At 36.6% G+C, this 72,089-nt stretch overlaps 5 protein-coding genes, 1 long non-coding RNA gene and 1 other non-coding gene across 9 annotated transcripts; 5 read left to right on the top strand and 2 right to left on the bottom strand.

The window, feature by feature from the left end:
- Positions 1 to 16,936: 16,936 nt before the first annotated feature.
- On the bottom strand, positions 16,937 to 20,050 carry LOC113316407 (F-box protein At3g07870-like). The gene is made up of 2 exons (XM_026564593.1): positions 20,005 to 20,050; positions 16,937 to 17,496 (listed from the first exon to the last, which is right to left on the bottom strand). Exons 1-2 carry the CDS (start codon positions 20,048 to 20,050, stop codon positions 16,937 to 16,939), a joined length of 606 nt encoding a protein of 201 aa, XP_026420378.1.
- Positions 20,051 to 38,263: 18,213 nt separating this feature from the next.
- Positions 38,264 to 42,410, top strand: LOC113315245 (AP-4 complex subunit sigma-like). 3 transcript variants are annotated; one of them, XM_026563550.1, is made up of 10 exons: positions 38,264 to 38,482; positions 38,583 to 38,669; positions 38,867 to 38,935; positions 39,031 to 40,439; positions 40,581 to 40,667; positions 40,827 to 41,137; positions 41,268 to 41,440; positions 41,525 to 41,578; positions 41,653 to 41,796; positions 41,920 to 42,410. In XM_026563550.1, the coding sequence occupies exons 1-4, from the start codon at positions 38,342 to 38,344 to the stop codon at positions 39,163 to 39,165; spliced, it is 432 nt and encodes a 143-aa protein (XP_026419335.1). In that variant the 5' UTR covers positions 38,264 to 38,341; the 3' UTR covers positions 39,166 to 40,439; positions 40,581 to 40,667; positions 40,827 to 41,137; positions 41,268 to 41,440; positions 41,525 to 41,578; positions 41,653 to 41,796; positions 41,920 to 42,410. The 3 variants fall into 3 exon arrangements, with proteins under 3 accessions (XP_026419335.1, XP_026419334.1, XP_026419333.1); XM_026563549.1 differs by having other exon boundaries at positions 39,031 to 40,667; XM_026563548.1 differs by lacking the exons at positions 39,031 to 40,439; positions 40,581 to 40,667 and having other exon boundaries at positions 41,268 to 41,796.
- Positions 42,411 to 42,974: 564 nt separating this feature from the next.
- Positions 42,975 to 43,046, top strand: TRNAG-UCC. The gene has a single exon. It is a non-coding gene; the product is annotated as a tRNA-Gly (tRNA).
- Positions 43,047 to 44,913: 1,867 nt separating this feature from the next.
- LOC113316406 (putative disease resistance protein RGA1) lies at positions 44,914 to 47,784 on the top strand. The gene is made up of 4 exons (XM_026564592.1): positions 44,914 to 45,337; positions 45,459 to 46,066; positions 46,183 to 46,317; positions 46,486 to 47,784. Exons 1-4 carry the CDS (start codon positions 44,914 to 44,916, stop codon positions 47,782 to 47,784), a joined length of 2,466 nt encoding a protein of 821 aa, XP_026420377.1.
- A 1,412-nt stretch (positions 47,785 to 49,196) lies between these two features.
- On the top strand, positions 49,197 to 49,889 carry LOC113317876. Its single transcript, XR_003344075.1, has 3 exons — positions 49,197 to 49,295; positions 49,462 to 49,521; positions 49,651 to 49,889. It is a non-coding gene; the product is annotated as an uncharacterized LOC113317876 (long non-coding RNA).
- Positions 49,890 to 56,792: 6,903 nt separating this feature from the next.
- On the bottom strand, positions 56,793 to 57,299 carry LOC113316405. The gene has a single exon (XM_026564591.1). It carries the CDS (start codon positions 57,297 to 57,299, stop codon positions 56,793 to 56,795), a length of 507 nt encoding a protein of 168 aa, XP_026420376.1.
- Positions 57,300 to 64,747: 7,448 nt separating this feature from the next.
- Positions 64,748 to 67,078, top strand: LOC113319190 (vacuolar-processing enzyme gamma-isozyme-like). Its single transcript, XM_026567461.1, has 6 exons — positions 64,748 to 64,993; positions 65,115 to 65,279; positions 65,506 to 66,000; positions 66,094 to 66,315; positions 66,433 to 66,642; positions 66,732 to 67,078. The coding sequence occupies exons 1-6, from the start codon at positions 64,784 to 64,786 to the stop codon at positions 66,885 to 66,887; spliced, it is 1,458 nt and encodes a 485-aa protein (XP_026423246.1). The 5' UTR covers positions 64,748 to 64,783; the 3' UTR covers positions 66,888 to 67,078.
- The last annotated feature ends 5,011 nt before the right edge of the window (positions 67,079 to 72,089 follow it).

Raw genomic sequence — 72,089 nt, 5'->3', positions numbered from 1 at the left:
TTCACGACCAACCTCTGACCATCTGCCGCAAACTATACAATGAAAATTATCTACAAAACCAACCTATATTACAAGATTCCAGTCCCATACCTTCTTCTGCTAGCCCGCAATTGAAAAAAATGGCTTTCCCCATACCATCCTTCAAAAAACTAATATTTCACCGCATAGGAAACGACTTAGGTAATTCTATCCAAGCTAACTGGATATCCCAATTCCAAAATCTCGATCCTGCGCAGTGTTATCCTATCAAATCCGTAGTTGTTCTTATTGGCCATCTTTCTCATAATTGGAGACATGAACAACTAAACAACCTACTACCTATCACTATCCAGCATATCATGAATATTCAGCTTCCCCTAGACAGCCCTCCAGATAGAATCATCTGTCCACATTCAAAATCTGAGAAATACACCATCTCCTCCGGATACAAGTGTCTAATTCAACAGGATAACCACTCAAACCGAAACCCTCTTCCATCAACTAATTTTTTATGGATTCCACCTTGACCTCCAAAAATCCAGTTTTTCTTTTGAAAAGCTATCAATGAAGGTTTACCAACCTTATCTATCTTGCGCAAAATCAACCTCACTAACTCCAACATATGCCCCCGATGCAACTTTGCACCAAAATCGGCTGAACACATGCTTATTCACTGTCAGTTAGCTCTAACCGCATGGTACAACCTTATCAATCACATATCAACAAACCAAATCACCAATTAAAACCAACAAATTACCTTAAATCCTCAAACAACCATCTCGCAAATTCTACAATATTCAGTCGCTACCTCTTCTGTCACAACTTTCTATTTTCTTTTATGGACTCTTTGGACGACCAAAAATGAACTGATATTCAGAAAAACCCGCTCTACCCATCAAGATAACCTAGCGAGAGACTTATATCAGCAACAAGAATTTGAATGAAAAAAAAAAGATAACGCCTCCAGTGCTCCCAGGCGAAGACTATAAGGATTGCAATAAACAACATCAAACATCAACAACTATATCAATAGGTTGGACCAATCCGAAACTGGACTGGATAAAAAAAATGATGGGGCAGCTAAAGGTCACCCAGGAATGACAGGAGCAGGATTCATTTACAAGGTTTTAAATGCTACAACTGTGATGACTCTAGCGCAACCTGTGGGAATAACCACCGTGCTAACAACAGATAAATGGACAACTTTAATGGCCACATAACAACAACTGAGAGACAATGACCAAAAATTCTATTTGAGACGGACTCAAAAACCTCATGCAATTTATTAAATCATCAACTGAAGCTCCTTGGTACATTTCAAAAAATGATTGTTGAAATAAGAGAGAGAATACGAAAAATTCCTATATGCGATCACAGTTACAAAGAAGGAAACCAAGCGGCGGATGGGCACGCGAATTATGCAGCGGACAAAAGCCAAACGGAAAATTACACAGTAACAATCTGGGAACAGAAAATACCACCTTTTCTTAACGAGATCCTTCTAAATGACGCTGTGGGAGCCGAATACCTCTGTGTGATAATCATTTAGTTCTTTTTATATATATATATACATGCTTCAAAAAAAAAATCCAAAGGTCGGATGAATAAAAAATGATTGTTCGTTCCACCGTTGTGATCCTTTAGAAACTCCCAAGTTTTCTAATAAATCAATTACATCATTACCCTCTCCTTGTATATATGAGAGAATCTGAACTGAATTTAGGAAAGGAATCTCAAACAATTTTCCTAATGAACTAACAACCTTCATGGAACTAGAGAAGAGTAACAAAGAGCTTATATGACATGCATTTAATCACATTCAAACTAGACTTTAATCGACCCTCTAGCCTGTGCTAACCTAAATGCATGGATTTCGCCCCGGAATTCTGCAAAAAATGGAAATGTCTAAACCAATAGATTGATCTAGGCATCATAACGTCTGACCATTTCAGTCTCTAAATACAAATCCAACACACGCGAGCCTCTGATTACCCTAAGAATCTGCATTTGTCTTGATCCATCCTAACAAGGGGAGTGACCAATTTACCTTGACAATTTTAGGAGCCTTGGCCAATCTGCAATCCACATTGAAGAACCAAATAATACCAAACAGGGAAAAGTAAAAAAAAAAAATTTGTTGTGTGTCGCTATAGCAGGGAAACATGCACAAATTACAGCCATTCACATTATGCGCACCTTGGTAAATTATCACATCGTCAGTTGCAAGACGGTGATGTAGGCAGATAACATCTTCCAAACTACACAAGATCCTAGTTAGTAATTGGTTGAATCATTCTCGAATAATTCACAAAATTTTCCGAACTGTCCGAATCAGGGCCGTCTTACAGTATTTGGGTACCTTAGGCGACAAATAAAAATTGGGCCTTTTTTGGACTACCGAATAACCGATGCATTACACAAAAATATTTACCTGATAGCACAAAAGACGTACCTGATAACACATGATGATATGAGTATAATATTACCAAACATTTATCATTTTGTTCAAGAAGATACAATACTAGTAATGGACGTAAAGATCGACCTTTTCGCATTTACGGATGCGAACTCATTTATAATACTATCATAGTCAATACTACTTAGCATATCTGCTTCAATGGATAACATCGCTAGTCCGTTTAATCTTTCTTGAGACATCGTTGATCGAAGGTAGGATTTGATCAACTTTAACTTCGAAAAACTTCTTTCTGCAGATGCAACTGTAACAGGGATTGTCAATAAAATTCTATATGAAATAGACGCATTTGAATAGCAGCCACCCATATTTGTTAAGAAACTCAACACGTCAATAGCCTTTTTTATTTCGTTAGGCAAAAAACTTCGCAAAACCTTCAACTCCGTATATAACTCATCCCCATTGATATCGAATTCCATTTCATAGCTTAGGTACTTTTCAAGTTTCACACAAGAATTCCGTAAGGTACTATCATCAAGAGACCTTAATTTTTCTATATTAAACAAAAATCCATAAGTTTCCTCGTATGCTTGAAATTGTTTAAACCTACGTTTGAGAGAAGAAATAGCCTGGTCCATTATAAAAATGAAGTATTCAATTCGGAAGGTAGTATGTTGTGCCTGTTGTCCTCGACTCCTCGTGGAATTAAAGAAATTTTTTTTTCCTTTGACGTATGTATAGGTAGTATGACCCAACCTTTTTGGGCCCCCTAGCAAATTGGGCCCTAGGCAGCTGCCTATACTGCCTTGTGTATAAGCCGGCCCTGGTCCGAATTCTAATGGTTTGGCCGAATTACTCCAACCACGAACCCAGTTGGCGCATTATATGGGCCTCCCGAACAATTCTCGAATACTTCGCGAATTCGAATTATTCGACCCATGAATTCGCCTATATTTTACAACAAAAAAAGTAATGTTTTCGACTAGTTTCTAACCCTTGACCTCTTGTCAAATCAAACTTTACGTGTACCCAACCACTAAACGAAACACTACTTTGTGGTGTCTAAGAGCGTCCACAGTGGTGCGAGTATAACCAAAGACCAAAGACTAAAAAAAAGATCAAATTTGGGTTTAGTCCGTCGTGTGACGCAGTGGGAAAAGAGTAAATTTGATCGCGCGTTGATAAAGCTTACGCCTGGAATCAGGCGTTGATAAAAATAACGCCTAAAATGGGGCGTTCGTAAAGATCCCGCCTGAGTTTGGGCGGAGAGATTCAAAAAAGAAAAAAAAGAAGTGGGGCGTTGATAAAGATAACGCCCCAAAGAAAGATTTGAAAACTTGCAAATTTGAGGCGTACATTATATGAAAGCCTAAAGAGAGGCGTTATGTATACCAACGTCCGATGAAAGGCGGAGATTATATTAACGCCCGTAGTGTAGGCGGACATTATATAAACGCCCAACTATATTTGGGTTTGGTCTTGATCGCCGACCAAATTTGGTCTGGGTTTTACTCTTTGATCAAATTTTGATCGATGGTCCGTCCCACTACGCCAGCCCACTCGACTAAAAATTTGGAGCAACTGCAGTGGATGACTAAAACTGTAAATATGGTCAACAAACCAGACACAGTTGATCGTACTAAAAAGTAAAACCCGGACTAAAATCAAATCTCAGAGTATATTTGGTCTTGGATCAAGACCAAACCAAATATAATCGAGCGAACTTATAATGTACGTTTGTTAATAGGCGAAGTTATAAAGTACGTATCCTGTGAAGCGGATGTATATTCCCCCTTCCATGGTGAGGCGTGTATATAAATTACACTTGAGTCAAGCGTTGGTAAAGTGTATGCCCGATTGGACGCAAGTAAAATGTATGCCTCGTGACAGGCGTGGACTAAAGCTTCACCCCAGTGGGACGAACGGTATACAAACGCGTCATTGAGGGGTTCATAAAGATCACGTCCCACACCCGGCGTGCATAAAGTTCTCGCCTGAGGTTAAGCGTACCTTATACCTCCGCCCCAGTTCTACAAACCATTATATGTGTATATAGTGGTTTCCGATCCTTTCTCTTTGATTAGTTTATAATATTTCTAGCTGCCAGATGCATACAATTTTTTGATCGTGTTACTATTTTGTTTTATACTTTATGGATACTTAAAAGTTCTCTCATCTTATACTTGTCACTTGATTTTGAAAACTGCTGATCCTAAATGAATTGAGATTTCATGCCTTTACAACGTACCTGCAAACTAATTTTCTTGACTATTGTGCCCCCACCCCCACCCCACCCCATTATACGTGTAGATATAATGCTCGCCTGGTTTTAACGCCACACGTGTGGTTTACGTGTGTCTGGCGAGCGTGGGTTTCAGGCGTTTATATGGTCATTCGCTCCATCTGGCGTGAGTACTTCGTCCCTTGTCCCGGCGTGAATTATGTAGCCCCACAACAGACGTATATTTAATCAACGCCCCGCAACCCGCGTAATCTATATGTACGCCTAAGTGGAACGAACTTTATAACTTCGCTCCACATCAATCGAAGACTATACATCCGCTCGACTAAATATACTCGACTACCGTGACGTGACACTACGACTAAACTCAAATTTGGTCGTTTTTTTTGGTCTTTGATCTTTGGTTTTGATTGCACCATTGCAGTTGTTCTAATGAACTTATTTTATATATCATTCAATAAAATCCCAAAAATCTTAACATATATAATCACCCAACCACATGTTAAAAGGTATTTTTTTATAACTTGATATGTGCGGAGTTTTCGATGCGGAACTCATATCAGCAAAACGAATTATACATGTACATATGTCATTCCGATCTATTACCGAATCTTGACTCGTTGATCGGATTTTGACCAAATCCGAAGTATCTGAATACATATAATATTCTTACGTTTGTCGTCCCGAATTTCTGTCTGTATCCCGAATTTCTAACTAGGCCCAAGATCGACAAAATGGCATACGAATCTCCCATAAATCAGCAAAGTCTTTGTGAACTGCTCTTCTAAGTCTACACACATTTTTCACTGAAACCTCTCCAGACTTTATTTTAACCCACACTATCTTATCTTTCTTTCGTTTGAGGAGCTCGTGGAACCTCTTGAATATTACTTCCTAACTCTACTAACTCCGGCACTGGCCTTGTACGAATTTCATATAGGATTATTCTAATATGTTTAAGATACATTTAGATGTTTCTTTTGATCCCTTGACTAAGAGCAAGTTTTATGGTGGAATCCAACCTATTTCAAGTGTGGAAAAATCATGGAATGTCAAGTCTAGTGGCTTCTAAGTTGGCTCTTCCACAGAAAATCCAAGCAGGATTCCATGGTTTCGTGGAATGGTCCGTGGAATCCATCTGAACACCAATAAGAATAGCGTTGAACGCCAATAAGAATAGCACAGTAGAAGATAAGAAACGCTAATAAGAATAGCGCTTAACGTTAATCAAAATAGCGTTTTTCATTAAAATATTATTAAAAAAAATTTCTCCCGTAACAAACTTTAAACCTGTTTCCTTAAGTGATACATACGTGTCCCTAAAAAAATGTGAAAAAAATATATGTTAAATATTTTTGTATCCCTTGAATAAGCTATCTGTATGACGTGTCGGTTCATTATTCGTTATCCCTTAACTAGCAAACAAAAAAGATTATGAGAAAATATTTAGAGATTATGAAATACGTCTATCTTCTCCGCCTGTTCCAGAAAACATTATAAACAAAAAACGAATAAAAGTCCAACGATAATTTGATTAGCGCCCAATGCTATTTAGATTGGCGTTTTTGTGGTGTCACCATAAGACTTGAGCTTTCACGATGAGTTCCAAATGCTGAGGTGTCATGGAATATGGAAAATGGCATTCTTCCACCATAAAACTTGCTCTAACGAAACTGGCATTGGCCTGTGCTTTCTTCTAATGCAGGACAATATGTTGGGGGTGAAAGGCTCCTATGCAGTTGGAGTGCTCGATTCTGAAGCGGGGGATGTATGGTAGTACTTGAAGCTTTGAAGTGGATGAAAAGCTTGAAGATTGACAGCTTTCACCTTATTGCTGATGTAAAAGCAGTGGTAGTTAACTCAATAACCACTGACATTGTTTGTGTCAGATGGGAGAATAATAAGCTCCTTGAAGAGATTAAGCTTTTGTTTTATCAATTTAGTAATTGTAATATTTCTTATATTAAAAGAGATGGTAATGTAGTAGCAGATTTCATTTTAAAAAAAGTCTTATTGTGGAGGAGTTTAATGATTTCACCCCATGGGTAGACAATCTGTTATTAAGGCTTTTTATGCGTGAACCTCGTTAGATTTTTAATAAAATATTCGACTATCAAAAAAAAAAAAAAAACAAAACAAAAGAACTCTATTAACTTGGGCATGAAATCTGGAATATGCCAAGTAGGGCTGTTCATGGTCGGTTTTGGTTCGGTTTCTAGCCAAACCAAAACCGAAACCAATATTATTGGTTTCTAAAAATCTAAACCAAACCAATCCATTAATCATTGGTTTGATTTCCAAATGGTTCCAATTGGTTTCGGTTTGTCCCAGTGGTTTTTGGTTAACCAATAATTATGTCAAACCAAAAAAAATAAAAATACACAAATTTACAGATAAAAAAATCGTAGTTACCGATAGTATTGGTTTACACAAAGTTACAGACAAAAAAAAAATCAAGAATAGTTAAAACTTACTCTAAATCTAGAGATTAAAAGAAGATATATAATATATCTTAATTTATTTATTGAAAACTAAAAAAGAAGGAAGACGGGAAGAAAAAAATCGAGTAGCAGCAGCTGTAATTGGGGGGAGAAGGGAGGCGACTGAGAGAAGGAGAAAGAGAAAGAGGGAGAGTATCATAATGAAATATTATATTTAGGGTTTTCATTTATCCTCTAAATCAATCGGTAGAATCTAATACTGGTAAATCAACGGTAGAAACTAAGTATAAAAATTAATCGGTTTTCCAATGGTTTTTGGTTCGGTTTTAGAGATCAAACCAAACCAAAATCAACACTATCGGTTTTTCACTTTATACATCGTAACCAATCCATTAGTAAATGGTTCGGTTTGGTTTCTTCCTAATTGGTCTGGTTTGGTCCGGTTCCAGCGGAAAACCGAAACCATGTTCAGCCCTAATGCCAAGCTCCGTTCACTACAAACTCATCACGTGAATTTGTTAAATTAGAAGTATATCCGTCTCAAGAATATATGCTATGTTAGTTCCCCAACTCGGGTACCAGTTGTCTCTTCAAAAATCGACATCATAACCATCTACCAATGCCAAAGGATATTGTTTGAGTAGTTCTGGGCAGACCGTCCCAAACCGTCATGTGAGTGGGCAGGGTGTGACCCGTCCACGGAAAATTAACAGAGGGGCCACTACAAGGTGAGCTGGGTCCACCAGTTGAGTCTCAGCGGTTTTGGAGGAGTTTATGGGGACGACCATTTTAGAATTTTTGATTTTGTTTTTCATTGTTTCTCTCTGTCTTTGGAATCCAGAAAAAATGGATGATCTTTTATCAGATACTTTCAAACGAGCCTTTATAAATCCACGTCCCCGGAATCTCCAACCATCATCTGCCAAGTAGTCCTCATTAACGCAACCAGACATTTCATGTATTCTGATCTAAAGAAAAAAAAAAAGAAAAGCTTTCATTTTTCTTTGAAGCATGATATTTATTAATATCCTAAAGAACTGTTACAAGAGGGTATGCAATACCCGGAGATTTATTAATGAGAAAAAGCTTTCATGGTCAATCCACCTTTTAAAAATTTTATTAAAAAAAATAAAATAAAAATAAAACCTTTCAAAAACGCCGTGGGATCCACTTGGGCCATATTGTGATTACTGTTGTGGAGATGAATTCATCGTAAGGTGGGGTTTAACGGAGATTCAAATTTGGTGGAGTCATGGAACCTTGAGGAATCTCTCGAGTCCAAAATAATACATGTATTTCCGTTATGACAACAAATGATTGTTATGTGAGACCAAAATCGCAGTGAAATTTGCATGTTTTGTTTACATATAAAAGTGATCTCCCTTCTCATAAGACATAAGTATATTTTGCCCAACTTTTTACCTTTAAAAGCCATTCACATTCGCTTCTCCTTAAAAAAATAATTTACACCAAAATTATATGCTCATTCTCGTCGATTTAGCAATTGAAGTTTGAGGTGATGGTGGAAATTGAAAAAATCAATCTTCTTTAACTTATTTTTTTAATAATGTGTAAAAAATTACATGTCTAATTTTCTAAGAAATCATTTTTTTTATGGGTAAATCTAAAAAAAGCCATTCTTGTCCCACAAAAGTAGTAAGTCTCGGGCGTCTCGGCTCATTTTGATAGTGTCACTGACATATAACAGAAATATTGTCTCTAGGCAGTAAAGTTCATGGTTATAGATTTTAGAATCTTTTAATTGTAAAATATTAATGGTTGTTTCAGAAGGAAATTAACAAAGACAAACGAATATCAATTTTTTTATTTATTTTTCGAAAGAGATTGTAAGATTTAAGAAATGTGATTTTTCTTTTTTTTGGTTCAGTACTGAATGAATACAATAAAGCATCGTGTTTAGATGAAATTAAGCAAAACACAAAAAAAAATAAAAAAAGAAAGCAAAGAAGCAAAAAAAAAAAAAAATCGGAATTGTGTTAAGTCTGCAGTAAAACTGGCAGCTTAGTTAAGACATATCGTCTCCAAAAATAGAGTTATAATCACATAATTTATTGTAATATGATACTCCTTATGTACCTAAATAGATGACTTATTCATTTTTATATTTTGTCCCATTAATAGGAAATTAATATCATTAAGCAATGAGATATTTCTAAAACTACCTATTTAATTAGTTATTATTAATATTAGAAATATATATTATTTGACATGTTTATATTCGTTACGTAAGTGTCTTAAAATATTTTTAATGGTATAAAGTTTACGAATATCCGTAATATAGTTTGAGAGATAAATCATTTTTTAATTTTGCTAGTTATTATTCATGAGGATATAATTGTAAAAAATAATTAAGAATACTCCTCTCTCCTTTTTGCCTAAAGAATTGTGCAAACTTCGATCAGGTTATCTATTTAAGAACCGAGGGAATACAAAATTATATAGTTTTCTAGAACGAAGCTTTACATCTCCTCATTGCTCACATGTTTTCTAGTTATATTTGGCATCGTGGACCATGATTATGGTGGTCAAGATTATGATCCAAATTAAGATATCCGTTGGGAAGGTCTGATCCCCGAAAGGTCAGTTTTAATTTGGATCCGATACACTAAGCTTAGCAACATCCGGTATATGTCAATGTTACAAACATGGCAACGAATGAATGTTATGTGAGTCGGAAATTACAATAAATTTTACATGTCCTTTCGACCTATTAAAGTTATTTATCTTCCTTGTACTAGAAAATAGTCCATCACAAGTATATTTGGCTAATCTCATACTGGGTCTCAAGTTTACTAATTGAAGTCTGAGGTGATGGTGGAAATGGAAAAATTAATTTTATGCAACGATTTTCATGGAAATGATTTAAATAAGACTTGCAAAATAGGCCGATTCTGTGATCGTCAGAGGAGTAAATTTGTTTTCTTATGATAGTGTCGCTAGAAAGTAATTGGGGAACGAAGAGTTGTAAGAGCAACTGCAGTGGTGCGATCAAAACCAAAGATCAAAGATCAAAAAAAAGACCAAATTTTGGGTTTAGTCCGTGTTGTGACGCAACGGTACATGATTAACTCATTTTACACTTTCATCAGGCGGACCTTAAAAATCCGCCCCAATTTTTTTTTTTTGTAACTTTCATCGGGCGGACTTTCCATTAAAATTTCATCAGGCGGACTTTAAAAGTCCGCCTCATTCTTTTTTTTTTATTTAATTAAAATTTCATCGGGCGTAATTTAAATCTCTGCCCGTTAACAAGCGTACTTTAAATTTACACCCAGCAACAAGCGTACTTTAAATTTACGCCCGACTATATTAGAATTTGGGATTTGGTCGCGACCATATTTGGTCTGGAATTTGATCTTTGGTTGGGATTTGATCTTTACTCCGTCCCACTGTGTTACGATCTCATCCCAAATTTTTGGTTATACTCGCCCACTGTGGATGCTCCAAGTAGTTAGTAAATTTCGTGCCTAGTGACTCTTTTGAGTGTAAAAATATTATTAACAGCTATTAAAGTTAAACAATACAATTATGAACGACTCTTAGTATTTTGTGTTTTAGCAATGTAATTATACAGTATTTTGTAAACTGTTGATTGATTACAAAAATGATTCCATTTTACTATTTCTCTAGTCCTCATACCCAAAGTTGTCCCATGATCTCAAACCAGATATTTTGTTATAACTTACTAACTTATAACCAAACATGCTCCATTTCCTACATTTGCATAATGGCCTAAAATGAGCCTCGAAAAACATTGAAATTTCCCTCGCGGCCCACTATTGTCATCATTACCGAATTTTAGTGTCGTGACTCATGATTTGCATGTTGAAATTTACGAACGCTGTTATTGGGGCGTCACACTCCTTTAAAGGGGCGTCATCTAATAAGATAAAAACGGGTCACCTATAAGTAATATCAAAAATTTCTTATCTTAAATAATTTTGTGATGGCCAAACAATCCTTGTTTGGCTAATTTTAATTTAATTTAATTAGTTACGTCTAGGTTGGATATATAGCAAACCTAGGCGTAAAATTGGAGTTACGCTTGGAAATCAACTAAACTTAGGCGTAAAATTGGAATTACGCCTGGAAATCAACTAAACCTAGGCGTAAAATTGGAATTACGCCTGGAAATCAACTAAACCTAGGCGTAAAATTGGAATTACGCCTGGATATCAACTAAACCTAGGCATAAATTGGAATTACGCCTGGAAATCAACTAAACCTAGACGTGAACGACATGCAAATCAAAGTTTACGCTTGAATTGAACTAAACCTAGGCGTAAGTTCTTCAAAAACTAAATTACGATTGAAAAATCTAGTACCGTACTCAGGCGTAACACTAGCAGAAAGTAAATAAAATCCTAATTTTACTTTGATTTCATTCGATTTAAGCACAAAAACGAGTACAAAAAGATGGGGTTGTTCGATTATTACCTTACATACACCATGGGTTGTTGTTGAGGAGTTTGAAAAATTCATTCTTCAATTGATTGAATCGGTGGAATGAGTTGAGGATGAAGTTGAGGTTGATTGAGATGTTGATTACCATCACTAGGATCAGTTTGCTTCTTCCTCACCTGTTTTTATTAGTTTTAATTGAAGGGTCATTTTGAACAAATTGCTATTGAATCAAAAGTATCCCTTAATCAGATTTTTGGTCACTAGATATCCAAGTGACGTCCTTCTAAAGGAGTGTGACGCCCCAATAACAACCTTTAAATTTATCATGCGACGCTAAAATATGCTAAAATCTGTAGTGCCACGTAAAGTCCAACATTATGACCCCATAGCCGAACGTGTCTCGCGGCTTAAAATTGAGCTGCTTGGTGACTTAAAAATGAGCCGATGGCTTAGATCCTAATTGTGGCCCAACATGTGTTGCGAGCCGTGACCTAAACAGGCTAAACTTGATTAAAATTTAAATCATGACCTAAAATCCATTTCATGGTCCAAAATTTGCATTGTAGTACCAAATATGTTCCATATATGGGTGAGGGAGTGGTATCGAATCTGCAAATTCGAACCGCCAATCAATCCGGGGGACATCCACGTCTGCTAAGTTAATAGTTATTTTTTCTTGTCATAATGCTTATATTATTCACTAGTGTTGATATTAATTTAGAACTTGTTTGTTTGCAACTGACTCGGCGTTTGAATCTGAGTCAATTCCTGACTCGGACCGAGTCAGCAGTCAGACCGTTTGTTTTCCACTTTGAGTCAGATCTGACTCGACCTATGACTCAGACATAACCCCTGACTCGGACTCATTTGAGTCAGGTAACAAAATACCCCTGACTCATAGGACCAAACCACTGACTCACTTATTTCCGAGTCAGATGAGTCAGATCTGACTCAAAACAAACATATCGACTCAGATCCAGATGAGTCAGGTGATTTCACTCAGATCCAGATGATTCAGATCCAGACGACTCAGATGAGTCCGGAGTAAACAAACATGGTGTTACTTGAAGTATTAATATATAATTTTCCCAAAGATTTTCCGCCCATAAAATCTTCAATTTCCTTTTATTTACATTCCAAAAATTCACTGAAAACCTTCAGTCTCCTTTTAACTTTTTCAATATTTTGGAAGATCCTTTATTTTTATTTTTTCTATATGGAAATTCTCGTTTTTTTTCCCAAAGTCTTTTTTTTCCTCGTTTTTTTCCAAATTTTTTCGCATACCCAATCCGAATAGGGATGGTCATGGGGAGGGGATCTTGTATCCCAGTCACTGCCCCGTTCAAAAAAAAAACCCACACCCTCCCCATTATCCGCTTGATCTGGGACGGGGCGGGTATGGGAAATACCCGTACGGGGCGGGTTTTTTACGGGTTACCCATAACATTATGCTCAAATATGATGAGTTAATTTAATAATCAATACCTAAGTTCAACCAATAATAATAATAATAATAATTTAAAATTTCAAACTCATAAATTCATCGTAAAACAAGCAAAGAAAAACAAATTGGTCTATAAACGAGCATCACTCATTTTAGTTCTTAATTATTTCTTATCAAGTATCTTCCTCCATGTTGATCACCTCATTGTCTGCTTCAGTTTCTTCCCAAAATGTTTCACCATCGAATTTTAATCCACCTAGCCAAAATAAGAAAGTGTATCATATAACCATAATGATGTATTAAATGCAAAAAAAAAACATTTCGATAAAAAGAGAATTACATTACCATTCAGCATATCCCATAGCCAGTCTTGAGCGCACATCAAAGCTTCCAACGTTTTTGGATGAAGTCTATTACGTTGGACACTCACAAATTTACCTCCGGTACTAAAAGCTGATTCGGAAGCTACCGTTAAAACTGGTATCGCTAAAATATCTCTAGCCATACACTGCAAGAATGGATATTTAATCCCATTTGTCTTCCACCATGCTATTATGTCAAAATTACCAATCCTAGGTAAAAGATCTTCTTCTAAGTAATTGGTTAATTCTGACTTAACAATACTAGTAGGAGCAGTATTAGAGACAAACATATCAAACTTTTCCAAAGGATCTACGTCATCGTTAAAACCATGCATCTCTGAAGTGAAAGAAAAATCATTTTGGCTAACAGATGTTTCAGCAAATTTTACTTTAGTTCATACTCCGTCGCCAAATCAACGCATAAATCGCGTACTCGATCAATTTCGATTTTTGAAAAAGCTTGACCATAAATTTGTGGAAAATAAAACTCAATCAATTTCATCTTAAACCTTGGATCTAACATAATTGCTACGGCCATTACTCCATTGATCACAAACCAATACTCCTCAAACTTCTCTATCATTTCATATGCCATTTCCTTAATCACATCAACTTTAGATTTTTTCCACTCATTTAATGACAATCTAATATCACAAAAACTTGGAAAGAAAAGGTTGGTGGTAGGATATTTTACTCCGGAAAACTTCTCTGTGAAAGTATAAAATATCTTAAGTTTGTCTTCCCCTTTTATCTTTTTCTTTTCAAAGTGGTTCCACACTATGGATCTTTTCTTCCCTGAAGCTATAGCAATTTCACCTTCGGCATTATGGGAACGTACCGGGCGGGGACCTAGAATCCCATCTCCGCTTCACTAATTTCAGGTATTACCCATACCCAACCCCAAACCCCTTTGTACGGGTAAAACCCTACCCAATAGGGGCGGGTACCCACGGGGATGGGTTTGGGTGGGGCAAATGGCCATCCCTAAATCCGAAGGCCTGGTTTCTATTAAAATCATGTAAACGTGGTGTAAGAAAATCCCAACCCTACCGACCAATATGGAGCAGGGCTTGGGTCGTGCAGTCAATCGACATCATTACAATAAGAACTTTATGTGATCTCCAAAATCCCAACTTTTATCAACCTTTGCGACCAAAGTACTATCATTTATTTGAAGTCTGAAATAGAATTGCATAAAGAAGCTCACTATTTCTTAGAGCAATTTCTATGGACTCAACAAACCTGTAGTTTATTAATTTTGCTCCCTCCGTAGACTCAACAAACATGAAAAATAGATGGGAAAACCAACAAATTTGAGGATTTGTTGAGTCCGACCGTAGATCTCACGTGCGCTTGATGTAGAATCGGTCGGCTGAAACAAAAACGCTGGCGTGTAAAGCAAAAGCGTTGACGTTTGATGTTTGACCGCCACTTGATTTTTTCTCTCCATTTCTCAGTTATTGTATTTAGGATTTATTTTTTATTATTTGTTTTATTAATTAAATAATCAGTGGGACCCAACTCTTATTAGTTTATATTAATAAAATCACTAGTGGGACCCTAATATATCAGATTTGTTCATTTTGCGTTTTCCATAGTGCAAAAACTTGTTTGTTCATCCACGTGGCTCAACATTTTTTATTTATTTTTTGTTAATTGCCAATTGCCCTTATGGCATCTCTAATAACGGGTGTTAAAAATATTATACTTTAATTAATTATTAAAAATCAAAAATATGACATAGAGGTAGGGGTGGAGCCAGTGTATAACAAGGGTGTGCAATTGCTATACACTGCTCAACTGGCTCCAAAGTCTAAAATTTGAAAAATGTTGGGTTTCCAAGCCCATTTAACCTTACTTGCACTCCCTAGAATTTGTTTTGTTTCCAAGGATGTCTAGCTCCATCCCTGCATGGAAGTCGTTCCAAAGGTTTAGATAAGATTTTCTTTAAAACCTACAAATTAGTACTTCATCCTTCCTATTTTGTAGGACTTACTGTAGGAAATGAATATATTTTAAATAAAAATCTAAAATCCTACGTATTACTGAAAAATAAATCTTTCACCGACATTATATTTTCCTTCAGCAATGGAAGTAAATATGGAAGATGCAATTGACTGCACAAAATCAAACCTAAAGCGTTAGAAGTACGTTTATCTTGTGGTCAGCCAATTCTAGACGAGACTTATAAGATTGAACCCAGGAAAAAAGATGTGCTACTTCTATCATGCAGTAAATAAGCAAGCAGATATGAATCATCATCTTCTAATCAAATTTACACTAAGTACAGATAAAACACAAGCTACCCAGATATGATGCATACACGAAAAATATTTGAAGTACAAGGAGATGGCATAACCAACACTATAACATTTTATCATTGTCAAGTACATATCCACAATTCACTCATCCTCGATCAACAGTCACCCAACAGTTACTAGAGAGCATCCAAAGACACTCAACCAACAGTCATCCATATAATCGATTAAATAAATTAAAAAAAAAAGGTCACCCACAATGAAAGAAACTAACTTCATTCGAAGGGTGCTACTCTTAAACAGGATTCTGCAAACCAATGAAGTGTTCTTTCGAAAAATCTTCTGGGTGGTCTAAGTTTTTGTTTATGAACTATGCTTTGGTGTTCTCACAAGTAGAAGTTTATTATCCAACAAATTCAGTTTCAGTCTAATCAAAATCATATGCATACATAAGGGGAAAGAGAAACATATACGTATTGAAATTGTATTGGACCATAAGAGCATCCACAGTGGGCGAGTATAACCAAATTTATGGGATGAGATCCTAACACAGTGGGACGGAGTAAAGATCAAATTTGGACCAAAGATCAAATTCCAGACCAAATATGGTCGCGACCAAATCCCAAATTCTAATATAGTCGGGCGTAAATTTAAAGTACGCTTGATGCTGGGCGTAAATTTAAAGTACGCTTGTTAACGGGCGGAGATTTAAATTACGCCCGATGAAATTTTAATTAAATAAAAAAAAAAAAGGAATGAGGCGGACTTTTAAAGTCCGCCTCTTAAAATTTGCAAAGAATGGGGCGGACTTTTAAAGTCCGCCCGATGGAATTTTAATGAGGCGGACTTTTAAAGTCCGCCTGTTAAAATTTAAAAGGGATGGGGCGGACTTTTAAAGTCCGCCTGATGGAATTTTAATGGGGCGGACTTTTAAAGTCCGCCTGACGAAATTTTAATCATGTACCGTTGCGTCACACCACGGACTAAACCCAAATTTTGGTCTTTTTTTTGATCTTTGATCTTTGGTTTTGATCGCACCACTGCAGTTGCTCTAAGAAGAGCGTAGTTTACTTTGTAATGAAAAATGCAGATCGAGAAACAGATATAATACTAAAAGGTATAATTAAGACAATAAACAAATGTAAGAAGACACTGAATGACTTACGCTAACGACAAATGCAGATCAAAAATCTGCATCCTATTTACTTCTCTTGTAATTGCAGCAGCTTTAGGATTAGAGTATAGGCAGCTAGATGGATATATGGATAACATTAGCACCACAGGTCGAAAAGCTTCTTCTGAAGTTGAAAAAAAAAAGCTCTCTGGAGGTTAATCAGTCTATAAATCTATTTGGGAACACGATGGTGCTTCAAACCCTAAGGCCTGCTAATTTTTTAAACACATCTTTCTTCTCCTGCTCTTTATACCCCAAATATGTACCTGAGTTTAGTGAAACTAAATTATTTACATAAGTCTCCACTTGGAATACTTTTGAAAAACCATTCTCATAAAAACCATTATTCTTATCATGCTTCAAAATCCTAGTTGCTCTTTCCATTGGGTTATACAAAATCAAAGCCTTCTCACCAGCCAAATTAGAAACCTCATGCTGTTTAATTGTTAGTAGAATCTCGCCGTTTTTTAAACACTCCATCTTCCTCAAGTACTGAACTGACCGAACAGACTTAACATCAATGACTGTGGGGATTGTATAAAGTTTCGTCCAAGATTCTCTCACTCCATAATCCTTCATCATCCATACTTCATAACCATCCACATAACTACTACAAAGCATGCCTAGGTACTTATCCCACACATTGACATACCTATAAGCACCAAATTTTCCGGCTCCCAAATTTTCTGGTTGTGGGATCTCTTGAACACTTCCGTTTCCAACATCCAAAGCGATTAAAACTTTGCGTTTATTTCCTGAATAGGATTTTGCAATCCAATGAAGAGAGCCATTATAGAACACTCCGGGTGCTGATACACTACGTACATTAGAAACTAGGTACGGGATATGTTGGATTCGTCTCCAAGTATCTGATTTCAACTAATAAAAATCGACTTCAGATTCCTTGCGAGTAAAATTACCCACGATTCTTACATACTTGTAATATTGATTTAATGCATCATAGCCAAACCCATATTCAAAGCTAATGTATCCAGGAAAAGACACGTCTCGAAATCCAGCTGGTAGTGTAGATGATCTTGGTATTACTTTATATTCATTAGTAGTTGGTTCCAAACTACACCACCACAATGTCTTGAGCAAACCAATCCATTACAAGAACCCAATATTTTCAACCTATTGCACAGTAGACTGGATACCGAATTTCTTTAATAGGGGCATTATCAATATATGACAATAATGTTGATGAATCATAATCTAAAGAGTATAGTTTTTTGTTATATTTTATAAGAAAACTTAAGTTATTGTTGGAAAAGTTAGGGTTTCTGAATAGGATGTTCCAATTCTTACAGACACACCTGAATTTTGAGAGAGATTCCACGGGTAACTTTTGAAGAATTTCGAGGATGAGTTCTTCTTTTGTTTCCTCTTCTTAGTTTTCTTCCGTTTCAGTTGCATAGAGCGAGTATCTAGTATTATTTTGTTAAACTTCATTAGGCCCTAATTTTTCAATCACTACAAGTTTTCTACCAGTTCTTCTCAGTGGACAGTGGTGGAAGGGTTGTGTATACATTGATAAGACTTTAAATTAGGGTTGTTTACCGCCGCGAACAACTGCATGGCAAATTTACACGAAAGCTCGCTTTTATATTCTCGCGGGATGCTGGAAATAATTGGAGGCTGCTAATTCTTGTTGGAATTTTGGGTCAAAAATTATTATGTGAGTGAAATTTGGTTTTGGAAGTTTAAACTCCAAGAAGGGTTTAAGGGTCATTCCTTTTCACCATAAGACACTTAGTGCACAAGTATTACGGAGAGTCACCATTAGACATGGTGAGTCACCAATGAATGAAAGGACACCTTGTAGAGTCATCATTGACTCTATATAAACCCATCTCCTAGTTTTGTTTTTATACAAGTTAGAAGAGAACAAAAATAAGTTTTTGAAGTCAAGAGTCACAGTCACTTAAGAGAACAATAATTGTCAACATTCGCTGGCTTAATGGTATTGTAGTGCTACTTATTATAAGGCGTGATCGTTGTATCTTGGAAGGCGACATCCGTAGAACCGTGAGCACCGTATGCGGGGATGAATTGTCTTTAAGGAAAGAGGATTACCTCGCCTCGATCAACCAATCCAATAAGTCTTTCTAACTCTCTTATTTGCTAATATTTTGTTTGTTGCAGTAACATGATTTTCTAGAAACCGAAATCGCATTATTATTTCCAACAATCTTAAAGACAATTCGGCATGTTTTGGTTTCTTGGAAATGCTAATAGGTGTACTCTCAATCTTGATCGGTACAAAGTTTCGTGTGAATGTGCATTTGAACATGTTAATTAAATTTGAATCACCGCCTGCATGTTGGTGCATATGTTAGAGGATTTGGTGCAATGCTTTTTAGATCACCTTATCTTCTTATAATTTAGTGTTTGTCTCATCTGATTAAAAGCATGCTGTCTCCATATCCAATGCTTTTGTTCTTTTGCACCACATTGTTCGTCTTACATGATATTGCATGTCTCGATATTGTTTGTTTATTTGATTCAAAGTCTACCCATGTTCAGAAATACTTCGAATGAATAATCATCATAATTATTTACAGTACATGCAGTTAAGATCATTTTTGCGCCTTCACTGTTCTTGATTGGGTGAATCAAGGAAAGTAGAATGATAGGCGAGTGGGCGTCATTTCTGTTTTACAGTTCGTATATTTCATTTTGATGTTAGTTATGGGGACATGACCTTTCATATGATGTATGAACAGTTACGTCTGTTCAAAACGAAAGACTTCAAAACGTTACCGTTTTAGAACCAATTATAACTGTTCGTGAGTTTCAAAGATTGGTGATTTTGAGAAATCCTTTCACGGAATGAAACAGGAACACAATTATTTATTTGTTCAGCCTCTCCTAAACATTGCAGGCTAGAGGTAATCATTGTGAATGGAGTTCCCTATTGTTTGTCTTGGGCGGAAAGGATGCAAACGATTGGTAGTGAAGATATTACAAAATGAAATTTTTGTAAGACGACTCTGATGAAAGTTCTCTGGTTGGTCCGTGATGTCGTTTTGCGACACAAACTCATCAGGATTAGAACACCGCAAAACCAGTTGTTATGCGATGTTTCCTGAGATTGATTGGTGGGGAGATACCAAATGGTTACTACCATGACCATCCAATCAGAACCTCATTATCCCTCTGCAAATTTTAAGATCTTGCATTGAGATTTGCTTTTGGATCAAATCCATTAAAGTGGTTTCATGACTATTGGTGATAGCCATGAAATGTGGGGGAAGGAGTACCATGTACAGGTTCTGATGCAATGTGACCGATAATTCTGGCCCACATTTATGAAAGAATTGGTCTTCTCCGAGAACTTCAGAAGCCTAAGACATAGATGTCTAGATGATTCATGTGATTTACGTGAATTTACAGTTTCATCAGTGGGTTGCGTACATGCCACCTGAATTTTGGGAACCTGGATTTCGCTTCCTAGATGGGTTTGAATTACCTTGTTCAGAAAGGCGCAAGTCTCTTATCGCTGGAAATTCTTCCAAGAATAAGAGATGAAAATGCAATAAAGGAAATGTATAGAAGTATGTTTGTTCTTACATTTGAGATAAAATCCATAATGAATTTAATTGTACGGAAAGCGAGATGAATTCTTTGTACCATCAGTAGGTGGTATATGAGAATGCTTGTGTATACAGTTACTTATGTAAGCGAAATAAGTAAAAACAATTAATGCAGCGCTTCCCCTGGGATGTGCAAGCGCAATTCTGCTTGTGCAAAGCACCAGTGATAATGGTAGTTTCATAACATAAAAAATGTCATGAAATGTGGGGGAGAAGACTAAGAGCACTCCGTACAAGTTGGTACCTCTAAATGTGGGGGTTCAGAGACTCATTTCTCATAAATGGGTGACTATGAGAATCGGATCTCGATTTTGGCACCAATTTTGCTAAGGAAAAAGCAAAGCAGTGTTAGACAAACTGAAATTATATGATGAGTATCTAAAACCAGTAAGCCACAGGATTGTGGGGGTGGTCATATAACAGAAGTGTTGTTATGATAAATTCATCAAAATGTGAGGGTGCCTAAATCAGTATTATGGTACGTTCCTATAAATACAAGGTCAACGTAATATCATAAAGCAATTGTTCTCAAATGCGCGCATCTAAAAGAAATAGTGTTTGGGAATTGTATCAAGCCGGCAAATGATACAAATTCAAGAGAGAGCTTATAATTGCATGTCGAGGGGAATGAGATTATAGCCTTACTAAAGAGTAAGTTGCAGCGGTAACTCAACCTAAACGATTGGAGATCCCATGGTCTAGGTTCAAAAGGGAAAACTAAGTTGTGACGAACTCGCCAGATAACACTGAAAGAGATTTTCTCTTTCCCATTCCTATGATACGAGTCAGTGTTGCCTGTCACGTTAGAGTTTGAGATTTTCTCTTAATGATTCCTATCGCTTAGTCTAACTAAGAAAAGTATGGCAGGATACTTTACTTTCAAATAGGAGATCACCTATATGAGTGAGAAGTGGGGCCGCTTCTATGATAACTTTAAAGGCTAGGGAACTTATAGAATTCCAAGAACGTTCGGGGCCGAAATGAATACAACCGAGAATTTGACGATTATAAGGAGATTTAATGTGTGAGATTTATTGTATCGATTTACATCAACGTCTGTCAGTTCAACGACATCGCGTCCAATGATTGGCTAGTAAATCCGGTAAGTTTTCACTAGGTTTGGTTCAAAGCCACAAGCTACCATTTACCGATGGATTATATTTTCTGCTTGTGCTCTTAAAAGTTTGTAAGTTTTGTTGAGTCAGTATTTTCACTCATGTGGGGGGATTGTTGGAATTTTGGGTCAAAAATTATTATGTGAGTGAAAATTGGTTTTGGAAGTTCAAACTCTAAGAGGTGTGTTTAAGGGTCATTCCTTTTCACCATAAGATACTTAGTGCACAAGTGTTATGGAGAGTCATCATTAGACACGGTGAGTCACCAATGGATGAAAGGACACCTTGTAGAGTCACCATTGACTCTATATAAACCCATCTTCTAGTTTTGTTTTTATACAAGTTAGAAGAGAACAAAAACAAGTTTTTGAAGTCAAGAGTCAGATCACTTAAGAGCACAGTAATTGTCAACACTCGCTGGCCTAATGGTATTGTAGTGCTACTTACTATAAGGCGTGATCGTTGTATCTTGGAAGGCGACATCCGTAGAACCGTGAGCACCGTATGCGGGGATGAATTGTCTTTAAGGAAAGAGGATTAGCTCGCCTCGATCAACCAATCCAATAAGTCTTTCTAACTCTTTTATTTGCTAATATTTTGTTTATTGCAGTAACATGATTTTCTAGAAACCGAAACCGCATTATTATTTCCAACAATTCTAAGGAAAACTAAGTTAGGCTGATAAGGGGTGTCATAGGGACCCTTTCCAATCGTCGGAGTTAGCCTTCATGAAGAACATCATCCTCACTTTACAATGGTTTAGATGAAAAACCTTGCCGAATATGAATCAAACCCAATTTCAGATTAGATAGGGAAAGGTTGTATTCGTTTAAATTCGAATATAGCTTAAACCCAATTTAAAATTGGGTACGGTAAGGCTAATACTCGTTTTAAGTTCGAGTATAGATCAAAGTCAATCTCATGTTGCGAACCCAAAATTGGTGCAATTAGCAGGTATACATGTCGATCCAATCGATTCTGGAATTTTATGTAGGCAATCAGCAGGTGTTATGGAACCAACTCTGCTGATTAAACCAATGCGTAAAAGAAAATGTCATTTACCGGTAGGTGTTAGATACTCCCTCCATCCCTAATTAGATGATCTATTTGGTTTTAAGTTTTGTCCCATAAATAGATGACCTATTTTTGTTACTATAAGAAATATGTATAATTTGATAGTTATGTTTATATTCGTTACGTATGTGTTTTAAAATGATTTTCAACGGTATAAAGTTTACGAAAAACCGTGATATAGTTTAAGAGATAAATCATTTCTAAGTTTTACTAACATCCGTTTCTTAAAAATTGTGCAAACTATAACTAGGCCATTTAATTAGGGACGAAGGGAGTGGTATATTTCAAAATGAAATTTACAAGTGATACGATTGATAGGTGTTAATATAGAATCATATTATCGAGACTGCACACGATTTGGGTTTGGAGCTGCATGGGATCCTAATATCCTAAAAGTGGCTAAGGGACACCTAATTAATATTAAATGGTACCCTTTCATATGGTTATTTTATTATTATTACCCTTTCAAAACCAATCTAATTATTTTTGTGGCATACTCTTCTTATGACGAATAGATGATCTGCGGACCTACAAAAAAAAAGTGCATACAAATCATAATATTTACCACTTTGAACCGGAATCTGGCACGCGATCTAAAATTTGCTTAATGACTTAAAAATAGGTCACGAGGTCCTACGTTGTTTTACGTGTAACCACATTAGTAACCACGTGGATCCCCGATCCCCTGGGAGCTAGAAACAAAATAAAAAAAAATTATGGTTAGGATTACAATCAAATTATTAAGATAATGTGCGGAGACCTAATCATCATAATGTCAGTTTTAGTGTAGATTCAAATTTAGTGGAAACAAAAAAATTTGTTTGTCTGGAAGTGTACGAAGGACATCATTCCTACTAGGGATAAACTTTTTAGGTACAAACCTGAGATTGAAGTGCACCGCAGTCTATGTAATTGTCCTGCTGAAACTACTGATCATCTTTTCTTGGAATGCCCTTATGCTAGATCAATTTGGTTAGCTGTTAATATAAATATTGGTACCATTTTATCTCACTATGGTTCTTTCAGAAATTGGGTTATCTCTTGGTTTTCTGCAGGTACCAATATTACTTTTGGCTCAAACATCACTAGCTAGGCAGGATATTAACAATTTGCTTATGGTTGCAGCTTGGACAATCTGGAAGGATAGATGTTCCAAGGTTTTTCAGAACATCAATCCTAACAGACTCATGTCACTGGACAACATAAATAAGCTTTCTAGTTCTAATGTTCAGCAAGTTACCAATGTTATTCTCCCATTGCAGGATATTAAATGGGTTTCTGCAGATAATGATTGCTTAAAATTTAATATTGGTGCTTCTTTCAAAAAAGAAACTTTGCAAGGTGGTCTGGGTCTAATTGTGAGGAATTTTGTAGGTACCTGCATTGGTGTCAAAGGCATCTACATTGATGGAGGAATGAAAGATGGCATTTAAGTGGAAGAGCTGGAATGTAAAGCTCTAAAAGAAGTTGTTAATCTTGCAGTGAAGATGAAGCTAAAGAAGGTTATCTTTGAGTCTGATAATGAGTCTTTAATAAAATCAATCAATGAGCCTGATTCTTATGTTCATTGGATGAATCAAACATTAATTCTTGATATTAAGTTTCTGTTAAGTTCTTTAGAGTATTGGAGGTGTGTTTCAGTTAGGAGGAAAGCAAATTGTGTTGCTGATAAGTTAGCAAAGAGAGCTAGAGTCATGAGAGCAAGTTTTAGTCTTGGGTGTGATCTTCCAAATGACATACAAGTTTGGGTTGATCAAGATTTTTCTTTAATGAACTAATTCTCATAAATAGAATGTTTTTGCATCAAAAAAAATATTTGGTGGAATCCTGGTAGTTTTTTGATTAATTAACCTTTATATTTGAATTCCTGGGTGTGTTTGACAAGCACAATATCACTATTTTTCAAATAACCAAGAATTCGTATTCAATGGGTCCAACATCCTTTTTGGGTATTCTTTCCAAACTAAAAGTATAATATTTGATCTTAACTCTTAAGTTACCTGTACGCCCCTCCTCCTTTTACAGTACGAAGACATGGGTTTTCTGCCCAAAAAGAAAAAACACAGGAAAGAACTGCTACTGTGTTGATAGTTGTAATGGGATTCAGGGATATGAGTTGTGTCTGAATTCGAGACGAAGAAAGGAGACGAAGTTGTTGTACGTTGATCGATTAGTGAAGGATCTGGGTTTTGTTGGTGCTGAGAGATCAATCAACGAAGTGGAGTTGTTGTCGTACAATTGAGGGAAGATGCATGCTTCCAATTGAAATCAGTAAAGAATTGATGGTCATGAATGAATGTTAGTTTAGAGTTTGTATTGATTTACAAAACTTTGTATTGTTTCTTGATTAAAAATTACAGGGAAGGAAAATTGAAATAGGTTAGAACATTATGCATATTCTTATAATATATTGCGGGTGACTAGTATGATAAACCTAGATTTATTCACGAAGTACACAAGATTCACTCGAGAGCATAATGCATAATTTTTCTTATATATATAGGAAATAGGTTTCCCACAGGTGCACCTGAGTGCCTAATACATAGTTTCATAGGAAATAGGTTTTGGGCAGGTTGCACCTGAGTGCATAATGCATATTCTTATAGGAAATAAATTTTGGCCAGGTTGCACTTGGGTGCATAATATATCCTCAGTTTATTTTTTTTATTCGAATTTCATATCAACAATAGATCTTGTTTGGTACATCTTTTCGAACCTTTCCAAAAATATAAATTTTATTAAAATGCGACTTGTATTATAGGAGTTAAGACATTTTTTTGCGATAAATTTAAACTGGAGAGAGAGAAAATAAATAGAAAAGAAAAAAGGATTAAATAAATAATAAAGTTAAAAGTAAAGAGCATATTTAACTAATTTTTTTTATGTCCTTTTCAACCAAACCTATATTTTGGAAGTTCATTACTAACATGCTTAATGGTTCTTGGGTAAATGACCCATTTTCCGAATTCCTGGAACCTTGAGGAATTTCTATATAGATAATGCGTTTATTATCGTTATGACAAGAAATGAGTGTTATACAGGCCAAAATCACAATAATATTTACATGCTGTTTAACCTATAAAATCACAATAATATAAAAGACGTAAGTATATATTTTACCCAACTTTTTACCTTTACAAATCATTCACATTTGCTTCTACTTAAATAACAATTTAATGTAATGACTATATGTTCAATCTCATACCGAGAAGTCTGAGATGTAGGAGGAAATTGAAAAGCAACATTAGTGTGGAGATAAAGATGTTTTTTATTTTCTGAAAGTTCATTCTTCCGTCAGAAAAATAATATTTTTTTACTCTTTTTAGGATGATTCCATACGAACCGTGAATATGAACAACGTAAAAACCGCTACACACATAAAATGGATGGGTCCCGCCCCTGGGAAAAAAAACATGGGGTCTCATTAAAGGTTGGTGTGAGTATACGGTTTTGAGGGAGTTCATATTCACGGTTTATTAAGAATTTTTGCTCTTTTTATAGTGTTAATAAAATGTAGTATGAAAGATGTTTTGTTATCCTTAGGTAGTAAATTTCATGCCTTTGGATTTTTCCGTCTTTTTGATTGAATGAATATAAATAAAGCATCATTTCTAGATGAACTTAAGCAAAAAAAAAACACAAAATTGGTTAAAAAGACAAAAATCAACAATTCCTGGGTGAAATGGACAGTTAGATTTTGATACTGTTTAAATGGACAAAAATGTAAAAATAGGCAGGATGTAACCAGTTTCATCGTGCCCATTTTCAAATATTTTTTTTATTATTTTTAATTTACACAGGATGTATCCAGTTTCATCCTTGCTATTTTTTAAATTTAAGCTAGGATGAAACCAGTTTCATCCTTACTATTTTTTTTTGTCCATTTCACCCAAACTATGTTTTACTCGTCCATTTGAACCGTGATTTAAAAATATTTGGACAAATGACCCATTTTTCGAAAAAAAATATAATAATTTGGAATTCTAAGTCGACAGTGAAATTGAGAGCCAAGTTAATACATATCGTCGCCAAAATAGAGTGATAATACAATGTCATACAAATTTGCACAGTGTTTCATAATGAGCCTTGCATCTCAGTGATCTCACAACAAAAAAAAAATCGTTTTAACCAAATATTTGCACGGTATTGTATTAACCTAATGGCCCAAAATGGGGTCGTGGTCCAATAATTTCCTCATGGCTCACTATTTTCTTAGCCATATTTGGGGTCGTGGCCCATGATTTGCCTTTTGCACCAATTTTAGTGGTTAAGCTTATAGGTTAAGCTTATGGTCCAAATTAAGATTTTCCGTTGTGGACATCTGATCATGGTAAGGTCAGTTTTAAGTTGGATCTAATACACTAATGTAATAAACATGACAACAAATGAATGTTATGTGAGACGGAAATCACAGTAAATTTTGCATGTCTATTTTACCTATAAAAAATATCTATCTCCCTTCTACAGAAAAGTAGTCCATCACAAATATGTTTTGCTTGAATTTTACTTCTAAGGGCCATCCACGTTTGCTTCTACTTGAAAAGATGAAATAATTTACTAGTAAATATCGTATTCTTAGAGCTAAGGAATTTAGAAAATAATAAAGACAGAAAGTGGCAACTTAGAGCTAAGCAGAATAACTTTAAGTGGGGAGATGCAAACAGTGATACTTTCACAGGATTACAAGCTCCAAGAGAAAAAAAGAACACTATTGCTAAGCTGCAAATAGATGGTGTGGACTGTTTTGATCAAGCTGCAATCAAAGAAGAAATAAGGAACTACTATATTCACTTATTCTCTGATCATAATAATGTTTATTCTTCATTGAATTCGCTGAAGTTTCCTAATGTGGGTGAGGAGAAGAAGAACTGGTTGAAAAAATTTAACTGAAGCTGAAGTTTGGGATGTTATTAAGAATATGGGAGCAAACAAATCACCAGGGCCAAATGGATTTTCAGCTGAGTTCTATAAGAAATGCTAGAGCATTATCAAAGGTGATTTTATGAGAATGTTAGATGATTTTTTTAGGTATGGCTATCTTGATTGGAGGCTAAACTGCTCATTTATTACTCTCATACCCAAGAAAGAAGATTCTTGCCCCCCCTAGAGATTTTAGATCATTAAGTCTAATAGGGAGTGCATACAAGATAATGTCTAAGCTCCTTGCTGAGAGATTGAAAGTTGTAATGCAATCTCTTATCTCAGATTATCCAGGTGCTTTCATTCAGGATAGAAAAATTCTGGATGGTGTTCTCACTGCCAATGAGTGTGTGGATAGTAAGCTAAAATCCAAGGTGCCAGGTATTTTGTGCAAAGTTGATATGGAATAAGCTTTTGACAGTATTAACTGGCAAGTACTCTTCAGCATTCTGCATAAACATGGATTTGGTGAGAAGTGGATTGGATGGATAAAATGGTGTGTTTCCTCTAACACTTGTCCGTGCTTGTGAATGGTAACTATATTGAGAAGTTTAAAACAGAAAATGGTCTAAGACACGGAGACTTCTCTCCATATGTGTTTTCTTCTTGTGGTTGAAAGTCTTTCAAAACTGATGAATGATGTTGTTAAAAGAGGTCATATAAGTGGCTTTAAAGTGGCTGATACTGGTACAATGATCTCACATTTACAGTGTGCTGATGATACTATCACTTTCTTTAATGCTAACTCAGATGAAGTTACTAGGATTTTTATTATTATTTATATATTTGAAGCCCTTACAAGTATGAAATTAAATCTTGAGAAGAGTACCGTGGTTATTGAAGTGCTATCCAAATAAGTATATTAAAATCTCATATAGAGTATGTAAAACTGAAAAACCTCATATAAAGTATCTTGGTCTACAAATTGGTGTAAGCTCGATCTAGAAGTATATTAATATGAGACTCAATTTTAGGAAAGATGGAGTTGAAGATGGCTCCTTGGAATAGAAAGTATTTAAACAAAGCAGGAAGACTAGTGCTTATCAAACACTGTCTCTCTAGCTTACTTATTTACTACTTATCTCTATTCAATCTGCCTGTGTGTGTAGAAAAGAAAATGATGGCATTAATGAGGAATTTTCTTTGGGGCTTTACACAATACATAATAAAGGTGATTTGGGTGGGTTGCACCAAGATCTGCACATTAAAACAATGTGGTGGGTTAGGTATGAGAAGTCTAAGATTGACTAATAAGGAACTTCTGGTTAAATGGGTTTGCAAATATTCTAGGAAAAAGAAAGAACTCTTGAGGAGAATAGTTCAAGAGAAGGTGAAAGCTACTGAAGATATGATTCTTCCAACTGATGATGGTGCAGCTCAAGACAAAAGTTTATGGAGGAATGTATCCAGAATGGTCCGAGAAATACAAGATTCTTTGACTTTTCAGCTGAGGAATGGAAAAGGAATAAGGTTCTGGTATCAAGAATGGTCATTTTTGATTGATATTCTCAAATGTTGTGGCTTTTCGCAAGACAGGTGTGCTCTTGTTTATCAATGTATTAGCACCAATAATATTTCTATCATGGTTAATGGATCTCCATGTCCCTCTTTTAAAACAACTAGAGGTTTAAGACAAGGGGATCCATTATCCCCTTATCTCTTCATTTTATGTATGGAATCGTTAACTAGATATCTCGTTCATGCTGAAAACAACAATCTAATTCAAGGGGTACACATCAATAAAGAGTTTCCTAGTGTTTGACACTCGCTCTTTGCGGATGACTGCCTTATATTTGTCAAAGCTTCCTATGAGCAAGCTAACAATTTGATGGCTCTGATCAAACATTTTAGTGATATCTCTGGTCAAGTCATTAACTTAGACAAATCTGGTTGTTTTTTCAGAAAAAATGTTCACCCAGATCTTGCTGTCTCGCTTATCAATGCATTGGCAGTTAAGAAAATCGATCTCAAAGAAAAATATCTAGGCATTCCTTTGTTCATTGATAGAAATAAAACAGAGTCATTTAGTTATCTTCTTGAGCATTAGGATAAAAGAGTTGCAACATGGAAAGGAAAGCAGTTTTCTCAAGCTGGTAGATCCATAATCGTGCAACATATTTTGAAATCCTCTCCAGTTTATCACATGAGTACTTTTCTTTTACCAGACACCATTACTAGAAAAATGGAACAATCCCAAAGGAATTTCTGGTGGGGCAAAAACTATTCAGGGGGTATTTATATTAAAAATTGGGAAAGTGTTTGTTCTCACAAAATGCAGGGTGGTTTGGGTTTTAAAGATTTGAGAATCTTTAATAGAGCTATGCTTGCTAAACTAGCTTGGCCTCTCATCCACTCGCCAAATGGGTTATGGGTCATTCTTTGCATGCTAGGAAGCCATATGATTCTTCTTGGTTATGGAAAGGGTTAGAAGTGGGTCTAGAAATCATTATAGAAAACACTATTTGGGAAGTTCGAAATGGCCTAAGCATTCATGCTTTCACTGACGGATACCAGAATCTTATCTTCCTCTTTGTCATACTTATCCCAATCCTGACATGCTAGTTGCTGATTTCATTGTAGCTAGTACTAGGACATGGAACATAGATCTCAACAATAGTTTCTTCACAGTGGAAAATGATGAAAAGATTTTTAGAATTAGAATCCCTCTCACTGGGAATGACATATTGGTATGGTTGCTGATACGTATGATCTCTGTACCTTGGTAGGTATTATTATAAAGGCGGAATTCAAAATAATAATAGACGAGAAACTTAGAAAACAGAACACAAGTAGTAATTCAAATAAAGTATTTTCTCTAGATTATGAGCAAGAAAACGATTACAATTCTCTCTTTGTTACGCTCACAATCTTCTCTAACAGTGGATTAAACTTAAACTGTTTGCTAAGCTTGCACAAGTATTGTTCCAAGTTTTCTCTAGGTTTATTGTGCCTAGTATTCTGTGTGTCCTTAGCTATTAGCCAAATCCCTCTATTTATAGCCTTCATCGTAATCAGTCGACCAAGGACTTCTATTAGGAATTTATTTCCTAAACTAAGAGTATTTCCTAAAACAAAACTCTTCCCTAACTAGGAATTCTGCCTAGAATAGGATTCTTCCCTCAACTTAGCTTGAGGTTAACTAAGTTCCCTAAAGGAGTACAAATACACCTGTATCATGGGTCCCCCTTTTAAGAACTTGAACTCCTGTGAGAGTTAAAAATGAAGGTTAGGCAACTCGAGAGTCCCTTTTTCCTTATTAAACCACTTGGCCTTTCTAGGAACTTGACCTTTGCATCCAATTAGAAAAGCTTCTTTCTCTCCTTGTCGCGTTTTAGTCACTCTTCGCTCCAATATGTAGTCTCCCTTGAGTGGTTCCTCTATATCAAACCATAAGTCTTCTACCCGTGGTAAGATCATAGTGTCGTCGCCGTCATCATCAAGTAATGGTGGTTCAAACAACTTCAAGTATTCAGCATTTATAACCGAGTACATTCCTAGATAAGGTGGTAAATCCATACGAAAGGAATTGTCACCAATCTGATCGAGAATACGAAACGGTCCATATCTCAATGGCTTCAACTTCTTACCTTCCCCCTTCAGTCATTCCTTAACTAATTTTAACCATACTAAGTCACCAACACCGAAATTACAAGGCACAAGATGCTTGTCATGCTTTGCTTTGTATTTGGCTTGTGATTTCTTTAACTGTGCTTCAACAGTCGCATGAATCTGAGATATCTTCTCCAAGAATTTTTGTGCCTTTTTCCGTTCACTTCCTTCCTTTCCCCCCATTGAGGTGTCACTAGAAAATACTAGATCGAAAGGACTAGGTGGTAAGTAACCGTAGCACGTCTCGAAAGGAGATTTTCCCGAAGAACTGTGAACTGCTCTATTGAAAGCAAACTGTAGATATGGTAAACTCTCATCCCAAGTTTTAGGATGCTTAGAATTATATCCCCTTAACATGTGAACCATAGTCCTGTTGACCACTTATGTTTGCCCGTCTGTTTGTGGATGAAAAGATGTAATCTTCTTCAACCTAGTGTCCATCATCTTCCATAAAGAATCTCAAAAGTGACTAAGGAACCGACTATCCCTATCAGAAATAATCGAAGTAGGTAACCCAAAATGCTTCCACACATTATCAAAGAAGAGCTTTGCTGCACCGGATCTCGTTACCGTCTTTGTACATGGAATTAATGTAATCATCTTGTTGAATCGATCAACCACAACGAACAAGTAATCATAACCAGACCTTGGTCTTCGTTAACCCACCAAGAAAATCCATAGAGATACTCTCCCAAGGCCTTGATGGTACTAGTAATGGTAGATATAACCCTTGTTTTCTGTTGGAAGGTTTAGATATGCTACACAACTTACACCCTAGAACTAACTTAGCCATATCATCTTGCATCTTTGGCCAAAAGACATAACGCCTGAGGTTAAGTAGAGTTTTATTCATTCCAAAGTGTCTAGCAACTCGGGAAGTGTGTGCCTCTCTCAACCACTGTAAACAATCTTCTTCTGGTATGCAAAGTAACTTACCTTTGTATAATAATCCATCTCGTATTTCATACACGCTTTTCAAACCACTTTTTACACCTTCTAACACCTTCTTGAAGTCTTTGCTGGATGTGTATGACTCTGCATACTCTTGAGGAATAATTGGCTGAATTCTCATGACCACCATTAATGCTCGAACTGGAGGTCGAGATAACATATCTGCCACCTTTTTTTTTATTCCCTTCTTGTACCTAATGAGAATATTGAAAGTCATTAAGTAAGACATCCACTTCATGTGTCGGGATTGTTGTAGTTTCGTCTGAGCGTGTAGATACTCCAATGGTTTGTGATCTGAATGTACCACTACTTATTTACCTAAGAGGTGCACTCTCCAATGCTTGATACATTGCTATAAAGAATAAAAAATTTTGTCATAAGGTACGTAGTTCTTAATAGCACCTGAGAACAGTTATGAATGGTACTCCACTGGTTTACCATCCTGTAACAACACTCCTCCCAATGCATAGTTAGAAGCGCCGGTCTCAACTTCAAAAGTACGCTGTAAGTTAGGAAATGCCAACACTGGTGCTTCTGAAATCTTCCTTTTTATTAACTTAAAAGAGTCTCCATGGGTTTGTTGTCATTCAAACTTTGCCTTAGCTCCCTTCAAACCATGTAATGGTCCTGCAATATTCGAAAAATGCCGGATAAACTTACGCAAGTAGGTGCAAGCCACTAAGAAACTCCTGACTTCAGTTACGGTACTAGGTCTAGGCCACTTAGTGATCACTTCAACCTTCCTTGGATCAATCTTCCGTTTTCCACCACCAACAATGAATCCAAGGTACACCAACTCCTTTTTTCCAAACTCACACTTCTTTACGTTCGACTTCAGCTGGCCTTCATGTAACACTTTAAACACCTTCTCAACGTGAACGAAATGCTCTTCCCAAGTTCTGTTGTATATTAGGATATCATCCAAGTAAAAAATCACAAAATCTTCTATAAAAGGTCGTAACAAATCATTCATCAAACGCATAAACGTCGCTGGAGCGTTACACAAACCAAAACGCATCACCAACCATTCGAACAAGCCTTGTTTGGTTTTGAAAGAAGTCATCTAGGTATCATCTTCTCGAACTCTCATCTGGTGGTATCCGAATTTGAAATCTAACTTTATAAAGATTCGAGCTTTTTCCAACTAATCCATCACGTCGTCTATCCTAGGTAGAGGGTAACGATTCTTGATATTGATCTTGTTTAATGCTCTATAATCAATACACATACGCCAACCTCCATCTTTCTTTGGTACCAACAATACTGCTGATCCACAAGGTGAAGCACTTGACACTATTATTCCTAATTCTTGGAGTTCCTAGACTTGTTTCTTGGTCTCATCAGATTCCTCGACGGTCGTGCGATAAAGACCTACATTAGGTAGAGAACTCTCCCCGGTCAACATGATTTCATGCTCCACACTCCTCTTTGGCAGTAACCCTATGACATCATAAAATAAATCCTTGTATTTCAACTTCAACCTTTCTAGGTCGCCTTCTTGTTGAGCAGTCAAGGCTTCTAAACATACTCTACTCGGCTCCTCTTCAAGAGAACAGATCACAAGTAGAATGAACTTTGTGCTAGCATTCACCAACCGCTTAGACTGAGTGGCTGTGATTAAGCTTGCTCCCTCAAGAGGAGAATCTATAACTCGAATCACAAAACTTTCCTCATCTTTGGTAAAGGTATACTTTTGTTCCCTCCTTTGTAGAGTTGCATCTCTATCCCATAGGTAAGGACTACCTAGTACTACCTGGAAGACATCCAAAGGAACTACGTCGCATGTAACTTCGTCAATATATGACTCATACAGAGCAAATTTGAACGTACATTGTTGTGAAACTTGTAAGCCTCCTTCTTGTTGAAGCCATCATAAAGGGTATGGTTTTGGATGTTTGATAGTCTTCAATCCTAACTTATGCACCAAAGAATTTGAAAGTAAGTTCTTCTAACTTCCCGGATCAATAGCAACATCAACTAGTGATGTTTTGACTTGCATCTTCACTGTGAAGAGTCGCTCCCTAAGATCATCTTTTGAAGGTCTTTTTTTTGCCCCTGTGATAAGAGAAAGCTTTGAATTGGGTTCCGTTAGTCCGTGGACTTCCCTTGGAGTTTGAGTGACTAGTGCTGCCTTCTTGGCTTCTTTCCTATGCAACCATTTAGGCTTAAGATGAGAGTTCTTAACCCAACACTTGTCGATAATGTGACCTGTTTGTTTGCAATGGGTGCAAGTCAAACCTTCCTTGTCACTAGACTTCCCTTCTTTTTTCCTCATTTCACCTCCTTTTACAGTGGTACCTCCAGATTTCACCTTTGTATTTCCCTTTGAATCAGATTTCTTAAGCCTGCCTTCAAAGACATTAGCTTTTATACTTGTTTCAGAGATAGTATCCACCGAAAACATTTTTAACTCCTTCCGTATATACTCAAGGATCCCGGAAATATACTTCATATAGATAGCATGATCTTCCAAGTCTAAATCCAAAACCATAGCTTGATTCTTAAATTCGGAAATATATTCTTGCACGGTTTGGTTGTAAGTCTGCTTCAAGTTGTACCACTTGAACCATCTCTCCTCAAGGTAGCCAACCGGATAAAGCTGTTTCCTTACAACTTCCTTGAATCTTTTCCACAATAATACCCCTTTTCCTACGTTTTGTCTTTGATAAGCTTTCCACCAGGTTAGAGCATGCTTTTGTAGCTTCAATGCCGCGAAAGCAATCTTTTCCTTTGAACCATATTCAAAGAAATAAAAATACGTCTCTAAACGTTCAATCCAGTCATCCAATTTTTCTACATCGACACTCCCATCGTAAAGTGGAATATCAACACGAAAATCAATTTTCAGACTCTTACCATGAGGTTTAGTTGATGTAGAACTTTTAAGAAAATCACTTTTCTTCTTCTCATCCTCATCTTCTTCTTCTGAATCGTCTTCTTCCGGTTCATCTTTTTCCGAAGCTACAGGTGAAGGTGTAATTTTTTTCTTCGTCTCCGGCTTGGGTGTATGAGAACGAATACATTCGCTCAGTTCCTTAAGGGTAACTTGAATTGACTTCATGTCTGTCTGCAACTTAGCCCCCTTTTCTTCCATAGTTTGTGGTTCGCCTTCCTTAGGATCATCATCTTACTTTGTCATCCTTGATCCCCTTATTTTATTAACGTCTTCTAGCCTCTCGAGTACCTCACCAAGCTTTATGTAGAGAGATCTAGTGAAAACCATAAACCACAGGGATTTACCCTAAAAACTAACCTCACTCGTGATGCCAACTTGATACGTATGATCTCTGTACCTTGGTATCTATTACTATAAAGGCGGAATTCAGAATAATAATAAACGAGAAACTTAGAAAACAGAACACATGTAGTAATTCGAAGAAAATATCTTCTCTAGATTATGAACAAGAAAACGATTACAATTCTCTCTTTGTTACGCTCACAATCTTCTCTAACAGTGGATTAACCTTAAACTGTTTGCTGAGCTTTCACAAGTATTGGTCCAAGCTTTCTCTAGGTTTTATGTGCCTAGTATTCTGTGTGTCCTTAGCTATTAGCCAAATCTCTCTATTTATAGCCTTCATCGTACTCAGTCGACCAGGGACTTCTATTAGGAATCTATTTCCTAAGCTAAGAGTATTGCTAAAACAAAACTCTTCCCTAACTAGGAATTTTGCCTAGAATAGGATTCTTCCCTCAACTTAGCTTGAGGTTAACTAAGTTCCCTAAAAGAGTACAGATACACATGTATCAGTTGCATACCAAAAATGGGGATTTCTCAGTGAAAACTGCTTATAAGGCTCTAGCAGGTGAGCTTCAATTCTTGCAACAACCCCATCCTAGTCAACATACATATAAGGATATTTGGAGTTTTCCCACTCTTCCCGAAATACAACTCTTTATTTGGAAATGCATAGAAAACATTCTCCCCACCAATGCCAGATTCATGTAATATAGAACTCAAACTGAATCATGTTGCATGTGTGATACCAACTCTGTTGAACCAGCTGTACATTTATTGTTTTTATGTCCATTTGCGAAATCTGTTGGTTCAGTCAAACATAAAATGTTGGTTTGATGATTGGTTAAAGAGTACTAATAGTTTAGCAATCAAACAGTCGATATTTGTCACGACTTGGTGTATTTGGAGAGATAGGTGCTTTCAGATATTTGAAAATAAAAATGTCATGCCGATAAATACTGCCAACTATGCAATGAAACTGATAGAAGACATAGATCGTAGTATGTCTGTAGTACATACTCAGCCAGTTACATTACGGGCACCTGTTCAGGCCCCGAACAACAATGGTCTGCCTGATATGTGTAGTATTCTTCATTATGATGCAAGTTATGATAAAGATACTAATGAAGAAGGTTATGGGCTTCCTTTAACTGATATGACAGGGACCTTCGAAGGATGCAAACTTGTCGAAGGAGTAGCAAGAACGGCGGAAGAAGCAGAGTGCTTTGCTGTACTAGAAATAAAATGGATGGAAGACAAAGGCATAAGTAGTTTCTGCATTCGTAGTGATGCAAAAAACGCAAACACCTATTTAAATAATAATAACAGCCAACTGTGTTGGTTCAGTCAAACTATATTAGATGACTGTCAATTTCTCTTGAACAATTTTTTCTTTCTCAAGATTAGATTATGTTAATAGGAATTTCATATCTTTAGCTGATAGAGCAGCCAAGCATTGTAGAAGGCACAATGTAACAGGGGAATGGTTGGGTGATAAACCTTCCTTTCTCCTAAACATGTAATCTTTTCTTTGGAATGAAATTTATTAATTTAGCAAAAATAAAAAAAGATTTTTTACAGAAGGCATAGTTGGGAGATATTCTCATAAATTGAAGGATACTCATGATTATATGGGGATGAATTTTGGTTAAAGGGACATTTTTAATTTGGTATCCCCTTCTTTGTTTTTTTCCTACTAGGTCTTCTTCTTAGTTTCTAAATTCTAATCGGTGAATCAAAAACAAAAGCGAGAAAAAGAAAACGGAAATTACATACCATTAACATTATAGGAAGCTTTACGGGTCCCTTGTCACATTGGTAACAACCACCAGTATTGAGTTTAACATGCACGCCCAAGTTATCCTTCTCTGGAAAGTGTTAGTTATGGTTATCATACCAAAGTACTCAGGAGTCGAGAAAGACAACAAAGATACATAAGTATTATGTAAATTACGTAAACAGAAATCATCAATAGAGAAAGAATTCATAGTAATTTAAAAAGATATTTCGAAGTGTGTGGCCGTTGGGTTTAATCTCAACTGGTTTAATGTTGACAAGTGAATTGGTATCTCCCTATCAGTCGGTATTGCTCTCATGACGAGTTCAATGCCGACAGTTGAGTCAGTATTGCTCTCATGATGAGTTCAATACCAACAGTTGATCAGTAAATAGTATTACCTTTCCCCACTTCTCATAAATCAATGACCATCACTTTAGCCTTTTTTTGAATTCTCCGGGACTATGATAGGTCGTTCTTCGAAATCTCCAGATAAGTCAACTCCAATGTTCAATATTGTATTGTTGGATGAATACAATACCGACTTAACTGTCTTTTTTGTTTTTGTTTTTGCATATCAACAATCGGTATTGCTTTGTTATTAATGCTGTGCCGACAGAGTCTCTAAATCTCTATAGTGAAAATCTTCCAGAATCCTTTTTTCCCCTCTAATTTCTAAACTAACACTAAAAATCAAAAATCAAAATATGTTGTTTGGGGATACTCAAGGGTAATTTAGTCATTAAAAAATATTTGGATAAGGGGCACTTCAATTACTTCATAATATTTTTTTCTTTTTTATGGAGTATCCCCGAATTTGTGAGAGTATCCCCAGTCATGGGTTCTTTTTAAATCACAGATGTACCACCATCACGTCACCACATAATTTTCACAGAGTGAGAATTCGTGCACATTCCTTAACTAGTGTATATTTCACATTTCAATCTCTACCCTTGATTTAACTTAAAGAGTTATATAACGAGGGTCATGATTCTAAATACGAAGATAATGAAACCATCAGTTAAATAATCAACCAATTAAAAAGATACGTGAAATATACACTCGTTAGAGGGGTCGTGATTCATTTTCACAAGGTCGGGATCCAACTTTTACACGGTAGATGTATCGCCACGTAATTCAAACTTTTCGTTGAAAAAGAAGATATACCGCCACGTCACAACGGATTGTTTTTCAATGTGTGCCTTACAAACACTGTAAAAATTCTTACCGCAATACCTTTTCGCCATCTTCGATCTCGCTCCACAACAGAAGTCGTTCTGATCTCCCCTTATTCTAAAATCCTAAATCCCTAAAACAAAAATGGGGATTAGATTCATTCTACTGGTAAATAAACAAGGCCAAACTCGTCTTGCACAATATTTTGAATACCTAACTCTTGAACAGAGAAGGATTCTCGAAGGTGAAATTGTCAGAAAATGTCTTACTCGTACCGATCAACAGGTTCATTCACTAACCTCTCTTCTTAATTTCTCCACCATCTTTTTTATTTAAATTTATTGCTCATTCTGATAGTTTTTGATTCAATAATTAATCATTGCAGTGCTCGTTCGTTGAGCATCGGAATTATAAAGTTGTGTATAGAAGATATGCGTCACTATTTTTCTTGATTGGTGTTGATGATGATGAGGTACATATGTCACATTCTTTTACTCCCTCCGTTTCAGGAAAAGTGATATTTTCCCATTTCCAATTTGGCTTATCAGTATGATGTTATGGTAGTTTCCTAGTACGGTTGGCTTCCTTGTCTGTGTGTGGAATTGAAGGTCCTATTCATGGTATGCCTTATTTGAAATGATGACAAGCTATAATTCATTTTTTTTGCAGAACGAATTAGCGATATTGGAATTTATACATTTGCTAGTGGAAACCATGGACCGTCATTTTGGGAATGTGGTAAGATTGAATAGCCCATGCAATTCGTGTTGATGAATGTGCATTGTGTTCATTTGTGATGTTCCTTTATGCTTAAATTGATCATATATATGCAGTGCGAACTAGACATAATGTTCCATTTGGAGAAGGTACATTTTATGCTAGAGGAAATGGTCATGAATGGGTATATTGTTGAGACGAGCAAGTCAAATGTTCTTGCTCCAATACAGCTTATGGAGAAAACTGCATAATTTTCCTGAACCAGCCTGTTACTTTACTTTTCTGAAAGTTCGCGTCAACGACCTTTTGGTTTGTTGATAACTAGGACTTAGGGATTTCCAGGTGACAAACTAAGTCTTCTCTTTTTTGTAGAACCATTACCTCGGATAGTTTCTTTTTCAGGTAATTGGTGTATAATTAGCAATTACAGAACCTTCAGGGTCCTGTCTTAATAATACGCATTCTTTTCGTTTTTACTCTGGAAAATTTGTTGTTGCCATCTGCTATAACTACAATTTTAAACTATAATGCTTATGACTAAGTATTAGAAAATATTTGTTGAACTTTTTTTGGAACCTGACTATTATAAGATGAACTGAATGGAAATTATGGAATGAACCATTACTGCTTTTTCCTTTTCAAGTCTACATTATGTCGGTGTTAAAGGAAAAAGCTTGATTATATTGCAGTAAACGGAGTCTTGGTTTAGAGCATAAAGGTATTCAAATTGTGGTGCTATTGTAGTTTGTACACTCCTCTATGCGGTGCTATTGTAGTATGTACACTGCTCTATATTCGCCAATATTATCTGCTAATTTTTCAAATTTCTAAGTAATAAACTTTCAGACTTTTATAGCATTTCACTAAATTCGTTACCCTATTGGCTTTTTCTTTTCTGAAGCAATTGATTGCAATTTTTTTTTTCCTTTTTTGGTTTGTGCCCATATTAAATGGCCAAATCTGTACACTGACTAGTGATCTCCGTCTCAGGTATTGCCATATAAGTTAATGGCCAAATCTGTACACTGACTTGTGATCTCCGTCTCAGGTTTTGCCATATAAGTATCCAAATTGGTTTGCAATCTAGAAAGTCACCGTGTTTTGATAAGATCCCTGCTAGAATGCTTATAATGCCATAGAATCCTCAAGCCTATCTTGGCATTAATGGCACGTCTTAATTGTTTTTACTGATATGGAGCATTCATGTATATAGGACCAGTCATCCTTTGTCTTTATGTTTGCTGTCTTAATTACTGTCTATTTTAGGCAAACTGTAATAATTACTGTTGTGATTATATAAAGGTTATTCCCCTTTCTCTGAGATTATCTATTCTTCTTTCTGTAATCTACAATGGGGAAAAGAGTTATTCTTTATGGGTTGGGAGGAAAACTTTGTTTGTTACTAGTATTAGCTTCTACTGTTTCAAGTTTTGGATTAGATAATGAGAGTATATATAAAGAAAACGATCTGGAAATTGAAAGGAAACTAGAGATGTTGAATAAACCTGCAATCAAGAGCATTCAGGTAACAATATTTGTATTTCAGTCTATACAAATTCTTTGTTTCAACATAAGAAAAGAGTCGCAGTATCATATTCTCAGTACATCAAATAGAATGGTTAGTTGCGCGTTTTATGATAATGTGATTGTTGTGTTCTTCTTATAGAGTGAAGATGGTGACGTCATTGAGTGTGTTGATATCTACAAACAACCTTCTTTGGACCATCCTGCTCTCAAAAATCATAAGATTTAGGTTTTCTCTATCTCTGTCTCTCTAGATTCAGCCATTCAGGTTCTTAGTGCAGTTTTGACAAGTCTGGTTCAACTAGTCCAATTGTTAAACCGAGTAGTGTCGTTAAATCTTGAGGAATTAGTACTAATTATTGTATGGTGCTTTTGTTTTACTATGCAGATGAAACCAACTATTACTTATCCCAAACCCGAATTGAAGGATACGAGGAATAAGGCATCCAGACCAGCATCACAAATTTGGCAGAAAAGTGGAAGTTGCCCGGAAGGCACAATCCCTATACGAAGGATTCGAAAGCAGGACTTGCTCAGAGCTGGTTCTCTCTTGATAGATATGGAATGAAGAGTCCATACGTTTTCAGTAATCCTAACAACACAATATATGATATTATTCCTAACAAAACGCACCACTTTAATTATCTCAATCAAACGGGAGTGTCAGATGATTTATATAGTCCATATTCCAATCGTTCGGTAAATTCCTATTCTTTCAATTAAATGTTCATGTTCTGTATTTGTATTCTCCCTAATCTAACTGAAACTAGAGTTGAAATTTTGGATTGATTAATTTAAATGTCTAAAAGCTACTTGAAAATTACTGCAGTTAGCAGTTTTACTCACTCTTGGTTATAATTACACTGGAGCTCGGGGAGAGATAAGTGTTTGGAATCCACAAATTTTGAAATCCCAGAAGGGCCAGATCGTGAATACAGTGCAGCACAAATATGGGTTGCAAATGGTGATTACTTGGATGAAAGTGTAGAAGCTGGATGGATTGTCAGTATATACATTTCACACCGTATCTTTCTATTACGTATGCTTGATTTTTATACATGTAACTTGTTTGAGAAATTATTCCAGGTACATCCTCATAATTACGGCGATAATGCAACAAGGTTCTTTATATATTGGACTGTAAGTATCTCATCTTGTTCTCTTTAGTCTTTCCTATAAATGCTGCATGCTTGAGTTCTTTTTGTAATTTGCAGGCTGATAATTCAAATACAACCGGTTGCTTTAACCTAATCTGCCAAGGCTTTGTGCAAACTAACAGTGAGATAGTCCTTGGCAGTAAACTCGATGTTTCAAGTTTTGAAGGACAACAATATAATATATCTCTTTTTATGTACTGGGTACGTGCAAATTAATTCTTCAAATTATGGTTGCCGAATCAATATAAATATCATGTAAATACAATGTTAATTTCATGTGATTATGGTGAGTATTTATGTATGGATGTTTTTCTTTTTAATCAGGACAAGAACACACAAAACTGGTGGTTAGAGTATGACGGTAAACAAGTAGGATATTGGCCATCTGAATTATTCAGAGTCTTAAAACAAAGTGCAGCAACGGTTCATTGGGGAGGAGAAGTTCAATCTAATTTTTTATCATAGAAGACGAATCACACTCACACATCAACGAAAATGGGTAATGGAATTGAAGCGTTGCATAATTATTCAGCATGGATCAGAAATACCAAGATTATTGATAACTCTACAGTCGAAAAGTATCCTGAATGGGTTCATGAATACAAGGATGAACCTGACCTGACTGTTACAGTTCTTACAACTGGGTCGAGCAGGTTGAGGAACCAGTTCTTTATTTTGGTGGCCCGGGTAGAAGCCCCAAGTGTCCATGATGTGAGACAGTTTATTCTGTGCTCTGTATTGTCATGATCTTGGCATTCTTTCGGATTGCTGCAATTCAGTGATTGTATAAATAAAAAAGTACAATATTGTTTCTCAGTTTGATGTGTGCAATTTTATGTTTACTTAACTTTGATTTTAATTTTTATCAGCAACAGACAATAACACTCGGTGTATTATGAAAATGATATACACCTGACAAATGTGCACCCGGTGACAGTACCAACCCTCCCATGTATCACTGAGGCAGAGCCGGTGATGAACAGGTTGCAGTTTGAAGCAAAAGGAAAAAGCTCTAGCGTCGGCTTCTATAAGTGTGCCCGGACCAATCCAATATCCCGCTTCCTCTTACCAACATAAAAAGTTGAGTTTGTGTGCTATTCTGTTTCGTTCAGTAAATGATTGATGTAAAATGGGTGGATAGCGGGTTGCAAAATCGAGAGACCATATGCTTGCAAAATGTGATACTCCCTCCGTCTCACAAAAAGGGGTCTTTTACATTTCTAAGTTGAAAAATTGAAAGACTGACGGTGACTTTCTAGTTTCTACGCACCGAAGGGGTCTCTTTGGTCCAAAGAAAAAAACTTCAACATAAAATTAAACGAAAAGGCAAAAAACAACTTTAGACGTCAAAATTGAAAATGATTGAAATCTTCACAGTTGCGTTTGTAGTCCAACGGTTAGGATAATTGCCTTCCAAGCAATAGACCCGGGTTCGACTCCCGGCAGACGCATTTCTTTTTTCCTCACAAACAGAAGTCATCTTTTGGCTCGGAAGCAGACGCTTTTCCTCTTTCTGGCTGACTAACCAGAATTTTCTTTTTGCTCCAAACCCTGTCACCAAAAATATGCATCCTACTTTGAGTAGGACTCAGATTTCCAATTCGAAACGTATCGAGACTACAACAGTATTTATAAATAAATAAGTGTAGCAGCGTTGTTCTTTCTCTCATAAACCATTAATCTATCAGAAATTTAGTCCATCACAATCGAATTAACAAACTTTCGTTCTTATTTTATTTATTTTTTTCACTAGCCATCAGTTCTAATTATGTTTGATAAAGGAATAATAAGCGATACTACGTACAGAAACCCGACCTATCCAGAGAGGAAGTCCGTTTGTTACCATACGAAAGAATATATTTCAAGCAAATACAGGAATTTGGCAGAATTAATTGAAACCAAAAGAAGAAGATTGTTTTCGAAGAAATACAGAGAACTGAGAGGACTGATTGGAAGCAAAAGAGGAGATATAAGAAAAGGTATCAATGAGGTGAAGAAGATATTGCACGGGCTTGGTAACATGGGTAGTTATAATCCAGGGGACGATGATAACGATGTTTTTGACAGTAAACTTGATGCAGCTATCTTTATTTTTCAGTATGATCTTCCGGATGAGTGTTTGAAGAATGGGACGATAGATTGTGTTACGCTTGATTTTTTGATATTCGACCGTCTGAGACTGATTTATATTAAGCAGAAGGAGGAGGTGGCGGAGAGGAATGGTTGGTTAGTTCCATCTTCAGAATAGTCTAGTTTCATAATCAGAGTTAAGGATTCAAAGTCATACTTGTTTAGGGTTTTAAGATATTAATCTCAATGCAGCTCGTATGTGATGTGTAAACATAATATGCTTTATAAAGCTTACGGGGATCTCTTCCATTCAGATTATTTATTTATTTATTTATTTTTTTTGACATTCGAGGGTTATAACAGTAGAGAAACTGTTCTTGTCACTGTTGTTTTTCTTTGTGAATACAATTTTTTTGTAACATCTTGTTCAAGTTTTCTTTTCTAACATGGTCATTGAGCCGATTTTGAGTGAAGGTGCAATTTCTGGTTCGTTCAGCAGTTTCTTGCTCACAATAAAATGTTTAGGTCGCTGAGACATTTTCTGGCCAAGTTAATGATAGGATCTCACATCTGTCCGTCAATTTTTGGCTCACTATTAAAAGTGTAAAGCCCCTACATATACATGATTAGAAAAATCGTTCTGGTCATTCCCACAGTAAATGTTGGTTTTCTTTACGACTACAAATTTTGGGCAACACGGTTACTGAGCAGGTCTGAACAAATTTTTGGTCGCTGGAAAATTTCTGGTTCACATGGCAATTTTTAGCTCGCGATGCCTGGTTCAGGTTGCAGGTAGATTTGGGCCACTGAGATATTTGCTGGCCAAGTTTGTGATAATATCTGACATTTGTTTGTTGATATTGAGTTCCTGACCGCCAGTCAACCGGCAACCAAACACTTGATAGAACTTTCTCTGATTATCTTTGTTTCGTAGGGATCATTCTGAATTAAAATGTGAATTTAAGAAGAAACTCTGATGTCTTTTTTTTTTGATCGGTCGAAACTCTGATGTCTTTGAGATTCTGAGGAACACAATGTTTCCACGAGTGCTGCAGGGAGATTAAAAATGCCCTGAAACCAATCCACAAGAATGAGTAAACCATTAGTATGAGAATATTCTATCAAGCGTTTGGTTTCATTCCTAAAGACATGTTCTTATTATTAGCGTGTGGGGCAGCTGACGCCTGACGGGTACAGGAAAGAGCAATAGGTACGTTGTTTCTCTTCAAATATCTCTGTCAACTCTATATGCAATTTGGTCCTCTTGATTCTATCACTAACGTGATTGCTGCAGATGTTCAATTGGGAAAAAGAGAAACTACCTCATATCCAGATGAACCGATAGTTTATGGAAGGGATGAGGACATAGAATACATAGTCAATCTCTTGCAAAATGATACGGGAGGAAGTCGAAACGACCACCAAGGAAGAGATGTTTCCGTCGTTGCCATTGTAGGGATGGGTGGTCTTGGGAAGACTACTCTTGCTCAAAAAGTTTTCAATGATAGAAAGATCATGGATTATTTTGTGGTCAGATGTTGGATTTGTGTGTCTGATGATTTCAGCCCAGCAATGTTTTTCAGAATTATCTTAAGATCCTTAGGTGAGGAGGTTGCTCACGATCGACAAACCTTGGACTATCTACGGTCTCGCCTTCAAGACAAACTCGTTGGTAAGAGGTTCCTTGTGGTGTTGGATGATGTATGGAATGAAGATCAGGGCACGTGGGATACTCTAAAGACATCATTAAGCTGCGGAGAGTTTTATTGTTGTAACGACTCGTCTTCCAACAGTAGCATTGTTAATGGCTACTCTTCCGCATTACTTACCAAGAATTTTGTCAGAAGAGGACTGTTGGTCTCTGTTTAAGGGACGTGCTTTTATGCATGGCGAAGATAAAAGTTATCCGGAGCTGGAAGCAGTTGGGAAGGAAATTGTAAAGAAGTGCTGCGGGATACCTTGGGCTGCAAAAGCGTTAGGAGGCTTACTTCAGTTCAAGAGAGAAGAAAAGCAGTGGTTGAATGTGAAAGACAGTCAAGTTTGGGAGCTTCAAGACAATTCATCGGATGCCATTTTACCTGCTTTACAATTGAGTTATAAGCATTTATCTTCACAATCGAAGCAATGCTTTGCTTACTGCTCTATTTATCCCAAAGATTACCTGATGAAAAAAGAAGAATTAATTTTATTGTGGATGGCCAATGGTTTTATTCAATCAACAGAAAGAATAATGGAGTATGAAGATGTAGGGAACGAGATCTTCAACGACTTGTCATGGAGATCATTTTTCCAGGATTTCCAGAAAGATGAAGGAGGCAATGTTATAAGCTGCAAAATGCATGATCTGGCGTGTTCTGTTATGAGTGATGAATGTGTATCCGTGGAGTGTGATTACAGCAAGGTAAGTAATACCACTAGATATGTATCATATAAAGAAGACGATACAGAATTTGAGTACTCTTTCCTGGAAACCATGCTTCGGATCCGGGAGTTTCGCCTAGTTCCTTCATATTTCAGGAGGTTCAAGTTCGGCTTTCAGTTAAGTTTCCTTGGATTTATCTTCTCGAATCTAAAATGTTTACGTGTATTAACTTTGGCGGGGTTGACCATAAGCAGAATCCCGAATTCGATAAGCAAACTGAAACACCTGAGGTATCTCAACCTTTCCGAAACTAATATCACATCATTCCCAAAGGATTTCTGTCGCCTTATTAATTTGCAGGTCTTGATACTACACGGTTGTCACGTTCTTAAACGTTTACCATCAGACTTGAGAAAAATGACAAATGTTAGACATCTCGACATTACAGGGTGTTATAGGTTAAAGAAAATGCCAATCGAAATGGGGAAATTGATTTCCCTCCGAACCTTGAGCTTAATTTGTTGTGGGTAAGTATAACTGAGCTAAAAGACCTACAGTATCTCAAAGGACGGCTAAGAATTCTTGGATTGGAGCATGTGAAAAGTGCAGCAAATGCTAATTTAATTCAAAAGAAGCATTTACAATCTCTTTATTTGTGTTGGTCTTCAGGATTACCGGATACCGAAGAAGAAGAACAAGCACAGCTAATGGTAGGAGAAGGCCTCCAGCCTCACCCAAAATTGAAGAGATTGTATATAGATGGTTATGGAGGTGTGAGATTTCCTCATTGGATTGGGCTTGGGGTTTCTTTGGTTGAAATCACACTTTGGGAGTGTCATAAATGTGAACATCTCCCGCAACTTGGTAACCTACCGCTCCTTAAGATCCTTAGATTGGATAATTTGCATTCAGTGAAAAGCATCAGCGAGTTTTATCATCATGGTGATCAAGTCATTTCTTTCTTCCCGTCACTTAAAGAGCTGTATATATCTGGAATGTATCATCAATCTGGGGAAATCTCATTACCATCCCCGTTGTCGCATATATATAGAATGTATCATTTTGAAAAAATCTCATCGCCATCTCCATTGTCTCCGTCTTCTTCTTCATCGCAGTCATTATCCTCGAATCAAGTATTATCATTCCCACGCCTTCGAGTTTTAGAAATTCGTAACTGCCCTGAACTGGCAAGTTTTATCTCATTGCCACCTTCTCTAGAGATGTTAGTACTAAGAAATACTCATGAAGAGTTACTATTGAGATACTTGAAACAATCCCCTTCTTCTCTTGAAAGGCTAGAAATCGGAGGATTTCCGAATTTGGTATCCGTTCATCAGAATAATGGCTTGAGGGATCTTGCAAACCTTCGGGAATTGAAATCTCGGGTTGTCCAGAACTGGATTTTGAGAACTTCATTGCCCTTACTTACATCTCTGAGAATAAATTATTGCTCAGGACTCACGACTTTGGAAGAGTGGATGCCTAACCTCACATCACTTCAGTATTTGGTGATCGAAAATTGCAAGAATTTGAATTCTTTATCAGATGGATTGCAGCGACCAACGGCGCTCGTAGATTTGAGGATTCTAGATTGCAAGAATTTGAAATCTTTTCCAGATGATGGACTAGAACGACTCACCGCTCTAAGATTTCTGATCATCAAAAATTGCCATCCGGATCTACATAGACAATGCAGGAATGAGGAGGGACACTACTGGGACAAGATTTCACACATTCCAGAGCTCTGCATTTATTGACCGCAGGTGAATTCACTATTGTTAGTGATTCTAAATAAATACTGCATCCGTTTCTAAAAAAGAGATGCTTTCAATTTTTCATTTTAACCTAAAAATAAGTCAAATCATAAAAGTGAAAGTATCTTTCTTTTAGAAACGGGGGAGTAGCATTTTTGGAACCGCTACATGATTTAGTGTCTGGGTTGCAAAAATGTTGAGGAAATGTTAATGGTATGCTCTTCTTGTTTTCTTGTAACAATACTAGTATAATGACTTCTCCTGCTATGAATATTGATCTCTTCTAGTTTTTGCTTAGATTTTGGTCGATTTTGCTTTCTTAGAGGCACGATGAATATCGATGCTAAAATTTACTAAAGTCAGTTACTGTAGTTGAGTTTAATTAGGACTAACTAAACCAAGTACGGCCTTTCACGTTCAAGCTGAAGATGCATCGGACGCAATCAGACTAATATAATTTGATGATATTGATTAAACGATTTCTACTAAATCAAGTACGGCAGTTGAAGTTTGATGCATTTGGCTCATCTTCCAGCAATACAGTAAGTAGGAGGTCGAGGGCGATATAAACACTCAATTTGAACGTTCCGGTTTACGAAGAATACTACCAATGACATACCAGTGAAACATCTATATATATATATATATATGTGAAAAATACTATAACCCCCTACTATATGGGTTGAATATAGAGAAGCCCCACAAAATGGATCCTTCTCTATCAACTCCATTATTTCACAATTTGATATTTCTAGGCCCATAACTTTAGAATTCAGGGCCTGTAAATAAAAAATTTACTTCATAATCCCAAAACAGCCCTTTAATATATATAGTTATAAAATTAGGCGTAGATTTCATTTTTGGTTTCATTTTCTTTTTCAGTTTCTCTCTCTAATTTTCTTTAGATCTCTCTCTCTCTCGGATGAAGAACCAGTCCGAGAAACAATTCCTAATCGAAATTCTCAATGAAAAATGATTTCGAAACCTAGATCTAAGATTTACAAACAAATATCCTGATTATCCAAACAAAAGTTCTACATCAACATCACTTTATCTCTCTGGTTTTTGCTCTGAAGAGTATTAGGGTTTTCAGTTTCAGATCGTCAGCGTCGTAGTTTAACGGAGAACAAGAAAACGAGTTTAGCTTCATCGATTTCAGATGACGATGCTTATGGATCTCCGTTGATGATTTCGATTGAATAGCTCAATGGACTAATCGATTGAAATAAATAGATTTGATCTACGTCGATTAAATATGAATTTTTCAGTTGATTTGAAGATATCTCAATAATTGATTTAATCGATTTTTGTTCAATGGATTTATAGATCTGAATGATTTGGTTCAAATTTATTTAACAACTGATCATCAATCTACGAATTCTCAATTGATTCTAGTTTGTTGTTTCAAAGCTACTCCATGTTAGGTTTTCTGATTTGAAGTTGTTGTTGTTTCTTTTGATTTCTGAGATCAAGAAGAATCATCACTGTTTCGGAAGAATAGCAACAAAATCAAGGTACGATTTTTTTTTTTAGTTGTTGTTAGTAATTATTCTTGATTCGATTTTGGTTTCATTCTCGATTTCAATTTTGATTTAGTTTTATCACAATCTAATTTCCTACGGGAACCAATCTTGATCTGTTTTTGATAATTTAATTTTTGTTTTGTTCATTTTGATTAAGTGATTTTCAGTTGGGTTGAAGAATAATTTAGGAGTATGTGGATTCAATTTTATAAATCAGGTATGTATAGCTGGATTTAGGAGTATGTTTTTTCGTATGAACTCAATTTGTATTTAAGATCTGTCAAAGTGGTTTAATTAGTATTTGATTGAGAGTAATATTTATTTTTCTTTCAATTGATGTTTGTAGGTGGGAGGACTAGCAGTAGTGGAGAATACAAATTTTCTTTCACATGACATGCTATTCTGGTCTCGGTGGTGCACTCAGTTTTATTATGTACAGTTTTTCCTAACCCTTCAACTGTCTATGAGCTAATAGTAGTGGAGAATACAAATTTTTTATCTCCTATGTTTAGTTAATACTGGACGTGGACTTGTAATGCTTTCAATTTGATACAAATATATGTGAAAATCATCGTTGTTTTAGTTGGTAGAAGAAACTACTTCGTGCATAGTTGATTTGCGGATAGTATGTTTATATTTGTGATTCATATTCCTAAGAACTGCTGAACTTTAGCAACTGTTGAATAATGCTTGTCAGACGCGGGCTTAGAAATGTTATTTAAGCAATTGTGAAAGATGTGTAATGTTTATTTAAGAAATGTTTTTGTTTCATTGAAAGATTTAGGAGAGAGGTCTGAAATAAAGAAGAAAGTGATATGAAGACACCAATTGGTAATTTTGATGGAGCAACTGCACAAACAACATAGTATGTTGGTCTGTGATCATGAAGTCGGTATGTAACTTCTATATGTGTAACTTCTAGTTACACAAGTTAAATATATGTGTAACTTTTAGTTACACATGCTAATCATATGTGTAACTTCTAGTTACACAAGCTAAATAGATGTGTAATTTGTAGTTACACATGCTAATTAGATGTGTAACTTTTACTTACACATACTGATTTTGATGTAGTTTTTTAGAGCAGTTTTATCTTGATTTCGTTATCTTGATTTCAAATTTGTTAACTTTTGTTTGTTGACCAAAATCTGAACTTACTTTTTGTTCTTGAATGATTATTTCAGCTTGTATTTCTAGTTCAGCTACTTCATTCCCCTCTTACAATAGTGATGGTGGTGGATCTTACTTGATCTGTTAAGGTATTGAACCTTAATTCTTTTTATCAGTTCTTCACTGCTTGTTATATTTCATGATTGCAAACCTTTTTTATACAGATAATCAATTTTTGATTGGTGAAAATATGGGATTTTACTTGTATAGTTATCTTTCTTCTGCTCATGCTTTTCCTTCTTTCATATAATGATGTTGCCATGTTTCTTAGATTATTGAATCAAAGCTTGGATTCTACTTACTATACAGAATGAGCACTGGTATAACAATTATGGTCAAATATTTTACTATATAGAAGGGTATACATGTTTGTGCATCGACACGGCGACTGACATGGTAAACACAGGTTCAATAAATTTAGGGTTAGGTTCATGTTATGAACATTCTTATGTTTTGTGATTTCTCCTGTTAGCTAGTTCGATCTAACTAGGCTGCAAAAATGTCAAAATTCTGAAATCGTGTAACTGCTAGTTACACATGCCAATCGGATGTGTAACTGCGAGTTACACATGCCAATTGAATGTGTAACTGCTAGTTACATGTGGTAATTATATGTGTAAAACTTAAGATTTGTATATCTTATGTCATACATTCAAATTTTTTTATGTTCTGGTGTGATACTGGAATACCAGTCAGTCTTTCCATGCATAAATATTGGTTTATCCATCTTTTTACAGGTTACCCTCTCCGAGCAGATGAGTTAGGAGGTATGATTGCGTAACACTTGAGATGACAGAGAAGAATATGATGATCAATTGGTGTTTTGGATTGGTGTGTCAATCTGCAGGTGTTGATTATTAATATTACCCTCAATTACACTAGATAGATGCATGTGTAACTCTCAATTACACTAGATAGATGCATATGTAACTCTCGATTACACTAGACAGATGCATGTGTAAATTCTAGTTACACATGTTAAAAAATTGTTGTAAATGAATATTAAAGTAATACATGTATTTTTTTTATGTTCTCTTTTTTATGTCTATTTTTTGCATATATATACAAGTGTAACTTTGCATTACACATGCCATAAGGATGTGTAACTTCTGGATACACATGCCATATGCATGTGTAACTTATGTTTACATTCGCACTATACTTTAATAATTTCGGGCCTAGATTTAGTAATTTTGGGTCTAGATTTAAATTTTATTTAATTATGGGCTTGGCAATATTCATAAGGGTATCAAGGTCTTTTAATAAATCCGGATCTAGATTTAAACTTCCTTTAGTTAAGAGCCTCATATTATGGGTTATCCATGGATGGGGCCTGAACCTAATTTTCCCTATATATATATATGTCTTGTGCGGCTTCGGAATGGGCTTGAATCGTATTTCATGAAAGCCTTAGACAGCGGCAGAGGCGGCTTTGCCGACTTCAACCTTGATGCTGTATTCTTCAAAAACAGCACCGATATCGCTGATGTCACCCATTTCAGCTTACTATTCACCGTTTCGTGAGTCGCCTCCACCATTCCCAAGGACCTATGTACAGTGTATTACAGTACTACAGGATGTATCATCCATGCAGACAGAGTACATAACGTGTGTAAGACAAGAGACATCTTAAAATCTAAAACAAAGATAACTAAAAATTTAACCAAGACTCGGATATTTCCATCAAGTATTCAAATGTAAACCAACTACACCAAAATTTTAGCTTTTCTCGTGGAAAGCATTGATTGAAGGCATTTCGACCTTCGAAACCAACATCCGTCACCGATGCATCTCTGAACCGAACAAAGCTATTCTTCTCCAATATCCTGTTATTGCAGATCCATGGCGTACCAATCTAATTGTACTTGATGAATCTTGGGGTATTATATATCCTCATATAATAGCCCTTTAGTAGTTTAATAATTTTTTTTGTGAGTTGTAGTTTAATAAATTCTATGCTTCAAAAAAAAATAAAAAAATACACCATAATTTTGATAGAGAAAAATGAAAAACTTAATTAAAGAATTTAGAAGACAGTTGATTTGTTTTCACAACTGTGAAGATTGTTATTTTATTCAATGCTTATATATAGTTACAGTTTACAGTAGGGTTTACAATAAATCAGGAGAACAAAGACTGAGTAAAGATAAATCATAGCTAACTAAGTGAACTACAAAACTGGAAGATTAAGACTTATTGGTTACAGTGGTGTAGAACAGGAAGATTACAAGATATTGTTACAACTGTGAAGTTATTGTAGTGGTACGAATATATGACACATATATCGTTGATACCCCCCCCTCAAGTTGGAGCAGGAGAGACAGAACGAATGCCCTACTTTCCAACCAGATGCTGGAACTGTCGCACTCCTAATGGTTTGGTGAATATGTCGGCAAGCTGATCTGCTGATGGAAGATGTTTGGGCAGAATCAAACCACTGAGCAATTTCTCGCGGACAAAGTAACAGTCTATTTCAATGTGTTTAGTTCTTTCATGAAAGACAGGGTTTTGGGCAATATGAATTGCCGCCTGACTATCACAAGAGACAATAATAGGGTGTTTACATGGAATATGTAAGTCCCTGAAAAGGTATTTTAGCCATTGTAGTTCAGCTGTCAAATTCGCAAGAGCACGATACTCGGCTTCAGCTGATGACCGAGCAACAGTTGGTTGCTTCTTGGATTTCCATGAAATTGGACTATCACCTATTGTAACGAAGTAACCAGTAGTGGAACGTCGCGTCATAGGGCACCCTGCCCAATCAGAGTCAGTGTATCCTCTAAGAAGCAAAAGACTAGAAGAAGACATGAATATGCCATGGCCAATTGTGCCTTTTAAGTATCTCAACACATGATGAGAAACATCAAGATGTGTTGTGTGAGGCTGTTGCATAAATTGACTCAGATAACTCACAGCATATGTGATATCTGGTCGTGTTACTGTAAGGTACAGTAGACGTCCAATTAATCGACGATAAATAGTTGGATCAGGAAAAGCTTTGCCATCTTCAGCACGTAATTTCAAATGTGCATCCATAGGAAATGAAGAAACTCGCGCACCTGTGAGACCAAAGTCCTTTATTATATCCAATGTATACTTTCGTTGACATAGAAAAATCCCTTTTGGAGATCTAAAAACTTCTATTCCTAAAAAATATTGCAATTTACCTAAGTTTTTGATGGAGAAATGGGCTGCAAGGCGTGATTTAAGAGAGGTAATGAAATCATTATCAGTACCAGTTATTATGATGTCATCCACATATACGAGAACAAAAATGGAAGTATTGCCTTGATGATATGTGAAGAGAGAATTATCACATAAGGATTTGTGAAAACCCTCAGATAATAATACAGAAGAAAGCTTGGCAAACCATTGTCTTGAGGCTTGTTTCAGGCCATACAATGATTTGTTGAGATTAAGACCTTAGTCTCACCTTTTTGGTTTAGACCAGGTGGGAGCTTCATGTAGATTTGTTCTTCAAGATCTCCTTGAAGGAATGCGTTATTGACATCAAGTTGATGTAAGGCCCAACCTTTGATGGATGCAACAGATAACAATACTCGCATTGTAACGAGTTTCGCAACAGGCGAAAAAGTATCATAAAAACCAATTCCTTCTTGCTGAGTATAACCCTTAGCAACAAGGATAGCCTTCTATCGCTCTACAGTTCCATCTGCATTGAATTTGATTTTAAAAACCCACTTACAACCTATAGCTGTCTTTCCTGGTGGTAAATCAACCAAAATCCAAGTATTATTGGCTTCAAGAGCGAGAATTTATTTGGCCATAGCTGCTCTCCATTTGGGACATAGTTTAGCTTGAGAGTAAAATGTGGGTTCTTCAGAAAGAACAATTGCAGCTAAAAAAGCTTTATGAGCTGGTGTAAATTTGTCAAAGGAAAAATAATCAGTCATAGGATAGGCTGAAGTTGTGTTACATTTGGGAAGTGTACAATGATAATCTTTCAGATATGGTGGTTGAGTTCTAGTTCAAGTGGGTCGTGAGTTTTGCACGACTGGAGTCAAAACTGTCTCATGAGAAGAAGATGACTCAGAAGCAGTTTTATGAGATGAAACTGTTGGAAATTGAGATGAATCCGATTCAGTATATGAAACCAAAGTATCGGCTAGAGAATGCTGTGTAGAGTTCGCAGATGTAGCAGAACTAGATGTGGATTGAGGAATAGGTGAAAGATTAGCGGGACTGGAGCTTTCAGTTGGTGCCGCAGAACAATATGTGTGTTGTTGCACTGTCACATCAATATGCTCAATATTAGAGCTATCTTGTGGTGCAGTATTACATGGTGTAGACCAAGTAGATGACTGTGTATAGTTATCAGTCTGAGAAGGAGTTAAAATGGAATCATAATAAGCATATTCAGAAGATGGAATATGCTTAGGAGATGGCAGAGTGAAAGAGTGATTCTCATTAGAAAAAGGAAACATTGATTCATAGAAAACAACATCTCTAGCAGTATAGATGAGTTTTGTTTCAAGATCATAAACTTTGTAACCTTTCTGACCATAAGGATACCCAACAAAAACACCGGGTTTAGCACACATATCAAATTTGTGAGATGGACGTGTGTTTCGACAAAAACAAAGACAACCAAAAACTCGCAAATTAGAGTAATTCGGCACTGTGGAAAGTAGCATCTCATGAGGAGTTTTATAAGACAAAACATGAGTAGGCATTATGTTTATCAAATATGCTGCAGTTGGGATACACTCACCCCAAAAACGTAATGGGAGATTTGATTGAAAACGGAGAGCCCTAGAAACATTTAGTAAATGCCTTTATTTACGTTCAACAACGTTGTTCTGTTGTGGCATGTAGACACAACTCGTCTGATGAAGTATTCCGTTTTGATCAAGCCAGGATTGGAGTTCATTAAACTTAAACTCTAAACCATTATCAGAACGAAATGTTTGGAGTTGTGGAATGAGCATGGGGCTTATGCCGGATGATATGGTTGCAATTTTATGACCATATTGTTTGATTTCAAAGTTAAAAAAATATTGCAAGCATTTGAGGGTCTCAGATTTGTTGTGCATCAAGTAAACCCAAGTACAACGAGAATAATCATCCACTAGTGTGAGAAAATATTTTGCACCAGTGTGAGAAGCAATGGAGAAAGGCCCCCAAATATCAACATGAACAAGTTGAAAAGCTGACATGATAAAGCTGTACTTTTATTAAATTTCAATCTGGTTTGTTTAGCCAGGGGACAAACAGTACATGAATGATTCCATTTGGAATCAATATAAGAAAAATTGCGAGCTAAAAAACGAAAAAAATCCTCATTGGGATGGCCTAAACGGCAATGCCACATATCCATTGGTTGTTTATTTGCATTGAAATAAAAAACAGAAGGGCGGAAGCTAAAATGGTAGAGGCCAGCAATCCTTCAACTCTATCCAATCTCCTTGTTCGTTTGTAGGTCCTGAAAAATACAAGACTCTCGTGAGAATTTGACACAACACTGTGTTGTTTTGGTTAATTGGCTTACTGATATTAAGTTAAACTTGAAACTTGGAATATGAAAAACATCAAGTAATTTAATGGTAGGTGATAAATCAACCTGTCCAATGTGACTCAAAGATGTATATGAACCATCTGGTAACTGTACCTCAATGGGTTTATCAACCACTGTATAAGTGGTGAAAGATGATAAACAAGAGCATATGTGGTGAGTATCACCACTATCGACAATCCAAATAAGTGTAGAAGACTTAGAAATAGATGACAATGTGATACCTGTGAAATTGGCAGATGGTGCTATGTCTCCATTGGCTGGATCGAGCAAAGCAAGGATGCGAGCATATTGTTCAGCAGTGATGGATGGTGCAGCAGGAGAAGGCACAACAACAGAAGCCAAAGCACGAGAATCAGACCTGGATGCATCCTTTGGATAACCAACCAATTTCCAACAGATTAGCTGTGTATGACCATGTTTGTTGCAGTGGTCACAAAATGGTCGTTGGCGTTTGTTATTGCTGCTGCTGGCACCATTGTTGTTTCCTGGAAAGGAGCGATTGCTTCTAGGATCATGACAACTGACATTCAAAGCTGTAGAGTCCACATTGTGCACCACCAAGGAATTGAGTCCTTGTTGTTCCACTTCCTGACGAACAAGATTGTATAACTTCACAGCAGAAGGTAATGGCTCAGTGACAAGGAGCTGACTGCTCAAGCTTGAGAAACGAGTTTGGAGACCCTGCAAAAATTCCATTGCACGATCTTGATCGGTTTGTTCAATATGAGCCTTACCTGCGTGACAGATGCATTGAGTGGGAGGACGGAACGAGTATAGCTGATCTAAAGAGTTTTCAGCTGAGTGAAATACTGAGCAACAATATTGTCTTCTTGCTTCAGATTCGAGATTGCTTGCTTGATTGCGTACAACTTGGTTGCATTATATTGTGCAAAGCGACTCTTCAGATTCATGCACATCTCATGGGAAGTGTAGAAAGACATGATACTCCGACCAATCTCTGGTTCACAAGAGTTGTAGACCCAGCTGCCAACAAGATCATCACAACGCTGCCAATAAGAAATATATGCTGATTTCGTTGGTTTGTTGATTGTTCCATCTATATATCTTGTCTTAGCTTTAACACTCAAAGCTTTGCGCATCCCTCGTACCCAAGTGCCATAGTTTTCACCTGAAAGAACTGGTTGATAAAGAACAGTGGTGGGATTTTCAGCTGGATGTACGTAGTAAGGGCTATCTGGTTGAAGATGTGGGTTTTCATCCGCAACCTTCTTTCCTTTCTCTGAGTTTTCTGAGGTTTTTGATGGTGGAGTGGTGTCACCGTCTACCATTTTTTGGATAATTGGATGTTTGTAGGGTGTAGGATGTAACCTAATATGATTTTAGGGTTTCAGATCTAACCTAGCACGATGGTACCATAAAGAATTTAGAAGACAATGTATTTATTTTCACAACTGTGAAGATTGTTCTTTCATTCAATGCTTATATATAGTTGCAGTTTACAGTAGGGTTTACAATAAATCAGGAGAACAAACAGTAAGTAAAGATAAATCATAGCTAACTAAGTGAACTACAAAACTGGAAGACTAAGACTTATTTGTTACAGTGCTATAGAACAGGAAGACTACAAGATATTGTTACAACTGTGAAGTTATTGTAGTAGGACGAATACATGACACATATATCGTTAATATTAATCCTCATTAGTCCAACTTTTCCTAAGCCGACTTCAGGCCCCCAGGGAGTCATATATGCCTCCTCCAAGTTCCACTTGGTCAACTTCAACTCGAGGATCTTAGGCCCTGCACTACTATCAGCACCCATTGAAGGACCATCCTCATCTATTCCGCCCAGGATTTGTACAAACTAACAGCCCTTGGGGGTAAACCTGGATGTTTCAAGTTTTGTTGGACAACGATATCATATCTCTCTTTTTATGTACCGGGTATGTAAGAATGAATTCTTCAAATTATGGTGCCGAATCAAAATAATATCATGTATATACAATGTTAATTTCATATGATTATAGTGAGTATTAACTTATGGATGTTTTTCTTTAATCAGGACAAGAACACACAAAACTGGTGGTTAGAGTATGATGTTGATACATGAAAAGTAATACCCCTTAACAGGTTTAGGGTGCGCCAAATGGGAGGTAAGCCTAATATGATATATGAGGGACTTGGGGACTAAGCCCAAGTCCAATGAGAAAATACCATGAGATAAAAAGGACAAGGAAGGAATTAATGAATAAGGAGGAGGTTATATTAAAGAAGGAATGACATTAGAGGTAATTAAGGAGGTTTAGGAAATGATGTCATTAAAGTAGTGGCTTTTAGAAAATTTATATAAGGGAGGACAAAATACAATGGAAAGACAACTCTCTCTCTTATCATTCCTAGTAAACTGAGGTCATTTGGTGTGACTAGGACGGGTAGAACCAAACTAAAATCTCCTTGCCACATTTGGCGACCACACCGGAGGCTCATGCGTAGCTCACCATGACACACCTAGGAGGTGTTAGCTCACCATGACATACCTGGGCGTCTGGAGCGTACCTGGCCATCCTTGACAAGTCCCGACTATGATACACTCGGCCCCAAAGAAACCCCACTAGGGTGTGATCTCGTACGAGATCATGAAAACAGCTGATTGTCTGCATGACTGGATGGGAAGAGCCCACCTTAACCCGGTAGGGGTAAGCTTCCTTGAAGGGGAAGTCAGGGGGAATATAAGGGCGGCACCCTCCATTAGGGAGCTGAATTGTGTCGAAAGACGTCAATATCACAGGGTTATGACTCAAGGAAGAGTATATGCCTGTCGTATTGGCGCATCAATATATCCTGCAGAGGCAATAATACGAAAGATGATAAGGCAAAATCAATGGGTCATTGCATGAAAATGGACAGACCGCATGCGATTTTGCCGCCCGACAAAAAAGAATATCTTGGGGCAAACGTAAGACCTATCAACAAGGGGAGGCATAATAAGACCTCTACTTAGAGAGGATCAATAAGACCTTATAAAAAAACACAAATAGACCCTTAAATGCTCATAACGTTATTCTGCAGGAAAACCATCTCCTATAAAAACGCACGACAAAATAGAGGCGAAATTAACGCACAAAACAATAGAGGAAAAGAAAAATGTTAAAATGCGAAGATAATAGTGAACCAGAATAGCCGAGGAAAAATATGATTACGATGCAGCGAAAATGCAAAAAAGAGTTAATAGTAGAAGGGAGGACATTCAGGTTTGATATAGAACTTATAACTTCATGAGCGCGAATATTGACGCACGTATAATAACGGCATGTATAATTGGTAACGCACGCATTGCAAAATTTAATCATATGTAGGCGACTAACATAGGAAAGAATGGGAATATAAATTTAAATATGAAATTTTATTCTCCCTCATATGATAGACTCACGTAATATATTATTATCATTGGATTAATTATAACTGTTGGAAAGAACAACATTTTGCTTTTGATTCACGATCAAGTGTATGATCAATATAAGGGTAAAGAAAAAAAGATGATTTACATTAAAAGCTTAGGAATATACATTGTAGAAAAGATCCCAAAGTTTAGGGAGCATCTAACGTACAAAGGAGGAGAAGGAATAAAAAGGAAGAGGATCTTCAGAAACTGCGGCTATTTCCCGCCCATATCATCTTCACCTTCTTCTTCAACATCAGATTCACTACTATCTTTATCCTTAGTTTCTTCATACTCCTTATACTATGCTTCACTATCAGAAATTTCAGAATCTTCTTTATAAGATGGAACTTCAGTAAAGTCAAAATCCGGTAGAGGATTATTATGAACAACACCAAGCTTCTCTGCGTACTTCTTGACATGTGCATCACGCAGACGAAGTGCGTCTTTGTTCAAATAGAAACGGTAACCATCAACTTAAGTCTGCGGTATTTAGAATCTCTGGAAGAAAACTTCTCCATCCAACTCTCAATTTCCTCGAGATGCTTCTTCTCGGAGTATGAAAAAGAAAATAAAGATATTAAAATCGTATAACAGTAAAAATCGAAAAGAAGCGTAAAGATGAAGCCATTATAGAAGAATTATAAGCAACCTTCTTTTTCAGAAATAATGGCTCTAACCACTTCAGCGTGATCAGATTCTAAACTAACATTTGTAGCTAAACCAGTCCTAGCATTATCAATTACCCTAGCATCCCATTCAAACTCATCATCATTCCTAATAAGAAGAAGAGAGAGAATCAACTTCTCGTGGGCAAGCAAGGCGTCCTTCTCACTAATAACCTGATCTCTCTCTGTCTGAATTTGGAGTTGAACCTCATGGAATTTCTTTAAAGCTTGTGCACCCTTAAGAATAACGTCATCCTTCTCAGTTATAAGAGCGTTCTTTTTCGCCTCAAAACCTTAATTTTTCCCTTAGCATCACAATAGCGACGCCTAAAGCCATTACTAACGGATAACATACTCCTATGCTCAGCTTTAAGAATTTCATATTTAGACTTCAATTCCGCAGGGTTAAGAACTTTTATGTCATTATTAACAATGTTATTCAAGGAGGAGTTAAGATGCTCTAAAAGGATCTCATCTTCAACCAGATAATTAATGGCTTCATCAGTTAAGTTGTAAATCTCTGCAAGCACAAACAATTAAAAGGAGGCGAAAATAACGCATCAATATAAGAGAGGGAGCAAAAAAAGACTACTTACCAATCAACTAAAGTATTCCTCTCACGAAGTCCAACAACATCATTAGAATAGGTAGAGGCGTCAACTTTGAGTTTAAGATTCTCAGCCTTAAGAGAGCAAAGTTTTCTCTGAAGATCTGAAGTGACGGCATGAGACATACGGGCACTCTGCGTCAACATGAAATGGATGTTAAAATATTAAGCATAAAAGCATCATAAAAGTAGGCGCGACGGTATAAAAATTACTAAAGATCCAAGTGCGAACTGAAAGCTTGGACTTAACGCAGAGGAAACTCCTCGGAAGGACTCGTGACTCAAAGAAGGAGCATCACAAATTTTAGCAACCGCTTCACACGTACGAGTCAATGCTTCGTCATTGATGGTTGAGAAAGAGTCAGAGAAGATACTCGACAACTGTCCCATATAAGATGTGGACGCGGAGTTGCCAAGAGGAAGCAGAGCATCATCATCATAATAAGAGTCTAAAGGAACTGGAGAAGATCCCTTCCGCTTATTAAAAGGATTCTGAGAAGTGGACTTAGAGACAATCTTCTTACCCCTACCCTTAGATGGAGAAACACCACTATTAGAACCCTCAGCGCCTCCAGTCCCCACCTACGCACACAATGAGAGATAAGAAACAAAGGCAACAATATTGTTAAAATTGAACAAAGAGTATTTCTTACTTCATTATTGTGCGAATTTGACGCCCGAGACGCATTTCTATTAGCCTTCTTTTTCTGCTTCGCAATCTGAAAACCAAAGGAGATAATAAGGGAAACGAAGAACAAAATAAAGGAAGTAAACGGGAAAAAAAATTAAACGTAGCATACCTCGTCTTATTCCTCTGGCCATTTAAATTCCCAGGATTTGTAAGTGGCAAACTTCTCAGGAAGAGGAAGAATTGACTCATCGGAACCCTTACCAATGATGTAAGACCTTCCAGGATAGAAGGATAGTTTACCCAATGAGTATCCTTTGAACGACGCGTAGAGTTATTGGACTAATTTTGAAAGTCAACGTCCAGCATGATCCTCTCGATACCATCCTCTCTCATCAAACGGATTTCCTAGCTCTATTGATCGTTTTTTACGATGACGACATCATAATGAAGAAAGAAGTTCTCCATTTTATATTTCTCCTTATTGAAAGGTTTCGCGCACTTGGGATAGGAAGATTCCAATCTAGCCGCACGATGAGAGTATCCAACCATTATCCTAATACAATCTCCGCTCAACTGAAATACACCGCGCGAAAATCTTGCTTTAGACAGAAGCTCATAAAAAAGAGGAATTTGAGGGTCATAAAGGGAATAGGAAGACCAGCAGAAAGTTGGTTGTAAGGGCGAAATATCGCACAACGTAGAAGTTTCATACGAAGTTCCGCGTCGTCTAGTGGAACGGTTTAAGAGCGCGACGAAGTGGAATCCAGCTCAATGTGTGGCGCGAAAGATAAAAATAATTTTGAAAAGCAAACCAATAAGACAAACAAAGCCCCAACATGTGAGTCTTGGTTGTCTTCTACTAGGATAACTATCTATATAAGGAGCTAGAAGACATTGTAATAAAAAAATAAGTTATGTAAGGCAAGAGAGAGAACAATGGAGAAAAATCAGTAAAGGGATAAGTGTTGTAGAGAGAGAGAACACACAAAATATCTCCTACTTCTTCTTATTTCATCCACCACCACTTAGATCCATAACTCAAACCCAAAACCCTTCAATGGATTCTTATGTAACATCAATGTAATCTCATACTCATAGTGAATACCCGTGGATGTAGATCACATTGATCGAACCACGTAAAAATACTTGTGTCTCTTTACTTTTCTAGCATTTTTATCATCATTTTCATGTTCAATAAGTTTAGATTTAGGAATTATTCACATGATATCATAAGGGATGTAGTTGTGGGATTTTCCGCAACTACATTGGCCAAGAGAAATGATGATTTCCTGATTACCCCATTGATCAATCGAAAACCATTCAGGTACGTGCACAGAAGTGAGTTTTGATCCAGGAGGGACCGATAATATGAAACCCTTACGTCCAAATTCGTCTTTAACATTTTTCCGGCCGGGTTTAAGACCCATTATGAGAATGGGAATGGGAATGAAAGATTAAGATTTAGTCAAGAAGGTGATCAATCAAAAGATGATGAGGAAAAAACAGAGGTCGAAAATAAGATAAAGCGAGAAGAAAGTAAAAGGAGAATGTGAAATAGAAATTAAGTAAGAACAATCAAGAATTGTACATAAATAGATGAACAACAGCAGAAGATGAAAGTTGCAGAGAAAGAAAAATAGAAGAAAAGAAATAAAAGGAGAGAAAGAAAACGTATTGAAGTAAATAAAGGATTATATTTCCTTTTCCCAATATATCCTTCTTTACAGACGCATTAATGACAAGATAGATACGAAGAGGCAGGTATGCAGACTCTCCAAGGGACGTGCCGAATGATGAATGGTGAAGTCAACACGTGTGGACTACCATGTCGAGATCCCGGAAGAATGTTACCTAAAAGGAATACGAAAAAGATGAGTTAGTGTGGCGAAATAATAAACCAGGGTTTCTCGTACTGCTCTCTCCATCTCTCTTGAAAGAACGATACGAGAAGAGGCAAAATGTGGGTGCAAAATACCACATACCCGAAATAATGCCTATAAGTAGTAAGCGAACACGAACGCGTACAACACGTCCAGGATGACGAACCAGATGACGTCACCTAGTCACGATAATAGTGAAAGATCAACGATGTAGTAAAGAAGTCGTGCGGCAATGATAAATTCTACGCGACTTTGACGCGCTCCAGATCCGAAAATAAGGGCTTTATTAGTTGCCCTCCACTATGTAAACTCCTATAAAAGGAACCAACCACCATTGTATGAGGGAGGGATCTTTTTGGTGATCTTAGATAAGATATTTAGGAGAGAGAAAGTTATTTGCTTCCCAAGTTAGGGTTTTCCCCTATCATCTTTATATTTGTTCTAAGTTTTAATAAAAGATTTTGAACATTTCATCATGGTTTCTTAGGTTACCTCATACATTATCATTAGGGTGTGGTTGTAGGATTTTCTGCGACTACAATAGAGTGTCAAAAGAGGGAGTTTCTTTTTATAGGGCGATTTTTTTTAACTAAATGAATAAGACAACAAACACCAAAACTGTCAGAGCCAATAACCATGGCGGAAGAAGCAGAATGCATTGCCATACTCGAAGGGATAAAATGGATAGAAGACAAAGGCATAAGCAGTTTCTGCATTCGCAATGATGCAAAGAATGCAATCGCTTACTTGATTAATAATAATAACCAACTGTGTTGGTTTAGTAAAACTGTATTAGATGACCGTCAATTTCTTTTGAACAATTTTTCTTTCTCAAAGCTAGATTATGTTAACATGAAATTTATTTCTTCAGATGATAAAGCAACAAAATATTGTAGAAGACATAATGTAAAAGGAAAATGGCTTAGTGATAAACCCGTTTTTCTCCTAAATATGTAATCATTTTCTTTGGAATGGAATTCATTATCTTAGCAAAAAAAAAAAAAAGATATAACCATGACGGTGCGGTTTACGTACTTGCTTTCAATTTGGTAATAAATATTGTTTCAATATAAAATATGCTTTATGCTCCTTCATTATGGTGATCAAGGCATTTGTCTCTTCATCGACACAACCTTTTTCTTCTCTTGGGTCGAGATATATAACACGAATTTTTTCACAATGTCTAACAAATTGCAATGACAAATTAAGTATACCCGACGTCGCGTTTTAAAGTAATGTGTGACACTGCCATATTTTTCTCATCTATTTGTTGCAAGGACAATATAGCTAGCGTATTAACTTTTGCAATAAATCACAGAATATCTTTGTATAATTACTCAGGTATGGCATGTGGAAATTGCAATTTAAACTTAAATCAGGGGATAAACGGGTATGTTCCATAGCTAGAACTGCATTTACCCAACTTAGCCAAGAAAATAATATTCTCACAAATTTTCGCCAAGTTATATGCTCCAATAAATTGATCTCCAATTCGGCAATTTCTTCTAAATTCTTGAATTCTTTTTCAATTCTTCAAAAGAAAAAAAAAAACTCCAAGAGATATTACAACTTCTTCTCTTGCAACTCAATGGTAATATATCTTTACAACTTCCTTAGCATTTTACTGATCCAGTTTGTAATACTACTCCCTAAGATTTATGTTGATTGTAGAAATCCGGTTGAAGTCAATTCACATTATTCTAAAGTACATGAATTCATTAATGATAAAAAATCTCAAGGAACACGATGGGCTGTTCTTATTGCTGGTTCAAATGGTTATAGGAACTATAGGCATCAGGTAATGTGAAAGCTTATAATTCTATGTACTGGATTTCCGATTTCCCCTATATTTGTTTTTTCTACTCGGGATTAATAGTTTCGTTAACGGATTCTCTGTTCTCGTCGATTTGTGACTCTAGGCTGATGTGTGCCATGCATATCAAATCTTAAAGAAAGGAGGATTAAAAGATGAAAACATAGTAGTTATGATGTATGATGATATTGCAAACAATAGGGCGAATCCTAGACCTGGTACAATTATTAACAACCCCCACGGAGAGGACGTTTACCATGGAGTTCCAAAGGTATTCATTACTATATGCAAGTTGTCAGAATTTCATATTTTACCCTTACAGAAAATTATTGAAAACAGTTGTTGGTGGCTCGTAGATAAGGACAAAATAAAAGTTTGGCATTTTGAAAAGTGAATTAGGCATATCTAGCCTCGTTTATAACTTGGAAAAGAAGGAAAAAAAAATAGGTTTACTTCGTTTTGATTTCAAGATATAACAATGTTGATTTCAATTACAGGATTATATCGGAAAAGATGTAAATGTAGGGAACTTCTTAAACGTTCTTCTCGGAAATAGGTCTGCTCTTACTGGCCATGGTAATGGGAAAGTTGTTTCTAGTGGTCCTAATGACACCATCTTTGTGTACTATTCTGACCATGGTGGCCCTGGTGTACTCTCAATGCCGATGAGCAAGCCTTTATATGCAGATGAACTTCACGATGCACTCCGGAAAAAACATAGATTAAGGACATACAAAAGTATGTTGATATACATCGAAGCTTGTGAAGCAGGAAGTATGTTTGAAGGTTTACTGAAACCTGGAATGAACATATATGCAACCACGGCATCGAATGCTACCGAAAATAGCTGGGCGTTTTATTGTCCTGGAGATAAGCCAGATCTTCCTGCCGGATATAGTACTTGTTTGGGTGATCTGTATAGTATTAATTGGATGGAGCACAGTGAAAGATTCGATATGATGACTGAAACTCTAGATAAACAATATGCAGTAGTGAGTTTTAACACTTTCCATAAATTCTTGGATATGCTGACAACGCAAAAGAAAAAAAAATGCTAATGAGATTATTTTGGTTAATTTGTGCAGGTGAGAAGAAGAACTGAGACTAAAGGATCAATTCAAGGATCAAATGTAATTAAATACGGAGATATTAAGCAACTTGGAAACCAAAGCATGTATACTTACATTGGTACGTATCCAGGCAATTGTGAACATAATTCTTCACTAAAAACCGACCGAGAGCAGTTTGCAATACCATCAGACCATATTGATCAACGTGATACAGATCTTGCTTATTATCAATACCAGGTCTGCTCGCCTGTTTCGTCGAGTCAAATTACCATATAATCAATCTAAATTTCTTACGTTTTGTTTGCGGGTTCATGCTTATTCGTGTTTTTTTTGTCCTTCTGGTTTTTGTACTAGTATCAATATGCTCCTATAGGATCTGAGAAGAAAACTAAAGCATGGCAGAGATACCAAAATGCCTTGCAACAAAGAAGCTATGTTGATGACAGTATGGATCTCATTGGGAAGTTTCTATATGGATCGAACGAAATGGCTACGAACGTGATGAAAGCACTAAGGCCTGCTGGACAATCTCTTGTTGATGACTGGAGCTGTTACAAAACAATGGTAGGATATCTTAAACTCGTCCTAAATTGAGAGGTACGACTCAAGCTGATCATGGGTAACTGATATTTATGTCTATTTTTTGTGTTTAGGTGGAAACATATGAGAAAAATTGTGGACCATTTTCGCGACATGGACTAAAACATATGCGAAGTTTAGCAAACATGTGCAATGCAGGTGTTAAACCGGAGAATTTGGCCAAAGCCTCAGAGTATGCTTGTAGTACCCTTCGTAAGAGACCTTTTTAAGACGTGCTCCACGCGGAATCGTAAAATTCAAGGTTTAAGGAAAAATAAAAGAATTTAGTAAATTGGTGTTTTAGTCTTTAATATTCTGTATGTTTTTCATGCTAATTTTATTGATACATTGAAATTAAATAAACACAAAACAATAAATCAAGAATCTGAATTGCTTCGACTGTGTATGTTTTGTAGACTTGAATTCAAAATTGTTCCAACACGATTGGGTTACATTAAAATGATGTTCAATTGTGGTACATGAGTTCAGTTTAATTTGGTCTTCAAACATGATTCTGCATCTATGGTTCCGGTAACCGTATTAAGTTAGCCTACACTCGTAAGATCATTGATGCCATTCACTCAGGCAGTTTTTTAGAGGCAACCTACACTAAGACTGGAGCATTTGGTGATTGGTCTAAAAATCCCCACTGCAGTTGAAGGCGGTTCCTTCCGAAATCTTGGATCCAATCAATTTGGTTAGTCAGACCTTTCGTGCATTTCACGATTCATTTCGAGCTTTCAAACTTACGTTGCCAACTTGATAAAACTGTTTCCTCATCTCTATTTTGGTGATTGTATTGCAGTGGGAAGATAACCAAGCGTACAAGGATACCCTATTGAAGCTGGCAGGTTTATTTAAGAACAATTTTTATGGATTTACCAACTACAACATCGGCAAAGACAGTACATTGGCTGGCAGCGTATAAGCTACGTAACATTTTCATTGCTTAAAAAAAACGTAACGTCTTCATTTGAATCATTTCCTTAATGCAATTCTTCGATATCAATTTAATTTCTCAATAATATGAATTTCTTGGCGGGTTACAACTGAAACCGAAATGCTAACATGATAAGTAAAAAAACTAGTTTAGATTCATTGAAGTGTTTCTCATGTTAATGGACTAATTGTTAGATAAACTTCGTTTCAGATTTAAATAGGTCATTTTGATATGAAATCTAAGTTCTAGTCTATTTGGGTATTGTGAAGTATGTTAAACATGATCGATTCAATTTCAAATTTGTCTATGATGATTATGGTACATCTAAATTTGGGTAAAGTTTGGAAATCTCTAGGAATTTTGTTTGGGACCTCAATGGAGGGCTATCTTGGTAATGCGTCAGAGAGGTAGTAATATAAACGTGTCTTGAAAATCATATCAAGTTAATAAGTTGATTTTGTGGTTTTGGATAATTATAGTTCTGCTCATGGCATGTTAGCTTCATTGTTGGTTTTAACTTTCAATGTATAGCTGGTCAGCAATTGGTATTTGTGTTGTACTTAAATATTCTGGTTGGTTGGAAGCTAATTGTTCTAGTTTGTGTTCCCTTCCTTCTGCTGGGGGTTCTCTTGATTAGTATGCTTGTTGGCTATTGGAGCTCTTTGTGGCTTTGTAGATGAAATGAATTTACATTTTGCTGGTTAGTGCGATTTGTAGGTTTGAATGGGTTAATCCGCGTCGGTGTAATTTCTGTTGAAACTGTGGTAGTGTTCTAGAAAAGATAACCATCTTATGCGACTAGTTATGCAATTGTGGTACTGTTCTTCAGTTTAGTAGTACGCAATTTGCATTGGATAGTTAATTTAAAGTCCTTTGCAATCCCCACCTGGTCCTGCTTGACGACTGGTCGTTTCCCTGCTATTTTAGTTAATCTTATCTTTGTACCCTGATGTGTTTCTATGATCATGTGTGGTTTAATGGTTTAAGTTTGAACGATCATATATGTTTAGCATTTTCTCTGTTCTCTATTCTAGGATCTGGTCTCTGGGCTAGAATGACTATGCAGATCCATATTTTCAATTTTCAATAGTCTATGATCTTATTTATCATTAGATATATAGTTGAGCATCTACAGAAATTCTCAAAGTCTCCTCTTAATTCATTTTTGGCTTTTCTCATCGGCTTTATTTACTGTTCATTACCTAGGGTTCTATTATCTTTGGATATAACCTACTTATGGGACTATTTTTATTTCATTGTTTTCCAACCCTCCCTTCCCTTTAGTTTCTTGTTAAAAATCGAATTATGTCCAACCCCCTTGGCGCCTCCGTTATATGTGCCGATTATGATGAAATGATACTCCCAATCCCACACCCATACTCCTATGATCTGAATAACCCCTAGGTAAATCCTCTTCAACTATTGTTTTATCAAATCTATCTCTATCTCATTTACATTACAATTTTATTTATATTTTCCAGTCTTTGAAAGTTTCTTCGTGTATCCTTTTTAATCCTTTCTGACTGCTTCTGTAACCTCTATTCATTTTATCCAAGACGAGCATTTTAGCATGGAGTTGCCGAGGGATCAACCAACAAACAAAAATACAACATCTTCAAAGCTTAATATTTTTGCACAAACCATCATTTGTTTTTTTCTCTGAAACCCTAGCTACCAACAATCCTATGACTTTTATAGCTCAGTCACTTCAATTTCAGAATCATCTCTCTGTCCCTAAAGTTGGTAGGAGGGAAGGACTATGCTTAATGTGGAAAGATAACTATGATGTGCAAATCATCTTGCATTGCCAGAGTTATATACACGTCTGTGTCACTCCTCCAACGCCTGATCATCCATGGTTGTGCGCAGGCATCTATGCCCCCCCACATCCAGATGCAAGAAAAGATTTTTGGGACGATTTCCCATCAATTTTCTCCAACATCAATGATCCATGGATCCTCATTGGCGACTTTAATGAAATTTTGGATCAGTCGGAGAAAAAGGGGTAAAGAAGTAACATATGCTCAGACTCAACCATTCCTTAACTTAATTAATCAAATGGGACTCATGGATCTGGGATTCCGAGGCGACCCATTCACCTGGACAAACAATCGGGAAGGGCAAGATAATATCCTAAAACGACTCGACAGGGCTATGGAAAATCAACGTTGGAGAACGTCCTATCCACATGCAGGAGTTACTCATCTACCAAGAATAACCTCATATCATGCCCCGATTCTACTTCAAACTAGATTAATTGACTGGCAAGGGAGCAAAAACTATAAATTCGAGCACTTATGGCTTACGCACCCACAACTGCAACAAATAGTAAATTCTGCATGGACCAGACTGAATGATGTAGATCCAACAGTAAACTTGCAGCTCAAGCTCATCTCAACCGCTGGAACTCTTACTGATTGGAACAAGGAAACTTTCGGCCAACTCCCCACTATGATCAAGAAATCAACTGCCCAAATCAAAATGACACAACATCAATGTGCTCCCCGTACTGGAAATGACTTGACGTTTTGGTTCCTTCAGGAAAAGAAACTCAAAGCTCAGCACATGATATTGCTTGCCAGTCATGCAACCTACTGGCAGCAAAGATCAAGAATTGAATGGATACAATCCGGCGACCGTAACGCCACTTTCTTCCATACTAAAGCAACAATCCATCGAAGCCGCAACAACATACAACAACTTCAAGATCAACAAAACAATTAAGTAGTAGACAAACAGTCCATCGTTAGACTAATGATTGATCATTTTACCGATCAATATACGACGCAAAGTACAGTGATAGATGAATGTTTATTTAATGAAATAACCCCAAGGTTAACGCCTCGCCAATGCACCTCACTGACGGAAGAAGTAACTCCCAAGGAGATTAAAAAAGCCCTTTTTTCTATTGGTTCTGAACGTGCTTCAGGCCCAGATGGTTATACTAGTAAGTTTTTCAAAGTCTTCTGGGAAACAACCCATTTACAGCTGATAGAAATGTTACGTAGCTTTTTCAACTCCCTAATATCCATCCGCTCATGAACCGCACAGACCTAACTTTAATTCCAAAAGTAGATCATCCATCTAAACCATCACAATTTAGGACTATAGGACTTTGTAGTGTCACGTATAAAATCATATCAATAGTCAACCACATACGTCCTTTACATCCATTCCTAATAAGTCCTTAATAAAGTTCCTTTGTACCCCAAAGATCTATCCAGGATAACATAGCAATCGCAGGCGAGTTGTTTCACCACATCAGAACATCAACCAATACCAAAGATCCCAAAATATCTATTAAACTAGATATTTAAAAATCCCATGATAGCCTGGAATGGGGCTTCGTTAGAAAAGCCTTTACCAAATTAGGTTTCCCAACAATTTTTATAAATATATCATGTTGTTCATATCAACAGTCACCTATTCTAGAGGAATAAGACAAGGGACCGACTCTCCTCATATGTGTTTATCATTTGTGCAGAAATACTTTCAACAAATCTAGGGAATCTTGAAACACAAAAATCAGTGGAGGGACTTCGCATTTCGCAAAAATCTCCACCAATCCTCCATCTTATGTATGCAGACGATCTTCACATAATATACAGGTCTTCATCAAAGGGTATGAATAATCTCCAAAACCTTCTTCAACGGTACAATACCTCAGCAAGACAAAATATTAATACATCCAAATCCATTATTATTCACCACCCAAAGCTTGACCCGTCTCAGGTAAATTCTCTTCAACAAACTTTTAATAATCCCACAACCTCAACTCCCCCTATGTATCTGTGAATGGAATTCAAACAAGGAAGAGTTTCTCGTTATTTATTTGAACCTCTCATAAACCGCCTAGCGCGTAAGGCAAAAGGCTGGATAACGAAATGCCTAACACCTGCAGGAAGATTTTCTCTAAGAAAATCCTCCTTAATCCCTACCTCCAACCACATAATGCAAGCACAATATCTTCCTACACAAGTGCAAAAGAAAATTGATCAAATTACTAGGAATTTTTTCTGGAGGCATGACTCGTCTGTGAAGAAGCTTCACCCCTTGGGATTTGATAAGCTGACTAGAACAGAGTCACAAGGAGGGCTAGGCATACGTAAAAGCAGCGATCATAACAAGGCTCTACTTATGAAGCGGGTTTGGAACCTCTATGAGAAACCGAATTCGATCTTGGCTTCCCTCTACAACGAAAAATATCTGAAACAACCAGCCCTCAATGAAGGCAATTAGCATCTCTCATTCCTACAATGAAACAACATCTTTTCTACAAAATCGAAAATGGATTAACACCCCCCATCCAAGATAATTGGATCCCGCAATTCGCTAATACCTTGGATCCGGTGAACAGTTACTCCATCCACATGGTCGTTGACCTCATTGATCATCTCAGTCACACCTGGAACCACGACAGGCTAAACCTCCTCCCCCCTCACATAACCCAGACAATCGTGAATATCCACCTCCCCCAAAACAACCCCTTTGA

Source organism: Papaver somniferum, chromosome 10, assembly GCF_003573695.1.
Source record: "Papaver somniferum cultivar HN1 chromosome 10, ASM357369v1, whole genome shotgun sequence".
NCBI classification, from domain to species: domain Eukaryota; kingdom Viridiplantae; phylum Streptophyta; class Magnoliopsida; order Ranunculales; family Papaveraceae; genus Papaver; species Papaver somniferum.
This window is presented reverse-complemented; position numbering and strand designations above follow the sequence as displayed.

Bases quoted from the DNA above. Each gene is read 5' to 3' on its own strand.
- LOC113316405 (XM_026564591.1), bottom strand. From the start codon at position 57,299: ATGGTAGACGGTGACACCACTCCACCATCAAAAACCTCAGAAAACTCA.
- LOC113316407 (XM_026564593.1), bottom strand. From the start codon at position 20,050: ATGTGGGCCAGAATTATCGGTCACATTGCATCAGAACCTGTACATG. The intron at 17,497-20,004 runs GTACTCCTTCCC...AATCCTATTCAG, and splicing joins TGCATCAGAACCTGTACATG to GAAATAAACGCAAAGTTTTA.
- LOC113319190 (XM_026567461.1), top strand. From the start codon at position 64,784: ATGGTAATATATCTTTACAACTTCCTTAGCATTTTACTGATCCAGTTT. The intron at 64,994-65,114 runs GTAATGTGAAAG...TTGTGACTCTAG, and splicing joins ATAGGAACTATAGGCATCAG to GCTGATGTGTGCCATGCATA. The intron at 65,280-65,505 runs GTATTCATTACT...TTTCAATTACAG, and splicing joins TTTACCATGGAGTTCCAAAG to GATTATATCGGAAAAGATGT.
- LOC113316406 (XM_026564592.1), top strand. From the start codon at position 44,914: ATGCAATTTGGTCCTCTTGATTCTATCACTAACGTGATTGCTGCAGAT. The intron at 45,338-45,458 runs GTAAGAGGTTCC...GTCTTCCAACAG, and splicing joins CCTTCAAGACAAACTCGTTG to TAGCATTGTTAATGGCTACT. The intron at 46,067-46,182 runs GTAAGTAATACC...TTCATATTTCAG, and splicing joins TGGAGTGTGATTACAGCAAG to GAGGTTCAAGTTCGGCTTTC.
- LOC113315245 (XM_026563548.1), top strand. From the start codon at position 38,342: ATGGGGATTAGATTCATTCTACTGGTAAATAAACAAGGCCAAACTCGT. The intron at 38,483-38,582 runs GTTCATTCACTA...TAATCATTGCAG, and splicing joins TTACTCGTACCGATCAACAG to TGCTCGTTCGTTGAGCATCG. The intron at 38,670-38,866 runs GTACATATGTCA...TTTTTTTTGCAG, and splicing joins TTGGTGTTGATGATGATGAG to AACGAATTAGCGATATTGGA.